Raw genomic sequence first — 71037 nt, 5'->3', positions numbered from 1 at the left:
CTATATAGCTAAGGAGACTATATAGACCCTATAGAGCTTAGCAACTTAACTAAGACGCCTATAGGGTCCTTATAAAGCCAGGACAGCTTTTAGGACGCTTAAGAATTAACAAACAACTAATAAGATAAAACCCAGCTGTCTATAGAGCCTATAGATTTTATAAAGCTTGTAGAGTTTATAGACCCTATAGACCTAATAGACCTTATAGACCAACCTAACTAACTAGAAGAGCTAGAAAAGATTTTAGAAAAGGCAGTAGTCTAACAGCTGCTTGCCTTCTCTAGAGTGTTAATTCTAGAAAAACGCCTACACGCTAAGCAGGCCGTCCTCTTTACTAAGGCAGCTGAAAGGCTGGCTGCAGCCTATATTAGGCAGCCTAGAGAGACGACTCTACTACACCTACTTATTCTACTAAGAGTATTAGGTATAGGCCTAATAAACGGTAAACTAGCCTAGACGTTAGTAAATTTTCTAGCTATTATACTAGATATACTAACAGACTTCTAGCTGCAACTATAATAACGACAGTAGCAGTAGCACCTAACCTAGTAACAATAAGAGTCTAACTAACTACAACGCGCTAAGACCCTATTAGAAAGGGGGTTTATAAGTAGAGCCTCTAGTACCCTACTAGACTTTACGCCTCTAGCTGCTATTAACTAGAATATAATCTAACAGCTTAAAGAGAAATACTTATAAGGCTAACCTAACCCCTTTACATGTAGTTTACAGCTAACAGCAGGTAAGGTTATTACGCTAGATGACCTCTATAAGGCGGTTAAGTCTATAGGCTAAGAAAAAGCTCTAGGCTTATCCGGCTAAATAAAAACCCTTATAGATATAGTAAGGAGTAGGCCTAGCTTGCTAGTTGATAAAGTACTACTTAACCTAGCTAATACTATACGCCTAGAGACAGCCTATAGGTCTTATCTACTATATACTTCTAGACTTATAGCTCTAGAGAAGAAAGAAGGCAGCATACGCCTTATTACTATAGGCAAGCTGCTATATAGGATAGCCTAAAAGGCGAATCTTATAGCTAACTTTAGAGATATAATGCTTCTACCTAACTAACTAGGGGTATAGACCCCAGGTGGTATAAAACCAGCTGTATTTATACTAGAAGAGGCTATAGTAGAAAGAAACAAGTAGAACTTCAAGAGGGTTGCCTTTCTAGACCTCTATAACGTATTTAACGCTATATAACGCCTAGTAATTACAGCAGCTGTATCTTAATATACACTAGAGCTCTATAGGGTAGCAGTATAAAGCTATAATAACCTGTTAATTCTAGCTTTAGAAGATAATATTATACTATCTTTATCTAAAGGCGTACGATAGGGGGACCCTCTAGCACCTTTATTATTCTTACTTGCCTACCGCTTTATACTAAAGCAACTACAACAAGACCTCCTAGCAGCTACTATAATAAGCTATCTAGACGATACCTATATCCTTATACTAGATAATAACAACCTTATTATACTAATAGTAGAAAAAACCTTCTAATAGTTACTATACCAGCTTAATACTACTAAAAGTAAAGAGTATATAATATAGGACCTATAACAGGTTGGTTTAGAGACGTTAGACACCTTTATAAGCCTACTAGATAGTAGAAGGGCCTTTCTATAATAGAAGTTAACTAGGCTGTTAGAAGCTCTAGACAGCCTAATAGACCTCTCTAGATAATACGCCCTCCTGCTACTATAAGGTAGTATACACCTACTACTATACTACCTACTATACTAACTACAGCTAGACGGCTTATCCAACTTATAGCAGCTAGTAGACGCTAGAATCTAGGCGGTAGTTACTAGAATAGCCTCTAGAAGGCCTAACTAGACGTTATTACTACATGTAGCAGCTATAATAAGCCTATCTATACGGATAAGCAGCCTAGGCCTACCCTACTACGCTAACCTAGCTAGGGAGCTGTATATAGCAGCTAAAGAGGCAGCTAGAAAATAGATTAGCAAGATCTTACTAAGCCTAAAGCCTTTAGCTAACGCTACAACCCTTACAGCAAAAGGGGTCTTATAGGCAGCCTATATAAGAAACCTATAGTAGCTATAAGTAAGACTTAGTTAAGTAGAAGAATCTACTAGACTAAAGAACGCTAGCTACTTAGGTAGAAAGTAGATTCTAATACTTCCAACCTAACAGCAGTTTAAACTGTTAGATTAAGAAATAGTAGAAGCAATAAGAAACCGCCTACTACTGCCTATACAGCCTATATAGCACCTATACTCTTTTTATAGGGCCCTACTAAAGCTAGGGCATTAAGACGTCTATCGTAAAGCCTAATAGGGGTGGATCTAATGCTACAACCTAGTAACCTAAGCCTTATATAAAGCAACTTCTAGTAAGGGTCTACTAGGTGTAGAGTTAGAACCATCCGTCTAGGTGGCTACCGCTATAACAACCCACCTAAAGGCTGACTTTACTTACGATATAGGTAGCAGAAAGAGATTTTATAATATATAGATAGTAGCTATTAATAAGGATTCAGCTAAAGAAGATCCTTTTTCAACCCTATTGGAAGCAGTATAAGAGAAGCAGCATAAATATAGGGTCCTAAGGGACTTCTTTACGCTACTTATCTTTTCAGCTGGAGGGCTGATAGAAAAGGATATAGCAGTTGCCTATAAGGCTATATAGAAGCTAGTAGGGCTGATAGCTGCCTTTTAGATAGACTACTCTATTAGTAGGGCTCTCCTAAAAGCAAGAATAGCATTAGCAGCCTCTATTAGTAAAATTAAACCCTATAGGGCTATAAGTAACTAACTAACCTACTATATCTACTAACCTAACCTTACTACTACCCCTTTTACCTAAATTATAAACACCTACATCTTATTAAAATATATTACTATACTATAAACCTATATAAGGAGGATTAAATTAGCCTAGTAAATAAGCTCTAGATAGTTAATTAAACCTTAATCTAACTCTAACATCCCTATTTCCTCCTTAATCTTAAACCTCTATTTCCCCTTCTTCTATAAAACTACTATGTTATAAAACTATAATATAGCTTCTCTAGAACGCTAGCTTTTAATATATATACTTTTTATTAAATTTACAGCTAAAAAACATAATAAACTCTACTTGCCTATTTTTAATAAACTCTACCCCCTATCTTTAGGGTCTCTACTTTAATTTAGCTAGTCGTTTTAATAAACTCTACTACAGTTTATTATTAACGCTATATTAGGTTTTAATAAAGTTATATATTATTAATATATTACTTATATTAAGTATTAAATAGATATACTACTATCTAGTTTAATAATATAGCTATCTCTTATATAGTCCTATAGGTAGCTTGCTTTCTTTTAGTTATAAGAAATATAACTAGTATTAAGGTATAACTAATTTAGGCTATAATATAATATTATACTTTTATTTTTTATAGTAGGTATAAAACAGTTAGCCTTTTTATTTTATAAAAAGTATATACTAGTAAGTTATACTATATTATAGTATAGTAGCTGGTTATTATAATATTATTTCCTTATAATAATAAAATATAACTTATATTAACTAGAGTTAGCTTATTCTTTTATATAGTAGGGTGAACTTTATAGAAATAGAAAACATTTAAGTTGCTTGTTTATATAGCGTTAAGAAAAGGTATATATCCTTTATATTACTTTAGTATATATAGTATAGGTAACTTCTTTTTTATTTCTTAAAGGATAACCTAAATACTCTATAGGAATAAACTACTACAACCAGCACTAAAGCTACTACTATAGTAACCCTACTCTCTTTATATCTTTCTCTCCTTCTCTTTCCTTTTTATTACTATTAATATATTGTTTTTATTTACTTCTTATATATTATACTACTATTATAACTATTATACAGCTAGTCTTATAGTAATATATTTTATATATACTTTACTTTATTTATTTTATTATTTTATTTATTTTCTAGCTTCTATTTATATTATATATTATTTTAGTTAAGAAAAAGCTATAACGCTATAGATATATTATATTTATTAGTTGTTAGTTATTATTATTATTATTATCTACCTTTATATTGCTTTTTTACGTTATATAGTAGTTAGCAGCATGTAGTCTAGGTTGTCTAGGTTAAACAACCTAGCCTAAAGTTAAGGGGGGTAGGGTGGAGCTATAGGATAGATTAAAGGAAATAGTATAAGGTAGTGTTGTAACCCCCTAGGGTAAAGCGCTATAACCCTAGGGTTGTCATGTATATAGGTCGGGTTATTTTTATTTATCGTTTGTTTTTTAAGCTGGTATTTAGTAAAAGTCAGTCTATAATAATACACGGACTACACCTCTTTTTTTTACAGGCAACCCTGCACCCTAACCCTGGTATTCTGCTAGAATACCGCCCGCAATGACGGCTAGGTCTTGGACGATTGGCTCGTGTCTACAAAAAGTGCCGGAATGACAAATGCTGAGAAGATGATGCGAATCTTTAGCTGTGCCTGGAACACTCGTCTGTAGACTTATCAGGAAGGGGCATTGCCCAAGTCCGTGAACTTTCAATTTTCAGAAACGGCAGAGGATATTGATCGACTGAAAAAGTCCTTGGAAATCGACATGAAGACTGACCTTGCGTTGCGGTATACGCTAGGGGAGCGGTTGATTGTTCAATATAACAGTCTGCGGGGATTCAGGGCCCACAAAAAAGACAGTGAGGACTTCGTCTTGTTCATTCTTGGGAATATGGCGTACCGGTCAACCAGCGTTGCTTCAGATGAAGCGCTTTGTTTATCAACACTAATGGAACTTGATACCGGTGCAAAGCCTAGCACTGAGGAGAATTCAAGTGGTCCTGAAGAGTCTATGGCTGAATTTTGGCGGCGATTGCCATGCGTCCCCAGCTCCTTGCTACTCGCAAGTGTTCCAACAATGAGCGAACCAGGACTGAGCTGGGCGCCATGCTCTACTCTGCTCCAAAGAAACCGACTCTCTGACACCGGTTCACTGAACACTATACCCAACATCTCTTTGCAGCGATCAGCAACCATTGCACCCTGTGGTCTCGAGATACACTCCCCAGGGCTGCTGATTCGCTGCGATAAATATCGGCCAGTAGGAACCATCTTTGTTCGGGACGACTGCGGCTTTTACTACCAAATCATGATCAAGCTCCTTAGGGACATGCATGTAGATGATTTCAAGCATGCCATTGCTGTATTAGTCGTCACGAATCTTAAACGGGTTGACGAATGCACCGAGACAGACGGCTCGCTCCAGCCACTCCTACTTATGCGACCGCATGAACCAGATAGAACTATGGTCGGACGCAAGATTGGGACCGCCGTCATCAAACGCATGACAGATCCATGGGATAGGGACAACCTGAAATTCCTTACTACTGACAAGCGGTTTCGAGAGGGCACTATCGGTGATTCCAGGACCAGAAAACTTCACTTTGCTGAGGGAGGAATGTTGTATCACAAAAGTGGCGCGTAGAATGAATTGTGACACAGAATGAAAGGACGAAACTCTATATCCTAGTCGCAACCCAACCGCTCGAAAAGTGGTCACCGACACGTGACAATGCCCTCAGCGCCTTTGCGATAAGATTCAACAGAACATGGCCAAAGTGAAGAGTGTAGGTATGCGCGAGAAAAAGAAATCCACAATCAGAGAAGTTACCAGCTTTAATATCTCATCCTATCCTCTTTTCTCAACTACCCTCGCAAGTCACTATATCTGTATTATTATAGTAGTAATTAGGTTAGCCTATAGCTAGGGGCTACCCTATTTAGCATATTAGTGACCTCTTCGTTAAGGATAATTACAAACGTTTTAGTAACCTACTATAATATAGTATAGGGCTAATACCAGAAATCCGACGAGAAAGAGGAGAATCTTCAACACGTCCAGTGTGACAGCATCCTGGGCTGTCCTAAAGCTCTGGGCGTTTCGTGTTATAGGGGAATCAAGCAGCGCATCTGGCGACCCGCCACCTCGCAGCCTGGTAAACGTTAGGAAAGGAGCTGGGAAAGCCCAGCAGGCAAACATTGGGATTCTAGGTAGCCAAGCAGAGCCTAGTAGCCAAGCGAAGCCGAGGAGGAGTCGGCGTATAGCAGCGCTGCCGAAGAAGAATTATCGCATATGATGGTCGAACGAGAGACTAGCTGTGTACTTTACGCCTCGCCCTGGTGTCCCCAGTTCTTCGGAAGTCCGGAACCTAGCGCAGGGCGACAAAACTCCAGCAACAAGGTCGAGAGACTAGCATGGTGTGTAAAGCGGCATATTTACTGTGAAGCCCTAAGAGAGTAGTGGCCTGGTAAACAGGTGTTGAAATTTAACCTAGTGTAACCTGGTGTAACTAGAGGAGGTTGCAAAGAGATTAAATAAGAAGGCGGCTGGGTGGCATTACTAAGTCTATCGCGTAGCAAGGCCCTCAGCTTGCTCTAGAGTAGGTAGAGGATAAGAAGCAAGGTAAAATAGATTACAACGTAAGAAGATAAGTTGAAAACGACTTATAGCCTAAGGTTAGCAGTTATATCTTAGATTATATAATATAATTGTCGAATAATATGGCGTATAGAGGGCATGATATGCCTGAAGTGCCCGCCAGGCGTATGAAGTGCCCCCTAGGCGGTACGAAGTGCCCGGCGAGCGGCCCGCGCCCCGCAGCAGTCAGGCGATTACGGAACACGCCGGATCGCGCGCTACCAGCAGCCTGAGGCACTCACGGAGCTTGCCAAAAGAGCTGCGCGCGCGGTAGGGCAGTTGAGAATAGCTAGACCACATACAATATACGCAAGCCTATAAGCAATTCCACTATTCAACAATCCCTTTAATTCTACTGCGTAGTTTCCAACAGGATTTACCGTCGTGATAGTTAGTTCTAAACTATCTAGAGCGATACTCTAGTAGGCAATCAAAATCTTCTTCTACTAAGTGCTGCACATCCCTATAATCATCTGGAACAATCTTGGCCCTTATACGCCCTGCAACTTTGAAAGCTACCATTGCTTTTAATGACTCGCCAAGTTTCTCTAATAACTTTGCCTTAATCCATGTAGTTCGCGCTAATTCAGGCCGGAATAGATCGGCATTAAGAGCCCAACACTCTAGAGCAGCGTTGATCATACTTCTGTACATTATAGTTAGTCGATATTAATATCTAGTTGAGTGATAATAAGGTAGAGAATCTTAGACATATTCAAGACTCACATAGCTTCTTCGTAGCGTTGCAACCTGATAAGGTGTAGAGCGCACTTGTATCTTAGATCCGCCGACCGGTATGAACGGACACCCATTGATTCGACAAAGAAATGCAGTGCTTTTTTGTGGTAACTGTAAGCTTCATCAAAATAGCCTTGCATATTGCGAAGGTTTCCAAGAGCCTGAAAGTGCCGTGCTATCCTGCCATTGAAGCGTATCAGCGTAGTTCGTCATCAGCAATCACTATAAATACGTATTGCTTGGAAGTATCTCACCTTAGTGACACAAGGCCGCCGGTCGATTCCCACAATTTCACACAATCAAGCAACACCTTCTCTGCGAGTTCCAAGTCTCCTCGAAGCATCAGCGCCATCGCATAATTAGCATCCCTGGATTGTAGGTGCGTGACGCCTATTTTCTTCCGTATGTCCATTTCTTGCCTGAAGGCACTTATAGCATCATCTAACTGCCCATCTTGGACCAGCGCGAGTGCCATCTCAGTGTATGCGTTCCCAAGGCGCATGTCCACGAAGCCTGGGCCTACACTCTCACAGATAGACTTCTGCATCGTCAGAAAAACTTCCTTGTGCTTGCGCGCTAGTTTGGGCTCGTTGGTATCGGTGTAAATTAGGCCAAGACAGAAGTGGATATCGCATAGTACACTTTCACTACCATTACCAGGTAGAGTTTCGCATATGTCTTGGGCAAGGTCGAAAAACCCATCAAACCCCCGAAAACGACCCTTTTCATGTTGGTACCTATTGCCACATTTGAGTAATATATTCTGAAGAGGGTACAAGGCTTGGCTTACCAGGCAGCATCGGTCAGCAATGCAGCGAATCGGATTTTGGTGCTGTCGCTACACCCAGATGCCAATGGCCATAACTGCTTCAGGCGGAGGACGTGAGGGTAAAGCGCCACACACAATGGGTACCGAGACAACGAATATCGTGTGTCGGCCGCTCTATGCGGTAAGGCTGAAGAGGATCTCGTCGGTGCTGGCATTGCTGGCGGCCAGGTGTGCCACAGTAGATTGACCATGGTTTCAAAGTTTGATCGCATCTCATCATTGCTCATACTAGATCTGATCGCGTCTTGGACAAGGCGATGAATGGAAATGCTGTAGTCTGACAGGACTGTCTTTTTTTTGTCTCTCCGTATGAGCGAAGATTGCGATAACTCAGCACGCGCCTCATTGAATTTGGGTTTCGTAAACGAGGATGTAGCAAACATCTCGACTGCAGCATCAAATAAAATGCTCTCTTGTATGACGTCAGGGTCCATGAATAACATCAATTTCATGAGACCTTTTGCCTCCGTTGTGAGCTTCTCGAATGCCCAGACAGTAGCAATGCTATGCTTGTAATCCTTGGTGCTGGAATTGTACTTCGTACTGTACAGAGCAACACGGTGTTTGTCTTCTTCGTAGATGGTTTGGAACTCGCTCAAGCTCAGATCCTGCCGACGGATGATTCCAGCCATCTGAGCTATCGCAAGAGGTAGTCCAGCAAGGCTCCTAGAGATGTCTTGTGCAGCGTGTTCTACATTCTCCTCGGGGCTCCAATCGGACCCGGCGAGCTTCAATAGAAGAGCGCCGCCATCAATGTCATCCAAAGGCTCCAAGTCCAGACCTGATGAAGCTGAAGAATAAAGTCGCTTGGCGAGTGGGTCTCGACTAGTAATCAGGACGCTGCCCGATCCCTCAGGCCAGTAGTCTCCAAGTAATTTGGGGTCGTCTGCGTTGTCGAAAATAAGAAGCCAGGATGCATCGTTTCCGCCCGAAGCTGTGGAACTGATGTCTTCGGCGGTTTTCGTATCACCCTTGACTGGATTTGCGAGCCATCCCTTGACCAAAGACCGAGAGATAATTTGGTTCGTGGCATCCTCCGCCGTTTCGAGGCCTAATTTGATCGACATGTCCACGAAACACTGGTCCAGTTTAGCTGGCTCATCAGCGCGAACCCAGAAGATGGCGTCAAATTTGTCTTTGTTTCTCCAGGCAAATTCAGACGCAATCTCTGTCTTTCCCATGCCACCAAGCCCACAAAGAGCAAACTGTCGTAAACCAGGCTGTGATTCTTTTCTGGTGTCTGTGGGAACCAAAGCTTCCTGGATTGCGTCCAAAATTTTCTGTTGTCCAAAGAAAATTCGTCCAGGATCGTTAGCATCTAGTATGATGCAAGGCAGTTTGACCATTGACTTTTTTGAAATATTGTCCTGCATTGATGGAATTATCTCGAATCCTTGGTCGCTGGATCCCGCTGCTGCTCCCCCAGCAGAGTCATTGACATTTCCGGAATTTCGTTCCTCTGTTGGAATCGTTGTTAGAAATTTGATAGTAATCGAGACCAGAATTCGAGTACTTCCCTGATATAGAATTCGAATCACTGTGTATAGGCGAGTAAGTGCTGGTGGTTGCATACTTGAAATCCACTGTCAAGAAAATAAGTCCAACATGCTCCGCTGGGGGTTGGGCACATTCGGCTAGTCTTACATGCTGCCAATCTAGCGACAACTATATGCACAGCTTCGCTCAATGCTTCCTGTACAAAATGCTCCAGTTGAAGTCGGTTGGGCTCATCAGCAAGCTCTATCCTACAAAGTGCTGCATGTTCGAGAGGAAAGCTTTTGACAGTTTCGATAGGAGCATTGGTTGTGCAGAGTGGTATATCGGTTAACTAAAGCTGGTAAGACCCATGCTTAGTCTGAAGATAAAGGCAACACTCACGAGTAAATTTTTGTTCTTCAATCTTCCGAGGTATACCTTTGTTTTCTTGCTTTCGGCCAGACTAAGTACTGGTGCTTGGATGTTGATGTCTTCAAATCGATCGGCGAGTTGGTTTAGCATTGCTGCTTCCAATGGGATCCGATGTTCAGGTAGGCTCACAGGCCTCTTAATACCAGCGGTGCTCGCAAGAATGGTGAGCCATCTTGTAAGAGTCTCCAGATGTGTAGGGCCTCTATGCGGCGAGCCCAGATAGACGATCCCAGCAACAGATTCGAGGATGGGTCCATATCTATACGCCTGCTCATGTGCAATGCAAAGAGCCTGTTTCAATATTAGGCCTCCAAGACTGTGGCAAATCGCGAACAACATCCTATTATCGCCCCGAAGCCGAGACCGAGCGCTAACCAAAGCGTTCAGCAAGACGTCTCCTTGTACCAAGAACTGTTGGCTGGAAAGTTCATCTTCGTTGACAGAGATGGAATAATCAAAAGCTAGGACCCGTCCACGCTTTAGTGTGTTCGGAAGCACTCTCGACAGCCACTGGGGTGAAGAGAATATCCATTCATCGGGTTTCGCAGTCGCAACGCCAGGGATAAGAAGGATGCTAACATAGCGATAACCCGTTAGTGCACTCCTCTCAGTTGGCAAGCCTGGCAGAACACTGACTCAACGTCCCCTTCTCCGTCTAACAAAACTCTCAAGTGGCCTGGGTTTGTGGACATTTCGACGACTTGTTGCGTTGGAGGCAGATGTACGCAGAGGGTGAAGGTAAGAGAACGTAGTATGCTGGAACATTGATTGATGGAATTCTAGGGAAAACTTAGGTGGCAATGCTGAAATACCCCGCACGAAAGCATGGTCTTACTTACGGTGGTGTGACGATACTGGATTGGCTCATTGGCTGGAATTTGACATGTGCCGCCAAGTGTTCCTTATCAGAGCAGTGACAAAACAACTGTGCCTCGTTCAAGCGTATTCAAGGTATCAGTCCGCCTTAGATTTCAGGTAGAAGGCATCGGAGGGTACGAGACAGACATCTCCGACCAGGAGCATGAACTGCAAGAGCCGGAGTAAAGGCATATACATTTTGGTAGTAGGACGGATTGAGAGCTATCACACAGAGTTTCCGGCATGGAAAAAATTAATACAGCCTCTCAACCCCAACCACAGTGGGAAAGGTACAATACCTTCTCGCCCGTCAGATTAGATTTGATTAAAAGAGCTAATATTAGTATGACCTTGAAGCCTCAAGTGAGCTTTTCAAGGAGTTTAAAGACTGAGATTATTGTGGGCAACGCTAAAAGTCCTGGCCTCACACATGGGAATTTGCGAACCAATATTACAGCTAGTTGGCCAATGGTAACTCGGGATGCTTACACCCTGATCTTGGCACAAGGCAATCAGGCGGGTGACAAAAAAGTCCGCACTCATAACCTGGATATAGATAGGGACTACCTAGACTACTGCAGGTATGTTGAGGACCAAGATGTACAACTTACCAATGACTTTAGCGCGAGAGCACCTGCATCCTCAATGAGTGCGGGTTATTTTGTCACCCGCTTGGCAACCAAATATAAATGGGGGCAGCCTGATATTTCCCAACTTTTCTGCTCGCAAACCATCGTTCATGAATTTTCGAAAGTAAATACTTTCCCTTGCGCTTTAACCTCTCACAATTTCCCTCATCTACCTTCGAACAGAGTAAATATAATGTCTGAGCGACCTATAGCTTCTTGGGAAAGAGAGGGCGATGTCAGTTTTGATAATGATGGGCCAGGAGCAGGCATTCGAGATGGTACTGTGACTGAACGACCACAGTTAGCGCCCAATTCGAGACCTCAGCGGAGCCAAAAGACTTGTACTTTATCCTTTCTTACAGTCGAAACAAAGACTAAAGTGATTTACTAACAAATTGTGTAGTTACTCCACACGAATACAAACAAGCAATCTTTGCTCACTCTCAACGATCCATTGTGTCATCCAGCTTTCCGGGACGTAACTACGCTGCACTTGCTAATTGGCTCATACGTCCGATGCCGGGATCCCTTTCAACAGGATTACAGACGCAGAGCATGGACGAGCACAGGCTCATCGTTTTACATCACCTTGGCAACTCCGAACCTGGTCGACTGCGAAGTTTTACTGATCAAGACGACGTCGCACTGCCAGCATCACGGCCGCTCCAAGGGAAAGGACATCTACTGTTCTTGAGGGGTTTCCTATCCTCACCTTGGGTTGCGGAACTGGGAAGTAGATATCGGATTGACCCCGAATTTTTCAACCGCCACCTTGACTTTTTCGATGCTTCGTCCCACGGCGATTGCTTCAACACACCATCATTATTAAACACGACGAATAATATAATTCATGTACCCTTAACAACTCTTTTCACTGATTCGATGCCTCACTCTACCGTCAATTTGTACGATAGCTCCGTGGGCTATCGAGGGATGATACGAGATCAACTATCCAAGTACAAGAGAAGCTTACAAAAGCTTGCCAATTGTGGTGACTCTATTGTACGAGAATACTCTATTCTTAGCAAAAGATACTCGGTCATTGAGCAGCGTATCTCTATCTGTATTGTAGAAGACGGTGATGGCTGGGCAGGTACGCTTTCTAGATTTCCTGGGCACCCTTGCACTAATTACTGACCAAGAAGCAGGAATTCTATGGATGGACAACGGTCGTGATCTTGACAAGTCTCCCCTTGGACCCTGGAACAAGGGTCTTGATCGAAAGTCAGGCATCAAGGTGACATCACTACCAGTTATCCAACATCATCCCAAGATGACTTGGAGAAAGCTCGGCGACGGTGGTGCCTCATCTAATCCACCCCTGTACCCCTTGGCACATCTAGGTCTCCCGCAATCCATCTCAACTCTTCCTCTGGAGTATCAGTCCTTGCTTTCAGCATTAGACCTCTCCAAGAGAGCTGAGTTCGACCCTCTGCATGCACTGATTCCTGTCTTTGCCCACTCCGCCTTTTCCGAAGTTTCCTTCTTGAATCTTATTCATGAGCTACTGGGAAAGTTAACGGAACCCATACCACTAGACGACTTTCAAAACGAGACATTCGAGACCCTGCAACACCTTGAGATTATTCTAGAACGACATGTAACCCAGATACGACACTGCATTAGATCCATTCAACTTCTTGGAGAAAAAAGCCAGTTTGTTTCTCTACAAAGTACGTTTGGTAGTCGCAAAAGCCAATCGCCACAACGTAGTCCCTTTGTAGCCGATGGCAAGGACTTCACGACATTCCACGGCCATCAGCAACAACTAACGTCATTCTCTGCTGCCGGAATATACCAAGACCATGAAGATCTTCTAGAACGCTGCTTGCACCTGTTATCGCGAGTAAACTCAGCCAAAACCTCTGAGATGAACCGCGCTATGATCTTAGAGTCTCGACGTGCAATCGAACAGTCGGATCGGACAAAGAAGCTTACTTTACTAGCTACTTATTATATTCCTCTAACCTTCACTGCAACATTATTTGGAATGAACTTCAGCCTCTTTGGACAGAGCGCGCTTTCTATATGGTGGTACGTGGTTCTAGCAGTGCCGTTCACATTATTAACGCACGTGCTTTACTCTTGGAATCTACAGACTCTCTATGTCGGATATAGGAGTTTAGTAAACTTATGGAAGTCCTCAAAATGAACAGCTATAGTCCCCTGTTCAAACCCAATAAGAAGGTAGATTGAGGCTTTAGAGATAACAATTTTTTACATATCGTTCGTTTAGGTGCTGAAGTCGAACAGTGGGGATGGATGGACACAAAACATCACAACACACCTAATAACTACCACGAACCCTAAGTTCTGCCTACCATGCATGGAGTGACTCTCCGTCTACAGAACATATACGATTTCTGCCCAAGCCTCAGCCTCAGGCTTGGGCGCAGACTCTGGGCTAGGCTTTAAGACCGAGTCCTGTGTTGTTTGTGGTGAATCGGCTAGGGTATCGCCATGGCTCTCTGGAACAGTCGATAGTTCTGGCGGAGTTAACTAGGTCACGAGACTCAGCTGACATCAGAGAACCCAAATTCTCGCAGCAGATGCGAAACAGTCTATTGGTCAGAATCTTTGAATATGGGGTGTTAAGTCGAAAACATTCCAGAAAGACCGACTAGTTCAAGTAGACTCGCTCCTCGAGCAGGTGTTTGACGCGCATCTTTATGAAGGCCAAGAATCACAGATCATCGTCCGGCAGGAGTTCACAAATAATTTCCCTCTCGCCTAATTTTCCTGGCATCTGCCGTTAATGAAACAGTTGGTGAACCGCTAGAATCTTTAACAGCCGAAAGTTCTTCAAATATCTGCTCCGTAGCCCTTCCGCGATGGCCACACAGCCTCCGGAGGGCATCAAACCGCTGCCGGCCTCACCGGCCGGCCTCGATTGGGGCTCTGGGATATCTCCAGAGCCAACCTTTCCATCAATAGCCAGACGCCGCCGTAATACCGTGACTCAGCCACTCCGGCCCAGCCTCGCGGGAGGTCAGCCTAACGCCTTCAGTCCGGCTCCCCTAGTGCTAAAGGGGCCTCCGATCTCATATTCAGCTACTGGCAGGACCGCAATTGGGTCTGTCTTGTCTGCCCTTAACGAAGAAGGTAGGCATTATGAGGCATGTGGCTTACCGCTATACGAGCGGTGGCAGCTCGAACTCCCTGCACCTTGACGGCGTGCTTGCTTTGGGGGCTTTGGACCTCGACTTTTGGTACTACAGTCAGGGTTCTGGAAACTGAACGTTTGAGGCTAGTCTGAGCAGCGGTTTCGAAACAGGCAACGCCAGTCTCTTGGGCCTTATCTGTGAGTTCTGCGGTGATGATGTCAAAGATGAGCTCCCCAGCTGTCTGACCGATATCAACATGGGGAGCGGGCCGGCCGTTGAGCTCTCCATGAGCCAGTCGGGTGGGCACTTTGTCCTAATGTGCGAGATCAACCTCGCCAACGGCCTGCGCATCATGTTCTTGCATCTGCAGCATAAGCGTGATCCAAACGACAAGGAGAAGCAACGGCCTCCGAAGCGGGTGCTGCTCCTAAGCGTCTCTAGGCTGTTACCAACTCTACGGCTTAGGGCTAGTTGCTAATTCAGCTAAGCAGGCGGTTATCTCTAGGCTGTCACCAACTCTACAGCTTAGGGCTAGCTGCTAATTCAGCTAGGCGGGCGGTCGTCTCTAGGCTGGGGAATTCAGCTATATAGGCGGTCGTCTCTAGGCTGTTACTAACTCTACAGCCTAGAGCTAGCTGCTAATTCGGCTAGGCGAATAGTTATCTCTAGGCTGTCACTAACGCTACAGCTTAAGGCTAGCCGCTTATTAAGCTATATAGGCGGTCGTCTCTAGGCTGACACCAACTCTACAGCTTGAAGCTAGCTGCTAATTCAGCTAGGTAGGTAGTTATCTTTAGGCTGTTATTAACGCTACAGCTTAGGGCTAGCTGCTAATTTAGCTAAACAGGTAGTCGTCTCTAGGCTGTTACTAACTCTATAGCCTAAGGCTAGCTGCTAATTTAGCTAAGTAGGCGGTTATCTCTAGGCTGTTACTAACTTTATAACAGTTAACTAGGCCTACCTGGTTTTTAATTATACTATATAGGTAGCCTATATAGTAGTCTAGCCTACTATACTAGTAATAGCTAATTAGCCTTACCTAATAGCTACTTATATTAGATTTACAGCTAGCTTAGTAGTTAATTATACTTTATAGGTAATAGCCTAGTAGTCTAGCCTACTATACTAGTAACAGCTAATCAGCCTTTCTTACTTAGTGTTTACTTATATTATATAGGTAGCTAGCTTAGTAGTTTAGCCTATTATACTAGTGCTAGCTAATTAGCCTTACTTAATAGTTAGTTATATAAGTAGCTAGTCTAGTAGTCTAGTCTACTATACTAGTACTAGCTGATTAGCCTTACTTAGTAATTAGTTATATAAGTAGTCAGCTTAGTAGTTAAGTCCTTTATACTAATAATCAGCCTAGTAGTTAAATCCTTTATATTAATAATAGCTAATTAGTCTAGCTTATTTGTAACTTATACTATATTAGCAGCCAGCTTAATAGTCTAACCTACTATATAGATAACAGCTAATTAGCCTTATTTAGGTGTTACTTATACTATATAGGTAGCTAGCCTAGTAGTCTAGCCTATTATACTAGTATTAGCTAATTAGTCTTACTAAGTAGTTACTTATACTTTATAGCCGCTTAGCCTAGTAGTTAAGTAAGTAGAAAGAAAGGGCTCTAGCGCTAATTAAGGCGCCGTTAGCTATAGACCGCCTCACCTAGATGTACTATAAACTATACTAACACTATACTAGTACTATACTTTATACTACACTAGCTATACACCGCTTTATATATTAGGGTAAAGAAGCTTATACTACTAAGTTTTAAAAAAATTAAGAATTAGTCTTTATTTTATAAAATACCTATTATCTACTATTATACTACTTCTAACCTACTAACCTATTAACCTATTATACTATAAATATCTTTATCTTTTTTCTCTCCTTATTATTCCCTTTTTTTCTTTTTTATTTCTTTATATTTTCTTCTTTAACTACTCTTTAGTATTTAGGTTATATTACCTATTTAGGCTATATAGCTTAAGCTTACCTCTTTATTATATAAGTAGCTGTTTAGTTTAGAGACTATAATAATATAATAAAACACTTATATTTTATAACTTATTTTTTATATTTAGAAAACCTTTATTAATAATATAACTTAAGGAACTAAATTATTCTAGTTGTATTTTCTATTAATTATTACTTTTAGCGATTTTACTAATAGAATTCTCTATAGCATTTTATCTACTTAAAATAATAGTTTCTACCTTTTATCTTTTAGTTTCTAGTTATATTTTAGGTAGTAATTTTAATAGCTTCTTATAGAAGCCGTTATAAATACTATATTAGGGTGTAAGAAGTAATTAATATAATTATTATATATCTTGAATATATTCTACCTCTTTATAGCGTTAGTGTTAAATACTATATAGTAAAATTAGTAGAATAATTAAGTATATATTATCTAAAATGTATTTATCTCTTAGGGATTCTTAAAGGGCTTAAATAACAGCAGTTAGGCTAGTAGTAGTTAGGTTATATAACAAATTACAGCTATAAGAAAATTAGGCTTGATAGCTGTTAGTCTAACTACTATATAGGTGTAATCTAATAGTTAGCCTACAACCAACGTAATATATAGTGCTTTTAGTAAGTCTCCTTTTCTAGGTATAATTTACCTACAACGTAAGTATTCTATAAAAAGATTAACATTATATATCCCATCGTGTATTTATTTACGAAACGATCTTAAAAACAGTCTCATCAACCTTTAATACTGCTGGAGATGTCTTTAAGCTGAAATCTTAGCAGCTTAAGCAGCCTGAAGTTTGCAGCAAGTGCCCTTCGGTTTGGAATAACTATCCGGCTTGGACCGGGCAAGCTGAACAAAGGCTGTTTTCGCCAAGAGCCATGCGGCGGCGACGGAATATCGGCAAAACGAAAACCAGCCGTGTGACCGAGGCCGGCCGCCGCCAAACAGCGCGACCATGCATTGAGGCTCCGGCTCACTGCCATCGCTACTTACTATAGCCTTCGACTGTGACTCAGGGCCAGAAATGCCGTTTATCTTTAGCCCAAAGGTCCTGTAGCCAACTTTGCGGGGTCTTGCCGCTCCACATCTACTTCTTTGGGTCTCTAGTTTGGATTGCGGCTAGATTCATATAGCTGCTGCAAAATGTTAGGCTTGCCGTTTGCCAGTAAGCTTGTTTTGTCTATATCTTTATACTAACGACATATCGACTCAAGCTTGGATGCCCCGCACAAAACAATTGGTGCTTCAGATTTCCCAAATTTAGTCTTCATCCACTCGCTCAGATTGCGTCGCCAGCTCTCATCTTCAGTTCCAGCCATTATAGCATTCACATTTGGAGTATCCGTATGCTTTCTTCCATCAAATACCGCATCAATCTCCTCCAAAGTTTTGCCCTTGACTTCAACCCAATACCACCAGATGAACATAAAGAACAGTATGTTCCACGATCCATTGATAATGAACAACCAATGTCCAATGGCATCCAACGCCGCCGGGAAAACAAAGTTACCCGCGATACCACAGACACAAATAATGAAACTAAACATGCTCATGCCCTTGGCTCTTATGCGGAAATAAAGCATCTGTGCAGGGACGAGAAAAAGAATCGGGATCCATCCGAAAGAGAAGGAAATCGAGAAAACAAATATACCAGAGACTGTAGCCCAGATCCCAGGGGTGTAAGTAGAGTCTCCGTAATATTTGGTGAGAATGCCGACCATGAACAACCCAATCGTGACTCCAGCAGTGCTGATCAGTGTGACAGATTTAGTCCCCCACCTATCCGTATAGTAACTACCGATGATCGAGACGATCAAAGAGCTTGCATTAAGCCCCACATTCTGCATTGTTAGCTCCAAGAACCTTGCCTTCAAGGTCTATGAGAATGCTTACCACAAGCAGTTGTGAACCTTTATCGCTAACTCCAGCATTACTGAGCATTTTCCCGATATTATACATGACGAAAATGTTCCCAGTAAGCATTGAGAATAAGGCACAGGTAGCAGTGATGATGAGCCTCTTTCTGGCGCCTCGGTTTCGGAATGCCTCCTTGCTTGACATCGGGTCCCGTTCGTACTCGATAGTTTCGCAGATTTGTCGAAATTGAAGCCGCACTATCTCGTCTCTCGTATCTCCATTTGAATTGACCTGGGCTAGTACTACCAAGGCTTCTTCTGGGCGTCCTTGATCGACTAACCAACGTGGACTTTCGGGTATCCAAGGTAGAAAGGAAATACACCACAAACCCCAAAAACCCTGAACAAGACTTGGTATACGCCAGGCCCAGGTGTCATCGAATCTGAAGGATGAATATGTTATGCCCGCAGCAGCGAGGGCGCCTACGTAGAAGAAGTCGTCAAACAAAGCCAGCCCCCATGCGCGCTGATCCCATGGTAGAGTCTCGGCCAAGTACGCGGAACCGGAGATGACTGAAGCCGTCGTGCCAAAGCCGATGAGGATTCGGGCAATGCAGAACATAGCGATGTGCTGTGAAGCCCCTTGTAAGATAGCGGCGATCACTGTGATCATGGCAGACCAAAACAGACCGAAGCGACGGCTATACACATCTGTAATCCAACCCCAACAAAGGCACTACGGTCTCGTTAGTTACAAAATATCCTAGTGCTGGTGGTTATTTTATGTAGCAATTGTCGTCTGAGTCGCGGGCTACAAAAATTGAATAGCAATGGGAAGTGACAAGAAAGTAGTCAATGAGACACTTACAGAAAGAGCTCCTCCAACATAGTTGGTAGCGATGTTAAGAGAACGGGTAGCTGTCGATAACTGAAAGTAGTCGGTATACTGTGGCAGGATGTTCATGCTGCCCATCATTGCCCCGTCATACCCCTGCATCTGAGGGTAGAAATATAATGTTAGCTGCGTTCACATGAGGGGGATCTTGAGGCCCTTACAGTTGCGGTGATCAAAGTGCAGGCCAGTAGCAATCCAACATTGCCCCTCTTGGATTTCGGCTCCCATGTGGGCGCTCGGAAGGGAAGAATGTTCCCTTTGACCGTAAAGTGGAGGCATGATAGCCACATGTCTCCTCCTCAAGGTACGAGATATCTAAGCATGAAAGCTATCGCCGTGGGTTCTTTGATAGTTAGAAGTCCGTTAAACGTTCGTGTGCTGTGAGAAGGCGCGTTCAAACTCGAGGGTTTCGAGCGGGGATGTTAGTTGTATAGCGACCGCAGATATGATTGTGCCGAGCCCCACTCTTTTGAATTCAACAAACTCGTCATCAATAAACCCTAACTTTATCGGCAGGAGAAACGGGCGGTCAGGGAAAGGCTGGTTAGGGAACAGACGATATTGAATAGATGGGTAGGATAGCTTGCTAGAAGGTGTTTACAACCGCTAATTATGGCCTAGTGACTTATCCCATCGGGTGCAGACTGACCTCAGTTTTGCCAAGACCAAAAGTACCCAGTTTTACCCCAAAAATGTCAATACATAAGCATTCAATTGGACAAATATTTTTTAGACATTTTCAAAAAATGAATCTTATTGGCTCTACTCCGCCCTTGGCAAAAATGAGGTCAGTCCGCACCCAATGGGATAACAGTGGGCGCACCTGTTGTATTAAAGCTGAACATAAGAGAATATCAACGGCGCTTTCAGTACACTACCAAGGTTTCCAAGAGACTTGCTGCTTACGTAGCCTGTTTCATGTCATTTTTTAGCCACAGCCCAGGCCCCTTACCCTCACGGTCAAATCTACTCGGCGCTGATGCTCCCCCGCTCATTTCGTCCCGAGCTCGCTCTCGGAGGAATTTAGCAGGTCCATCCACTGTGGCCCTTCAGCGCGAACCCAATACCCCACTAATCGAGCACAGCATGTCCAACTATTAGCCAATTACACAGTGGTATCGAATTAACAAAAGTATAGGCTATCATCGTTGCTCTCCGCCAATTCTACCTACTTATATAGTTCCCTAAAGGCAGCGCGGTGTTGTTAGGTTCACAAATGGGGTCCCTAGCCATGTGATCCATCCATTGTGTTACCACATCATTGACCCTACATGTGGACCCAGATCTTCCGTTTAACCTCCCTGGCTGGTAAAATCGCGGTACGTCGTGGTCCAAGTTGTCAGCCCTGAGACTTTTATTGAATCGCCGCAACTCCTCCAGACCGTACATGAGCCAGATCAGAAACTCAAGAGCTATGCAACCCATAGCCCAGATATCATATAGTCTGGAACGTCTCCTCATGGACTGCTCGGGGACGTTAAGATTGGCAACCAGCCCGGTCGCCTCCTCTGGTGGCTCATATCGTCTAGTTCCCCATTCCGTAGTCGTCTTGTTGATTCGCAACTCTGTGACATTCGCATGTTGCTTTGCAAGCCCCCAATCGCCGATCTTGAGTGTGCCTAAGCCTTTCTTATCTGGAGGCATGAACCAGGGTATGTTTTCTGGCTTCAAGTCTCCGTGCCTGAAGTTCGGGTCGTTCTCGTTTTCGGGGTAATGTGCTGCACTGATGGCGTCTGCAAGACCACAAAGCTGTTGCATGGTATCCCTTACCAAGTCCGAAGTCAAGCGGGGTCTAGTGAAATTTTCCCATAGGTTTCTGAGATTTTCACCGTCGGCCCATTCCAGCATGAGGTAGTGATCTTCATCCCCTGATTCTCCACGTCTGAAAGCAGTGATGAAGCGAACAATATGAGGATGGTTGAGAAGATTCATCTTCTGAAGCACACCCGCTTCCTTTTCCCAGGACTGAACCATTCTTTCACGGTCCTTTTTTGTATTGACTTGGGTCTCTTTGATAGCAACGTAGGTCGGACATACGAACTCCTAGCCGACAAATTATTATCTCATCGTCCAAAAAGAGCTTGGGGTACACCTACGGAGTTTTTCGGATCGACGAGATGAGACTTGTGGGGCTGGAACCTGAAAACCTTGCCAAAAGAGCCACTATCGTAATCGGTTTTCGTATTTATGAATGGAAGCATAGAGTGCTTCTTGAGATCATAATTGAACTGATTGGGGGAAAAGACCTGGGCCAGGAATGACCACTGCATGGAGCTGAAGGAAGAGATACGGCGCTCAGTCCACACTACTCTTTCCAATTGGTCTTCGCCGTCTGAGGAAGAATCTTCGTAGTCATTTTCGTCGTCTACGTCGCTGTATTGGCTCTCCTTTGATACGCGCTCGCATTCGTCGGAGCTGTCCGTATCGCCATCTTCAGCTACTGTTGGAGAATGGATAAAGTCCTTTTCGGCCCACAAAGCGTCAGTGAAGGGCAGAAGTCTGCCAGATAGATTCGCTTCCTTCAATAGCTTTATGGCTTTTGGGAGGTCTTCTCCAACGATATCAATGGCCACAGCAATAGCAAACACTTTCTTAGCCTCGCCTAAGATGAACTTTACAAGACCATCTTGCTCTTGAAGCAATGAAGCGCTTCCCTTTGGCGTCCTGAAAGCCTTAACGATGGACCTTTTGTTGATGAATTCGTTGAGTTTGCCCGCGGGTAGAAACTTGGTTGGCATCCTGTCGAATGGACTCTCCACGAAGGCCTTGTGGATTTGGTCGGAAAGACTGGGTTGAGCCGGCTTTTTGCTCCTCGTAGGTGCCTGGGTGGCATCGATTTCACACTGGCCAAAGTTTCAGCGGTCAGAATATCAAGAGAGTGGCAATATGGTCAATGGATGGAATATTTCTGTGTCTTTCAAAAACAAACTAATGCTCCAACACTTTGCACCGAACGTTTCGGGGAACAACCCGAACGCACATTTATCAAAAGGGCTCTCGATCACCTGCTCCTGCGCCAGCTCTCTCTCACTTCCTCCTCTGTTCCCTGCACCTCCAGGCGACTTTTTGGATGCAGTCACAAGGACACGCCACTGTGTCACCATTAGAAGCAGGCTGAGATATCTCAATCAATTCGTGTGCGGCTGAATTGCCCCATCAGGCCCCCCCCCCCGTTCGGTATCGGAGGTAAATTTGCTGGGCGATGATTCAAAGGACATTGCACAATAGCCTATTCAACAGCCCATCCCCCAATCACTCGTAACCACGCTCCGCTGCCGGTATGCATGTACTGCGGTCCGCAACGGCGTCATCGTCACTTTCGGGGACCAATCATAGTCCCTGGGATGGAGAAACAGGAACATCCTCAATCACAAACTCACTTCGACCTAGTAGCCACAGTGCCAGCTTTATGCCTATGGAATCAAAGGACGAACAGTTGCCAAGTCATCACCATTCGGGAAATGCCATACCCGAGAGTCCCAGTAATACCGCCGATGTGAGTGGCCTGATGTTCCTTGATAAACATAGGTTATAATGAATATGACGACAGGAGGCTTTTCGAGGCATTAATCCCAATGAAAAGGGTACTTTGCCGAATTCGGCATTGCCAAATGCCCAACTAGGCAAGGAGCCCTACGATACCATCAAGAGCAAACTGGCGAATAAGATCGAGAGTATTGTTTACCGATTTAATAATTCGATCGCAACGGAATTCGTCCCCGATCGCAAGCTCTTCAAAGTTCTAGATATTCGGACACTGACGAAAGAGCTGAAGAAATACGATTCGTGTCTGAAGAAAAGATCCAGTGTCACAGAGATTTTAGTCTTCGGGTTTCCACAAACTCCGAAAGAAAAATGGAAAGCTGCCCACTCAATGGTCAAGAAAATATTCGGGGATATTGAACAACATATTACACCATGGGATCCATCGTCTGGACGCTGGCGACTGTCAGCCGCTTTGGCACCATCAAATTCATGTCTGAATATCTTGGCTATTCTTATTTTGATCGAGAAACCAGCAAGAATCAATCTCTTAAAGAAGAAATTTGTGATTCAGACTTACCGTTTGATGAGGTACTCTCTGAAGAATATGGCAGGCCGTTGGAGCTCAGACGCAAAGCCGACAATACCGTGCGCCTGGCATGCTTCAGCAACTACATCTGGGATCAATCTACCTTACCGGAGTTCTACCACTTTCAGTGGAAGTTTCTCGCCCCTCACTTTCGTTGCGGAGATCGAAAGGATATACCACATACAGTCTGCGATCCCAGAGTACCTTTGCCACTGACCGTCGACCATGAGCTAGACAAAAGCGGCTTTGCTAGGGTCAGGAAAGTCAGGATACATCCGGATCAGCACAATTTCGGAAAGACTAGCGTGAGTTTTAGTATCCATACTCGGCCCTCACGCACCTCGTAACTTACGCATATTCATCACTCGACATGGCTAATATTTGAGTCAGACTTCTAAAAGATGCTTTGCCGTGAAGGAACTTATTCCACCACATACCCAGAATGTAGAGGAGTTTTTCAATCGAGAAGTAGCAGTACTAAAAATAATCTCCGGCAACTTTCACAAACATCTCATATTCTTGTTGGGTAGTTACGAACAGCACCATATTTACTACCTCATATTCCCCTGGGCAGAAGCTGATCTCTTGACATACTGGGAACAATTCGAATCAAGTGGCGAGAAAGACACTTTAGCGTGGCTAATCGAGCAGTGTCAAGGCATTGCTGATGGGCTTCATCAGATACACCGCTACAATACCAGCTCCGGGAAATCTATCATTCATCTAAGCTCTATGAATATGATCAGACGAAGGCTTCCCAGGGAAGAGTCGATTACTCTTTTTGGCCGCTATGGAGACATCAAACCCCAAAACATCTTGTGGTTCCCCGACACCAGCAGGATACTGAATCACGGCAGGGGAACCCTCAAGATCACGGACTTTGGCGCAGCTGAATTCAGCACCAGGGAAGAATTTGAGATGGGGAGGTGGGGCTCTCAAGCCGTCTCGCGGACTTACTGTCCACCTGAAAACCACTTGCGAGAGGAGCTCGTCGGCCCGTCTTACGAAATTTGGAGTCTGGGGTGTGTTTATCTAGAATTCATGGCATGGTGGCACAGTGGCCAGAAGTCGATACGCTCATTTGCGCTGCGCAGGCTTGAGTCAGATGAGTCTTGCATGAATGGATTGCATCACTGGAAGTCAGACGCTTTTTTCACGACCGAATCTGATTTTATTAGCGGCACCAAGGTAGCCAAGGTGAAGGCCTCTGTCTCACGGGTCAGTTTTAGGGAGGGATGTTATCTTACTGCAGCTACTTTATACTGATATACAACACCATGATTCTAGTTCATACAAGACCTTAGTGGCAATGTGCAGGATAATCGAGTCGCTTGCGACTTCTTAAAAGTCATCGAAGAAGACATGTTGGTAGTTCGTGGTCGCAAGAGTGCTAGTTCCATTACGGGAGCCCTAGACAGGATACGACAGAGAAACAAGGGTATCCGATCGCTCATTCCAAGGTAGCTAGTAGCGGCTACATCTTTATATTATTTAAGAACTTTGTAGAGTTACAATCTAGAATCACAAAAGTATCGCGTTAGTTAGCTTGATGATACGAAGAGCATTGGTTGCCAACTGGCTGCTATCGCCTCGCACAGAAAGTTTTACTAAGAGGCCACTCGCTATTAAATTCTTTAGCGTCAAACGTCTCTTATATACTAGCAGGTTACTATGAGCTTTTAGTATATATACTCTATATATCATTAGTAAAGACCTCTACTATTATATTAAGGGAGAGATAGAGTTTTCAGTAAATAACTAAGTAGATATTTACTTATTCCTAAACTAGAACTAAGTAAGAGATAAAATATTATTATTGTTATTAGTTAAGTAGCAAGCAAGGCTTTAGCTTAGTGATAAAAGATTATAGTAAGTATATAAGTATATTCTATTATAGTAGTTTAGCTACATCTATTCTACTTTATCTACTAAGACTTCTTTTGTCAAAAGAAATTATGCATCATAAATGGTTGACTTTAGAGAAATAACTAGGTTTATTTCTGTGAACTTTCTTATATTATAACCCAGCTTTTGTTTCCTTGTCTATTCTTTTATTACACAGCGCCTCGCAGGCCCCATGAGTGGGCCTACGTAGCGCGACACTCTGTATATAAGAATACGTAGATCTAACGGTCTTTCTCCGTAGGTTGTACCACTTTCCCCACGAGCATGACATCGTGCGGTGTAAGTAAGCCCTGATCTGTGTCGACCTGGATGACGTCCTGCTTGACAGGGTTGGCGAATACGTTCTTTGTCAGGAGGAAGTTGAGACCCTGGAAAGTAAAAGCCACGTCGTCGAAGTGCACTTGGTAGCCGCCGAACTTGGCCGGCAGATCCTCAGTCCACCTGTACGGACCCGGGGGGTTGAAGAACTGCTTCCAGAACGACCATTTAGACCGCGGATCGGGATCGGGCTGTGGTGTGAACGAGAACTTGAAGTGGTCCACTGCTTTGAACGTGTACACCGGCGCCTTGAGGTTGCTTTGGGAGGTCACAAGCTTGTCTCTCTGAGCCGCCGCGATCCGGCAGTTAGCATTCCGTGATCCCGCGTGGCCATCGGCGAAGATTCAACTTACATGATCAACCCAGCAATACGCGTCCACGGAGCCGATGACCCCTGACGGGGGATCAGACCAGTGGTTATCCCTCTGCCAGAGGATGTTCTTCTGCCAGTGGCCCAGAGACCAAGCAACGTCGTTGTTCTGGATGCGCAGGGTGAGCGGGCTGTTCTCCAAGTCCCCGAAGAGCTTTCCTCCATGTTCACGCATGATCGGCAATGGAAGCCAGTCCGCGAGGGTTGAGTCCTTCCACGTGTCCTGCACATAATCTCTGTTCACCTTGACCGAGAATTTGAAGCCATCCTCGTTGTTGTCGCGAGTGTCCGTGGCTGCAGGCTGGCCGGAGGGAAGCTTAACAGAGCTGTTGATGCTGTCGAGGAGGGACTGGCGCATGATTTCATGCCGGATAATGACGGACGCCTCGAAGCCGGCAGGGACGGGGCGGTACACTTGGTTGCCGGGTGCTATGGGCCAAGTCGGATTTAGATCACCTGAATTGAAGCCGCTGTCCTGGATCTTTATGTAAATGCTCAGCACGGCCTCGGCCCCGTCGCCGCAGCATGCAAAGACAAAGGACTCGGGGCGGAGGATCTTGAAATTAGCGGCGTCCGGTATGGTCTGGTTGTTGACCTGGGCAATCGTGTAATCCACGTCCTTGACGTTGTCATAGAACCAGGTGTGAAGCTCGCTGGCAACCTCGCTCATGTCGATAGTGGCATCCAGGCTGTCTGCGGCTTCCTGATCCATCGTTTTGAGCTCCCATTTCTCCTGGGGGATTGCCTTGAAGTGGAAGATGATGTTCTGGTCTGGAGCCGGGCCGAAATCCACGAGCGAGTTTGGGTGCTGTTTCGACCGGTCAGTACACCAGCCCTCTCTAGAAGTGTGCTTGCTAACTGACACTGATTTTATCCGAGGGGATTTGGTTTCCCTGCATAGAAACACCCCCTGGAACGCTTATGAGAGGGACCTCGAACTCGATCTGGAAGGTGCCTGCATGGATGTCGACCACCTTGCCTCCCTGTTTGCGGCCACCGACCCAACAAGAGCCGCTGATGTCCATTCTCAATATCGCACTCGCGGCGCTGTTGGTGGCGAATGAAAGCCTTGGTTTATGCAGTCTCATATCGTAGTCATTCTCAACCTGTCCATCGGATTTCTTGGGTTTGATTGGGAAGGCATTGCCCAGGCCACCTCTGATCCAGAGGTCATCTAGAACCGAGTTGAGACGTTCTGTGGTGTAAGAGACCACCACATCCCTACGATATCGTCAGCCATGTGTCAGGTCTTTATAAAGGCCGAGGGCAGCCCAGGGCGGTATCGGAGTATGAGAAGCAGTACCAATTCGAAGTGACGGACAGGCCCCTCATAGCCGCGACCAATTCGGAGACGTTCGCAGTTGGTGACATTGTTACTAATGCTAACTTGAGTATAACGAAAATTGTTTAGAATGATAAGCTTGAAGGGAAAAACAAGAAACTACGATACAGGCTGGAAGCATAGTACCGCTTGTGACCGAGCACGATGTTTATGTGATATAATAGCCCGAACCATATCACCGAGCCAGCGGCTGGAGTATTGAAAGTACGCGCCGTCCAGTTTAGGAAGTCTTGTCGCCCTCTTTCCTCAGTGAGCGTTTGAGTTCTGGTGTAGGCTGAGAAATGATCTCTTTCAGCACTGAGAAAGGGTGTCGTCGGCCAAGTTACATCGCGTGATCCTAGGCAGACCAGCTATTAGCGCAAAAGTCAACTGGGCCCACTTCTTTCTATTGTCCCAACCACAGCATTCATCCACTCTGCTGCAGGCCTGTTCAGCTAATGATCTACAGGTGGCGTTGCCCAGTTTGAGCGGCTGGCACACTATATTGCAAGCTGAGTAGCGGTCCTAGTCTAGTGTGTCAATAGATCGATGCAGAAGCGGACTGACTGCCCGTTTCACCAAGAGAACGTCTCCCCCGTAGCCACAGCTTCTGCTGTTTGGCCAAATCGGGTAATATCGACAAGTACCAGAGGATAAAATTACGGTACAGGTACATTCAACGCTGGCCATGGTACAAAGCCCGAAGATCGAGGTCGCAGAGAGACTGGGGTTCGCGCCTCGGCAGCGCCAGGCCCCTAAGTTGACCATCCACATGGCAAAGCGCGCGGTTGAGTGTTGCGAGCCGTGACTTTGGGGCTCGGTATGGATGCCCTGGCTAAGGTTGAGCATCAAGCGGTCAGTTATGAATATGCTACTCTAAACTTCCCAGAGGACAGGAACGTGGCTGGCAGCTTCAACTTGATCTGGCTTTCACAATTCAGTGCTTGAGCAACCAACTATTCCTCTACTTGTCGCAAACTACGCCTTGCACAGTCAAGCTATTACGACTGAGCCTTTGATACCCTTCTCAGAGCAATGTCTGCGGATTCTCAGCATGTCGCGGCGCTTCAGGAGGTGCTTGTGAGCATCATTGGAGATGTCAACACCGATCAAGTGCTGGAGGGGCTGAAGCAGAACAACCCTCTTCCAAAAGCTTTACAGAACGCTGTGGAAAAGTCACCCGCGAACGCCGTCCTGCTGGAGAAAGTTCGCCTTCTTCATGACATTTACGACATTACAAGGCCAAGTCTCCCACTGCTCATCCAGATCTTGCGCGATCATAATGGGCCACCGACCATCAAGGATCTTGCTCGTGACAGCTATGATACCCCGAGCATCATGGCAGCGGCTGACGAGTCAATCCTACAACAATACCAAGCAAGACTCTTCGCAGACGAGCCGACATCGGTCCTGCTTGGACTCATTGCCAGAGACACAATCACTTTACCAGACAGTGATGTCAAAGCTCTGGTTGAGGAATGCCTCGCCGAGGCCCTGAACGATGGGTTCAGAATTGAGAAGACGTCCGTCAAGGTTCTCTTCCGGCAAAGTCGGGCTTTGGCAACATCCTCCCAGACCAACGCCGAGCTTCGGGTGAAAGCAGAGGCGTTCCTCAGCGACCTGCAAAGACTTCAGGCCGTGGTTAGATCTCCTCGGGCTATTGAGGAGTTGATGCAAGCTGGGTTCGAGTCTGCCAACTCCATCGCGCAGTGTGCCGCGGACGACTTTATCGAGACCATGAAGGATGCGGGCCTAGATGTGTCTGACGCGCGACGCATCTATGACCAAGCAACCATCGTGGAGCTCCGGAATGAGCAGGCGTGGGCGCATGGCCTTCAGCAGAGAAACGCCTGGGCGCAGCCACGTGTAGTCGATCTTCGCCCCTCCAAGATACCCCCTCTTGGCGGTGACCCAGAAGACCAGTCGATCAATCTGGCCAATCTCTTCAGGGATATGGATACGGTCGCCTGCGACGAGTGTTCATCCGTCCTCAGCCCGGCGGCCTATTTCGTGGACCTCCTGCGTCTCCTGCAGTCCAGTCCATCAACCAGCGATAAAAACTCGGACGAGACTCTGTTTGCCCTGTTGATGAAACGGCGACCGGATTTGAAAGGGATCCAGCTCTCGTGCGCGAACACGAATGTCACCATTCCCTATCTCGATCTGGTGAATGAGGTGCTCGAGGCACACATCGCTGCAATCAATGGCAACAAGGATGCCAAGCCCCTGGCCCATAACATGTCTCCGACTGATTCAAACGCCCACAAGCTACCGCAGCCCTCTCATGTCAATATATCGGTGTACCGCGACGTTCTTCAGCAAAAGGTCTACCCCATGAGTGCCTTCCCGTACAACTACTCCGTCGATACCATCCAGTCGCTGCTGGCAGTGTGTGGAACTTCGAGAGCAGAAGTGCTGGATACGTTTCGAGCTCCGGAGAGAGTCCTTCAGCCGTACAAGCACCTTGGCAAGAAACCCGTCGATGAAGCACTCAAGGCCCGACTCTCTCCTCTCGCCAAGGAGTGCATCTCTCGCTCAGTTGCCGCCGAGACTCTCGGCCTGCAGCAAGGCGACTTCGCAGCCATAACCGGTCATCCCTTTCAACCATTTGAACTTTGGCAGGCATGTCAGACCACTCCCGTCGTGGATATGCGGGGCGAATACCGCAAGTCCCTGGGCATTCCGACTGTAGCCGAGCTTTGGGGCTACACTAGCACAGACGACATGCTGGACGACACAAAGGGGGAGGGCTTGACGTTTATCAAGCGGCGGCTCCTGCCCAGAGCGAGCATCTCTCTTCAGGACCTGCATGAACTCTTGAAGACACAGTTCATCGGACGCCGGTTAGTCATCAGCAGCATTGGCGAGGAAGAAAAGTTCAGCAAGAAACTAGACGACATGCGCCTTCGGCTTTCCCTGCTTAGCGACCTCGACACGGGAAACCTTACGGAGAAGGTCTGCCTCGATTTACAGGCGTTTATACGGCTCTGGAGGAAGACGGGCTGGTCCATCTCGGGATTAGACAGTGTTCTGAGCACCCTTCGACGGAACCACGAAGATCTCGACTCGACGAGAAGCATTTCTCCCCAGTGGTCCATCACCTCTGAGATGATTCAAGAACTCGCGGCAGTGAAGCAATTGTGCGAGATTGCTCCGGCTGATCTCCTTCCGTCCGATTTGCAGCCACTCTGGGGAGATATCGACACCAACGGCCCGAATTCCCTCTATCATTCGCTCTTCCTGCGGCGTGGGCTTGTTGCCTCGGATTCCATCTTCAAGCCTGCAGAGAAGACGGAGCTCGTGCTCAGCAGCAGCTCTCAGCCCATATCCCTTCACAGATCGACGATCCTCGTTGCTCTCTCCATAAAAGAAAAGAACCTGCCGTTGATCTTGTCCGCGGCCAATCTCACCATCGACAGCCCTGTGTCACTTGCGAGCATCTCACAGCTCTACAGGATATCCTTGATCTGCCGGATGTTTGAGATTGAACCATCCCAATATGAAACGCTGCTCAGCCTGATTGCTGGCAGAAGCCTCTTTTCATCACCTACTTCAACCCTAGACGTTTTGACCGAGTTCCAAAACCTGTTCAAAGACGGTTGGGACGTCGAAAGCCTCGCCAGGGTCGCCGGGGGCCTGTTGACGCAAAAGGAAAAGGAGAATGCGCTGAAGGCGACAGCGAGACTGACTTCCGGCACACTGGCCATAGAGGCAAGCTATCCGGCGGTGCCGGACGAGTCATCCATTGCGACGCCGGATACTGTGTCGAAGGCGTTGGCGCTGCTTTTTGAGCCGAATGTCTCGTCGAGGTTGAGTGCTCTCATCGAAGGTATATGGTTTGCCTGCCTGGTCGGTGGGATAGTTGACTAACAAAAAACGAATAGGTACCCAGAAAATAACCGAGGTTCTGGACCTTCCTGTTCTTGAGGACGACACCTCCTCGGACGAGAAGACAGACGACGACCAGGGTTCAGATGGAGAGACCGGGTCAGGGGAGGAGACATATTCCAAGCCTACGGCTGCGCAGAAGCACAATTCCCGGGTCTTTGAACAAGTAAGAAAGATCAACGCCCGCGTTGCTAAGGAGACGTCTTCGAAGCTGTCTTGCACCCCTGTGGCCAATCCTTCAGCGCCTTCTGATGTGCCAACCCAGGCTCGCCTGACATTGACGGGTCTTCTGTCTCAGTCCCAGAGGGATGCCCTCACCAAAGAACTCAAAGATATCCCTGTCTTCGAAGACGCCATTGGGCGGCTTTGGGACTCGTCAAGGCAATACCTGCTGGTGTTGTCAAACAGACTGTTCAAGGGTAGCACTCCACCCGAGGACATGGAGAAGCTTTTTGAGCGATCCTCAGACACAATCATAGGTGACCGGCGACTCTGGTTCCTCCGGCAGTCGTCTCCCGTCCTCAAGGCCCAACTCATGCCGCAGGTCGTCGTGGAGAGCATAGCCTCCGATTTTGCCGTCAATAACGCCCTCCTGCTGAGTCTCTTGACAAATACTGTGAAGCTTGGAGACGGTCAGAAGGACGCATTTGACGCCCTGAAATCGGCGAGCGTAGGAGACTTGTCGGTGACAGATTTTGAAGGTCTATTCATTCCGCCGCTTACGGCGCAATACCGCATTCTTGTCAGCATTGACAGGAGGCCTGATGGAAGCAAGGACACGAAATCCGATGCAAGCGCGGACAAGAAGCCTAATGTCAGCGGAGGGACGGCACCCGTCGTCTCAATTGCTGGGTTTGATCTTAAGTTCAAGCGGGTTGGGCCCAAATGGGAGTCTGAACACATGATCGAACTCACTGGGGGCAAAGCGGTCTCCTTCAACTGTAAAGGCTATCCCCTGGCGAGCTTGGGCTATCTCCCCAAAGACGCACTTTTGCCGTCGAATTTCACCGCCGACATGTTCCTCACCAGCACCCTGCATGGCCTCGTCGAGGACATGTACAGAAGGCTGGGATCGGCGTGCAAGGTCGCTGAGGTGTTTGATCTCCAGTCCCAGGAGGTCGAGCTATACAGTGGCGGCAAAGTCGGTTCAGAAATCAATTTCAACAACATCGGTCTGGACGACCTCCTTCGTCTGAGCCAGTATAGATCCTTGAGAGACCGGACGGCTGCCAAGTCCAAGGCAAAGCGTCCACCCCTGTTCCAGTTCATGGAGTGGCTACACAAGACGGGATCCGATAGCGCGCAGCTGCAGGACAAACTTGCAGGAGGTACAGGCTGGTCGCTTCCCGATGTCTCTTTGCTGCTGTATGCAAAATTTCCTCTCAGCGATGCTGACCAAGTGTTTTGCATGCTGAAGCGGGAGGATGAGCTTGTCAAGCTGGCAGACATGATGGATCTCATCAAGGGCCTGAATAACGAGCGTCTAGACAAGCAACTGCTCTTCCGCATTGCAACCCCCCAGGTGACTGCAGCAGCATCCAGCAACAAGGACGTAGCCTTTGCTATCGCCCAAGAACTCGAAGTCTGCGTTCAGTCCCCGTCCAACGGTGCGACATCGCCGAAGGCAAGCCTCCAGCAAGCTTATGATGACCTGCGGGACCGACGACGACGGGCTATGATCCAGTATTTGCTCAACCATCCCGACAGCCGAGCTTTGAACCTGAGGGATGCGGACCATCTGTTCGAGCACCTGCTCATTGACGTCCAGATGGGACCACAGCTGCAGACATCTCGGATCAAGCAGGCCATCTCGACCGTTCAGCTCTTTGTCCAGCGGTGCAACCTCGGCCTAGAGCGGACTGGGAAGGACGGAGAGACAAGATGTGTCGGCGTCAAGCCGGTGAGGTGGAAGTACATGTCCAAATATACTCTCTGGGAGGCCAATCGGAACCTTTTCTTGTATCCGGAGAACTGGATCGACCCAACTATTCGGGACAACAAGACAGAGCTGTTCAAGGCGTTCGAGTCGAGTATGATGCAGAGCAACCTCAATATTTCAAGCGTCAGCGACGCCATTTCCGCTTATGTTTCCGGCTTGAACGCAATCGCTAGCCTGGACGTGCGCGCCTATCATCAAGAGGTGATTGACAATGCCCATTCCAAGTTCCACTTCTTCGGCCGGACCCGACAAGCCCCGTTCGACTATTACTACCGGAGGTTGGAAGCCAAGCGGGACAAGATGTCATGGGCCTCCTGGAGCAAGATCGAGGTCGATATTCCGTCTCTGGAGACGGACGAGAACGGCAAGAGCCTGGAGATTAGCGGATGCTACCTCGTCCCGGTTGTAGTCGACGGCCGGCTTTTTCTGTTCCTCCCACAATTCACGCTCCAGACCGAGTCCAACATGTCATCGTCGGACAACAAACTTACGATCGACCCCAAGAAGGAGACCACTGTCAGCACGCCCCAGAAGTATTGGGAGATCAAGATGGGCTGGACAGAATATCGGAATGGAAGATGGACTCCTAAGCGCGTCTCCCAGTCTGCCCTCAGGGTTGCCGGCGCTGCAGCAGGCAAATCGCCTCCGCCGCTGTCAAGCTTCCAATTCTTCAATGACACTGTGTCGTCCGAGACGCGGACGTTCAAAGAGGGGAAGAATGACGTGGTCATCATCGAGGTCAGCTGCTGGGGCGGAAATGACGAGCGACAATGGTCGTTTCCGAGCACAATCACCGATGTAGGGCTGCCACAGTACCGGTATATGGCCGGCCGCTTTAAAATCCGCGGTTCCCAGGTCACCGTAGTGGGCGTGCCGAACAAGAAGCGGTCCGAAGTCGAGAAGGAAGCCAGTGATAAGGCGGCCGAGCTGAAGAGGGAGCTGGAACAAGAGAGGGTGGAAGCTGAGAAGCAATCCGGGACCAAGCTTCCGGAGATGGCGGAAAATAACATTCTTAACGAGAAGGTGATGGACGACCTCGAGTTGGCCGAGCCTGACTCTGGCGTACCACCTCAGACCTTTCCTACGCACTTCGCCAAGCTTTCGGCGTCGTCTGCAAACGGCAGGGTCCCTGACCCTAGATCCAACATCCGAATGGGCAAGGAAGCGAGGAACGTTCAGCTGACCAGTGCCGGTGTTGGCGATGCCCTTCTCCAGCGCGACTTTACGTGGACCATGTCATACCAAGACCTCAGCCTCAAGGATCCAAGCGCTCTCGTGGTTGAGGTTCGCTCCCAGTTGACGAGCACGACTTACTTCGCGCTGCCCTTTTTGGAAGATCCCAAAAAGCCAGTCCAGTATCAACCCTGCCTCTTTGATAGCGCCTCCGCCAACGAGCTGATGAAGCGGAGCACGTCCGGAGACACTGTCAAGAAGATCTATGAATACCTGAGCAAGTCCACCAACCCGAATCAGCGCAAGGACACGTTTGGCCAGCTGGGGGCCGCATATCACGAACACGTCGCGCCGTATGCCCTGTACACTTGGGAACTGGGCATGCACGCGGTATCCCTGCTCGTGGAGCGTCTGTTAGCCACTCAGCAGTTTGAGCTTGCCCTCGACATGGCGCGTCTCGTCTTCGACCCTACCATCGAAGGGATTGATATCAGCCGCTGCTGGCGATTCTTCCCGTTCCAAGACATGGCGAAGAAGGGCGGCACCGAGTCCATCATTGACAAGCTCGATGCCCTCAAGAAAGAAGATCGGGTTCCTACCGACAGCAAGACCGACTTTGAAAACGCCATCTCGGAGTGGAAAGACAATCCCTTCGCCCCGCACGCCATCGCGCGTGACCGCCCGGTGGTCTACATGAAGCGGTTCGTCATGAAATACATCGAGGTTCTCATCGCCAGCGGCGATCAGTACTTCCGGCAGAACAGCCTCGAGAGCATTCCCCTCGCCATCCAGCGATATGTGGAAGCATCGCACTTGTTCGGAGCGCCGCCTGTCGAAGTACCGAAGCTGGGGAAGATGTCTGTGATGACGTTCGCGGACCTCGTTGACTACATGGACGCCTTCTCCAACGCCAAGGTGAACATGGAGTTGGATTTCCCGTACAGCAGCGTGCCTTGCTATCGCGGGTCCAAGGCGGCAGACGGCGCGGTCCCCACGTACGGCCAGGCACTGACCGGCATCGTTCGGGCGGGCTACTTCTGCGCGCCGGCCAACCCGCAGCTTGTCAGGTTGCGTAACTTGATAGACGATCGATTCTACAAGATCAGGAACTGCCTGGATATCAACGGCCAGCCGATTGCCTACCCCCTCTTCGACCCTCCGCTGGATCCCGGTCTGCTAGCCGAGGCCCAGGCGGCCGGACTCCCGCCATCCGCCGTGCTCAACGATCTCGATGCGCCCATGCCCAACCACCGCTTCCAGGTCCTCCTGCAGAAGGCCTTTGAGATCTGCGGCGAGCTCAAGTCACTGGGCGAGCAGTTTCTCGCAGTCAAGGAGAAGCGCGACACCGAGGGCCTGACGATGCTGATCTCTCGCCAGGAGGTGCTGGCCGCCACGAGCATCATCCCCATCAAGGAGCTGCAGAAGCAAGAGACGGAGAAGACGATCGCGTCGCTGGAGGAGATGCGCAAGTCCCACGTCAGCCGTCTGCAGTACTACCTTGCTCTGACCGGCGAGTCGGCCGAGAAGGTGCCCGACGCCGGCAGCGAGTGGACGGACGTTGTGCAGAACATCGAGAAACCCACGATGGACGACCTGCGGATGTCGCGGTTCGAGAAGCTCGAGTCGGAGAAGGCCGACAGCGCGGCCACGCTGACAGACGCGGCGTCGGTGCTCCAGCTATACGCGGCCGGCCTCGCCGCGCTGCCGAACATCGGCGCCAACATATCGCCCATGGGCGTCGGCTCCGAGATCGAGCTCGACCTGTCCGAGCCGATAGCCGGCATGGCCAAGGTGATGCAGGTCAAGGCGCAGATAGACACGCACGCGTCCCAGCGGGCGTCAAGGATGGGCCAGATGACGCGCCAGCTGCAGGACCGCCGGCTACAGGTGAACACCGCGGGTCGCGACGTCAAGCACGTCGACAAGGACATCGCGGTGCAGAGGGTGCGCCTCGCCATCTGCGAGCGGGAGATCGAGTCGCAGCGCCAGCAGGTGGAGAGGGCGACTCAGGTCCAGGAGTGGCACCGCACCAAGTACACCAACGAGACACTGTACGGCTGGCTGGAGAACTCGTTCCGGAGGACGTTCTACGAGACGTACCTGCTCGCTATGCAGATGGCGCGGCGCGCAGAGCGGTCGCACCAGTTCGAGACGTCCCCCCGGACCGGCGCGCCGCAGCCCAGCTACCTCGTCCCGAGCGGCTACTGGGACACGAGCCGCGACGGCCTGCTGTCGGCCACGCACCTCTACCTGGGCCTCAAGCGGCTGGAGATGGCCTCGATGGAGCGGCGGCCGTACGACTATGAGCTCGTCAAGAACGTCTCCCTCCGCCAGCTCGACCCGCTCGCGCTGCTGCGCCTCCGCCAGACGGGCTCGGCGCAGTTCTCGCTCAGCGAGATGCTCTTCGACATGGACTTCCCGGGCCACTACTTCCGGCGCATCAAGACTGTCGCGGCGTCGGTCTACTGCATCGTCGGGCGCTACAGCAGCGTCAACTGCACGCTCAGCCTGGTGGACAGCCGGGTGCGGGCGTCGTCGGCGCCGTCGGCGTACGCGTACCAGGGCCGCGACGACCCGCGCTTCCGTTCCGACCGCGTCCCCATCACGTCGGTCGCGCTTTCGAGCGGCCAGAACGACGCGGGAGTATTCGAGCTGAGCCTCGGCGGCGACCGCTACCTGCCCTTCGAGGGCGCCGGTGCCGTGAGCACCTGGCGCATGGAGTTCCCCTCGCAGATCAGGCAGTTCGACTGGGCCACCGTCAGCGACGTCGTCTTCCACGTGCGGTACACGGCGGTCGAGGGCGGCGCGGCGCTGAGGAACGCCGCCAACGCGTCGGTGAAGGACGCGCTCAGGGCCATCGGGGACGCGGCGGCGGACGAGGGGCCCACGGGCGGGGCGTACGCGCTGCTGGAGCTCCGGAACGACTTTGCCAACGAGTGGCGGCAGCTGCGGATTTCCAGGTCTGGGGAGCTCAAGATGGGCGGGCTGGCCGACCGCTTGCCGTTCTGGACTCTTGGGCAGAGCGTCACGGTGGGTAGCGTCGCCGTTCTGGTGCCGAAGAGGCTGGAGAAGGAGGTGACGCTGAGCACAAAGAATGATATCCCGCTGGTAGGGATGGAGAATGTGGATTTTGGGGAAAAGATGGTGGCGCTGGTGAACAAGAACCCCATCCAAGAAGCGGCGGATGGGGAGTGGAGGGTGAAATTCGATCCAAAGGTGTGCGATGAAGAGTTTTATCGGGATGGCAATGTACATGTTGTGGTCAAGTTTACGACGGATATGAAGGGGTTGAAGTGAGGTTTCTTCCGCCTGACTCAGAGTGGCGAGTTGTGTTACATATGATTTGAATACTATGATCAAGTAAATTGTGAGAAACTGTTTGAAAATCAGACGCTATGCCGTGTGAACTCTCTGTCACTTGACACCGGCTGGAGAAAGGTTCACAGGTTGCCAAAGACTCCAGGCGAGCAGCTCAATTTTTTTTAAAAAAAAACTCCCCCAAAACCACCTCTTGTAGCGCTTTCGCTTGCTAAACCAAAAAGGGCTAAGGTATGGAATTTGACTAATGACTTGCAGTCTCCCGTATCTATTTGTGTATATAAATGGACATCGCTCTCTGTCCTCATGCCAGCAACCGTCCGGCTCTCGTTCGTCCTTCCTCTACCCCCCTTGGCAAACCCCCAACATCCACGACTTTAGTCTAGGCTGTCGTTTCACAGACTACTCAACACGCAAACGTCAAAACATGGCCTCATCTGTAGGTCCCTTTAACAAAGTCGTCGCTCTGACGCAGGGCATGCTCAACTACGGCTTTCGCAGCTTGCACGGCGACACTTACGATGAGCAACTCAAAAGCCTCCGGTATCCGGACCCGGACCAGCAGTGGGACGTCTCGCTTAGTTTCAAGGCGCCGGAGATCGTCATCAGCAACGCTGGGGATGTCTATCTGCGCGTTTGGTGAGATAGGGTGCTACTTTGTCCCTGGTTTGTCTCATGTCTGCTAACGAGGGAGGATAGTGTCAATCGCGGAACCATTAGTACACTCGGAGAGGGCGCCGTGAGCGTCATCATGGATGACTGGAAGCTATGTCACAAGATCGATACGCAGATTCTGCTGCGGGCTAGGACGGAGCTCGCGGACTATGACGTTTCGGTGGTTGAGGGAGACGTCAGTGCCGAGAGAATGCTTGCCATTCTCATGGCCGCTCGTGCGTTCGCCTTGATAATGATATATGTTCGACGTTACTTGTTGTTGCTGACACGGGTCAAATAGCGTCCTCTGCTGGGTTTTCCGTCGACGAGGGCTTGAGCGACTGCACGGACAAGGACGAAGCCAACGATGGTCAGCGTGTCAGCATGTCGTGGCGGATCTGGTCGGCTAAGAACCCGGTGTCTGCAAAAGCATTGTCTCGCGTCCTCAGTGAGTGGCCGACCAAACTGGGCAAACGGGGGTATAACTATATGGGTTTGCGGTTCAAGTTGCCCCAGGTCAGACCCGACGTCTCAGGTGAGCCGAGTATCATGTCTTCGGGAGGGACCGCGGTATAAGGACAGTTGCTGACTGAAAATCAGTAAGTGAAAAGTCGTTGGATACCAGGAGGGTCGTGGTTTACCGGAGTAGTACTCCCAATAAGGACCAGGCGGTATCAAACGACAAAAATGCCATCTTGGTTTGCAGCGGCGGCGAGGCGTCAGCGGCCGCCGGCACGGATTTCGACGACTCCGTCTTCGTGCAGAACTACGTGGGCGAAGCCCTCCTTACCGCGGGCTCCGACGTCTTCAGCGGGTTTTGGGTTACTAACTACCGCCGGGTTCTCGACAGCCTTCTGCTTCCCCGGCTCCGCATTATCAACGCGGCGAGCGAGCTGAAGATCGGCCAGCCCACGTGGGAGAACCAGATGTACGTGCCCAATTACGAGATCAGGCGTGACTTCAAGTCTGCTGCGGAGGATAAGGTGTGGGCGGAGGAATGGTCGTCGCACGACTTCTCCGTCACGGACGCGGCGACCCAAGCAACTCATTCGTATTCGTGGCGGAGCGAGGATGGTCCGTACTCACTGGACTCCACGCTGGAGAAGCAAGGGAAGAGTCTGAGAAGCAGCTTGAGCATCGCAGGTGAGCGATCCCTCTTGCTTGCATGTTATGCATTTCTTGCCACTGGTGCTGACCAGGCCAGTCGACCACATGTCTGCAGTCCGATATACGCCTGGTCTCAACATCGAGGCCATCCGGGCCGACTTCACAACCACCTACAAGAGTCAGGCCAAATGGGTTGACGTTGCGACTGGTCAAAGCCCAGGATCGTACAAGTAGGTGGCAATGTCAACCACGCTCTCTGGAGCGATGCTAAATGGTTGGCCAGGTACGACATCATCTGCACCTGGTACCTCGTGCTGACCCTCCACGTCGGCGAGGGAGGGCTATACGTCAAGGTTGAAAAGACACCAGTGAGCTCGGCCATCAAGAACTTCTTCGTCAAGTCACGTGTGGAGATGGTCGGGTTCAAGGAGCCGTGGGAGGTCAAGGTTCTCTCGCAGCTGAAGAGGTTCTTCGACGGGCCCTTCAAGGAGTCTGTCGACGCCGCCTGTACCATGTTCACGACAAAAATCACCGACTTGCCGCAGTGGGCCACGCCGGAGGAGAAATGGCTGCAATTCCAGAAGGCTGTCCTCAATCGCCAGGGGGACCTGATCGTCGGGTTCAACTACGCGCCGTACGTCCAGTCGCTCTCCGTAACCCTCGCAGCCCTAAAAAGACATGCTGGTAACCCCAGTCTGCGACCATCGACTGACTAGTAGACCATCTGACCTTAGACCAACCCGCCAAGACCTCTTCCAAGTCGCCGACCTCTCCATCCGACCGCCTCCGCGGCCACCAGTACCGGCGCCACCTCCCGAACCAGAGCCAGTGAAGCCAAGCACCCTGCGCCTGAAGTGGACAGCAACGGCCGAGTTCTCGAGCCCAAAGAACGACAGGCTGCGAGTCACCCTACGCGCCACCAACGAGTCAGCCGAGCCACTGACAGCGGCAACCGTCAAGGTGGTATTCCAGACCAGCTTACAAGGCGCCTTCCTCTTCTCGGCGCTGATCTTCTCCACCGCCACCGACAAGGTCAACAAGGTCTTGGTGCTCGAGCCAGTAACGGGCGTGTCGGTCTCGGTCGCCAAGGACCCCGGCGGGGTCGCCGGCGCGTGCAAGGCGACGCTGATTGTGACGGAGCTGCGGGCCGGGCCGGCGCTCGCGGTCCAGATCGAGGGCGCTACCAAGGTGGCGCCAGGACAGAAGCTGGAGCATCCCCTTTGGGTGTCGGAGGCGTGGACGACGGACGAGGGCGAGTGGGTTGAGGGAGCGGGGCAGCTGGTGGTTGCTATCCCATGATCGCTTCTCGTCCTATCGGACAATTCAGCTGTCGGCAATGCCATGTTCCAGCCGCGGCCTTGCATGATCGCCCATGCCGGCTCTGGTTCCGTGGGGAATGGGCCTGTCGCATTGGTACGGGGATTATGCGCGCCTTGCCGCATTGTACGACGCTATCGAATATTGTGGCTCTCCGCTTGCTAATACGGCCTAGTGTGGTGAAGACGATCCCTCTTGATGTATCGCAATTCTCAGGTACACAGGATACTTCTGGCGGCCCCATTGTCATTTTAGTTAAATATTTCAGGGGGCTAACATATCTTCATCCCGATGCGCAATTATTGTCCGCACTCACATGCATGCCCACGTGTCCACGTGCCTAGCCGCCGCGATGTGATATCGATTCTTCAGCTCGGCCGGACACGGCTCATGATCCCAATCTGTGCTCTGAAACTGACGAGCTGAATAGAAAAGAGCGGGGCCCATGGACGGAGAGAACCTGTTGGCGTCGTTCGCCTACGCCTCATCATCATCAGTCCTCCGCCGATCACCTCCTCGGACATAGCTGGCGCTTGGTCTCTCGAGGGTTAGGGTTACGAGCTCACTCCGCCTCGGTCACAAGAGTCCTGGCAAGCAGCAGGAGAACTAGCTACGATATCCAGATATCCAAGTTGGAGACCCGAAGTAGACTCACTCGAGGGTTGACCGTCTAACGAGCCGCTGAATACATTTATTTTTCCTACGACTTCAACTCGTTTTCAGACATCATCGTCGCCAACCATCATGGCCAAACAACGAAACTTCCAGGCCGCAACCAAGCCCGAGGCCGTACAAGGGGCGCCTCCAGCATCTGAAAACACGGCCGCCATATCTGCGGCAACTGGCTCAACATCTGGTGGTGCTTTCCCTTCTAGTAATGGCCAGCAACAGCAACAGGGCCGCGGACCTCCTCAGATTGTGACGCCGTCACACGTCTCCGGCGGCGGCGGCAGCGGCAGCCAGCGGCCGCTCGGGCAGACCTTCAAGATGAACCCGTCCAACGGAACCATGTCGCTGTCGCTGCCCATATACACGTCGCCGGGGCGCGGCGGGTTCGGCCCCGCGCTGGCGCTGAGCTATAACTCGGGCTCGGGCAACGGGCCCTTCGGCCTCGGCTGGCAGATGGACGTCGGCGCCGTGACACGAAAGACCAGTCACGCGATCCCGCACTACGACGACTCCGACGTGTTCCTCCTCTCGGGCCACGAGGATTTGCTGCCGCGGGCGGACCGGGAGCCCGTCGTGGTCGACGGGTTCACGATCAAGGAGTTCCTCCCCCGCGTCGTGGCCGAGGTCCTGCGCGTCGAGCGCTGGACGTCGACGCGCGACGTCGAAGACGTGTACTGGCGGAGCATCTCGGCCGAGAACGTGACGACCGTGTTCGGGCGCACCGACGAGTCGAGGGTCCTGGACTCTCACTCCTCGGCGATAACAGCAGCAGGCGGATGCGTGCAGCAGCGGCGCAGGATATACTCCTGGCTGGCCTGCGAGCGGTACGACGCCTTCGGCAACGCGATGCAGTACTCGTACAAGGCCGAGGACGCCGAGGGCATCGCCTCTCTCCCGCCCCGGCTGCAGATTCCCGAGGCCAGCAGAACGGCGGAGATCCGGGCCCGCGGTCGGTACTTGAAGTCGATTTACTACGGGAACAGGACGCCGAACCGCTCACTCGAGACGTGGGCGCCGGCGGAGTACGCCGGCGAGTCGTTGTTTCGGGTGGTCTTGGACTACGGCGAGCACGACGCGTCGAACCCGACGACGGACGAGGTACGGCCGTGGTCGCTGAGGCAGGACTCGTTCTCCAGCGCCCGCTGCGGGTTCGAGATACGCCAGCACCGGCTCTGTCGGCGCATTCTGATGTTCCACCACATCCCCGAGAAGCTGCGGAGACGGGACTGCCTCGTACGCTCGACGTCGTTAGAGTACCAGGAGACGCCGGTGGCGTCCGTTCTTGTCTCCTTCTCAGAACACGGCTACAGACCCGGTGCTGATGCGTCGTCGATCATGACGCAGTCGATGCCCCCTTATCAGTTCGAGTACTTCCAGGCGCCTCCAGCTGAGACGCTGGACGTCAAGGAGTTTGATACCAAGTCTTTAATCGGAGTACCCGGTTCGCTGTCCCAGGATATCCAGTGGTTGGACCTGAATGGAGAGGGCAGCAGCGGTCTTTTGCAGAGACATCTGGGCGGTGCCTGGACCTACCAGCGGAATGAGAATGCCGCTGTTGCGGACGACGAAGAAGACGAGCAGCCGCCGAACCGCCAGGGGGAGGACGGCTTCGGCCAGACTCTCCGCCTGCGGAACCAGCCAAACTCGGGCCCAGGCGAGATGCAGTACTTCGAGGACATCGACTTGGACGGGAAGCTCGAGCTCGTTTTCCTGGACGCGATGAACAGGTTTGGCGGGTACTTCCAGCGCGCGGCCGACGACGACGACTGGGAGCAGTTCGTCGCGTTCGAGTCCGTACCGAGCTTCGACGGACGCACCGGCGCCGCCATGCGCCTGGATCTGACGGGGAACGGCCTGTCGGATCTGCTGATGATGGATGACAGCACCGGCGAGCTCGTCTGGTACGAGTGCCTCGGCAAACGGGGCTTCAGCCCGGAACAGCGGATCAAGCCAGACAAGCGCAATCCCCGGCTCGTCACGGGAGACGCGCAGTGCGTCGTGTACCTCGCGGACATGTCAGGCGACGGCAGCAGCGACATCATCCGCATCGCGCCGGGCCGCGTCTCGTATTGGCCTACGCTCTCACGCGGGCGCTTCGGGGAGGAGGTTGTCATGTACGACGCCCCGCGGTTCGACAGCCCGGCCAACTTCTCGCATGACAGGCTCAAGATCGCCGACCTTTACGGCAACGGGACGGCGGATCTCGTCTACTTCCCCGTCGGCGGGGGGGCGGACGTGTATTTCAACTTGGCCGGCAACGGATGGAGCCAGCCTGTTTCCGTGCCGTCGTTCCCGAGTATGGACTCGACGTCGTCCATCTTCGTTCTCGACCTGCTGGGCGGCGGCACTTCCTGTCTGTGCTGGTCTGGCCCGGACCGCACCCAAGGCACGGCAGCCGCTCTCCGCTACATCGACCCGACTGCCGGGAAGAAGCCCCTCATCTTGAAATCGGTCACCAACGGGATGGGTGGGAAGGTCGCGCTGAAGTACAAGTCGTCCAACTGGTACTATCACCAAGACGAGAGAAGGGGGCGGCCGTGGCGGACGCGCATCGGGTTCCCGATCCAGTGCGTTAGCCAGGTTAAGATAAGCGATGCCGTCACGGGCGCGTGCATGCAGTCCCACTATGCCTACCACGACGGCTACTACGACCGGGTGGACAAGGAGTTTCGCGGCTTCGGCGTAGTCGAGCAGTGGGATGCCGAAGTCTTCCGTCCCTTGAAGCGCAACCTGTTCCGCACGCCCCCCGTCCTCACCAAGACTTGGTTCCATACCGGCGCAGCCGAGGTCCCGCCAAGTGTCCTGCTGCCGTCGCATTGCACAATCCCGGATGACGTCGGAACAGGCGAGGTCGGAGACGTTTACCGGGCCATGAAGGGCAGCGCTCTTCGTCAGGAAATCTATAGTGACGATGGCTCTCCGCTTGCCTCGCGGCCGTTTAGAGTCACCGAGTCCAGGTATCTAGTCAGGAGAGAGCAAGCGCCGACCACGCGTCGTCAAGGGGCATACCGCGCGATTCCCAGCGAGACAATTACCCATCACCAGGAGCGCGGGGATTCAGAGCCGAGGCGCGAGCATCAGGTGGTGCTCGACGTCAACGACTTTGGAGACGTTGTTCTTGTCGCCTCCGTTTCCTTCGGCAGGACCGAAGACGTGCTCGGCGATCCCCATGATTGCCAAAGACAGAAGAGAGATGTGGTCACTTTTACCGAGAACCGGTATACCGGCGCCATCGATAAGAGTAGTCGCCACAGCTTCAGGAAGCCGGTCGTGTGCATGTCGCGACGATTTCGACTTCTGCACAAGGATGACACAGAAGCGGCTGGCGAATTTCTGCGCGGCCCAGATTTCGACCCCAAACTGTCCCCGGTTGTGTCAGAGCGCCTGCAGAGAGCAACGAGCATCTCCGTGCAGGGGGCAACGTTCGCTCTCCTTCAGGAGAGCAGGACGTACTTCAAGAGCGGCGACCTGAGCCGCCCGCTCCACCTTGGGGACCTCGATGAGTACTCTCTCGTTGGCCAGTCCTTTGACCTCGTCGCGGCCGGGTCCTATCTCAATCATGTGTACGGCAGCACCTTGGAGCAGCAGAATTTGGATCTGACCAAAGTCTTGTTGCAAGGCGGATACAAAGACCTGGACGGCGACAGCACATGGTGGATGCCTTCGGGAACGTACTCGCACTCCGAAGATGCCTTGTTGGAACTAGACACAGCGCGCAGATCCTTCTACACTCCCAGGGTCTCTTACGACCCGCTCTCGAACAAGACGTTGACGAAGACCGATGAGTTCGACTTACTCTCAGAGGGGTCCACCAACGCCCTTGGTCACGTCACGGCTGCCCTGAACGACTATGTGACGCTGCGGGCGTATCATGTTGTCGATGTAAACGGCAACCGTCTTCAGGCGCTGTCAGACTGCTTTGGGAGAACTGTTGCCGTTGCACAGATGGGTAAGTCGGACGAGACTGTCGGTGATAGCCTGGACGGTATTCCACTGGCACCGTCAGACGTGGAAATAGCTCAGTTCTTCCGCGATCCCAGCACGACACGCGGATCCGCGCTTTGTAAAGGCGCGGGGATGCGACGGATATACGATGACTGGGCATACATGAGGTCCAGCAGCGAAGGCGGTGTGCTCGTACCAAGTAGATATGCCGACATCGAGCGGTCGTCGCATGTCAGCGAGAGGTCGACTGAGAGCCAGTTTGGGGTCTCGCTTCGCTACCTTGATGGTAAAGGAGAGGTCGTTCAGAATGTACAACTGGCTGAGGAGGGCCGAGATGGCAGCTCAACCTGGCGAGTGAGCGAGTGGAGCATCTCCAACAACAAGGGCGATCCCCTCAGGACATTCCAGCCTGTTTTGTCCGATACTTCTGCCTTTGCGCCTTGCAGTAACGACAAGTCGTCTTCTTCGACTACATTGTACGATCCCCTCGGCCGGATTGTCGGTAAGCTGAATCCGGACCACACATTTACGAAGGTCCTGCTCGGTGTCTGGACGCTGGCAACATACGACGAGGGCGACAATCTTCTTGTTAGTAATGCGGCCGAGGATGAGCATGTGGGACCTTACTTCACCACGCTTGACGCCAAGTCGTATCTTCCGTCGTGGTACGAGCAGCGCACACAGGCGTTGCACGATACGGGTGTAAAGACACCGTGGATGCTGGCGGCGGCACGGAAAGCAGAGGTGTTGAACGACACGCCTTCGGTCTTACACGTGGATTCTGAGGGTAGACCAATTTTGTACGTGACGGACGACGGCACGCGCAAGATCTCGGAGCGGTACAGGTATGACCTGAGCGGCAACCGGACGCAGCAGATCGACGGCCGCGGTCGCATTGTCGAGAAGCTGGACCATGATCTGCTTGGGAGGGTGTCACGCAGAGTCGGCATGGACGACGGGTCCAAGTATACCATACTGGACTGTATGGGCAGGGCCGTCCTCGGCTGGAACAGCCAGGGATGGTGCACGCGGACCGTTTTTGACGCTCTGGGCCGCGAAACGGATGTCTTTCTGAGACGGCATGGTGCACCCGAGATTCTCATCCGAAAGCAGGTGTACGACGGGCCAGAGCGCAATGCGGTTATGAGGAACCTACTCGGTCGTCTGTATCAGACCTTTGACCAGTCGGGCGAATACACCAACGTTGAGTACGACTTCAAGGGAAACCTGACCAGAGCACGAAGGCAGTTCCTCGTCGAGTACAAGAAGATAATCGACTGGAATAATGACAACCCAAGAGAGCTCGACGAGCCCTACGAGGAGACGACTGAATTCGATGCGCAGAACCGTCCTCGACGCATGACAGATGCCCTCGGAGCGATGACGCTGCACAAGTTTGATCTGATTGGTCGCTTATCATCGGTATCATGGAAGGCACCCGGCCAAAAGGACTGGACTGCATTCATCAAGGCGGTGTCGTATGCCGCTGACGGGCAGCCCTCGGTGGTGCAGTACGGCAATGGCACTACTCTCGAGAATGAATACGACGAGTGCACGAGAGCCCTCTCTCGCAAGCGCCTTGCCAGGCAGCGCGGCAACATAGACCTGGAAGACTACCTCTATTCCTACGACCCAGAGGGCCGCGTCAGCCACATGATCAACCAAGCCCAGCAGTCGGTTTATTTCCATAACAACATCGTCGACTCCTCCAACGACTACACATACGACGCCCTCGGACAGCTCGTCGCGGCCGAGGGTCGGCAACAAGTCGATGCCAGCAATGGCGGGGGCCGCGGGTTCCAGCCATGGTCCGCCAGCCGACCTGCGGCAAAAAATGGTATTCCGGGTGACGGGCAGCAGCTGTGCAGATACCGGGAGACATATGAATACGACGAAGCGGGCAACATTCGGAAAATGAAGCACATTGCCTTGGATGACAGGACTGTTTCCGGGTGGGAAAAGAACTACATCTACGAGGAGGACAGCTTATTAGAGGGGCCCGAGAAAAATAGTAATCGGCTGAGCCGGGCGGAGTGTCAGCAGGAGACTGAGACGTACGCGTACGACGGCGATGGCTCAGACCAGTCGGGTTGCATCTCTTCCATCTCCTCCCGCCAAACCTTCACCTGGGACTTTACCAACAAGCTGCGGTCATCGGCGACGCAGTTCACCAAGACCGGCACCCCCGAGACGACGTGGTACGTCTACAACAGCTTGGGAGCCCGAGTGCGCAAGGTAACGGACCGGTGCGGGAGCGACAGGCAAACGCCGACAAAGCTCAAAGAGACGTTGTACATCGGCAACGCGCAGGCCTACCGCAAGTACGCCGGAGACGGCAAGACGATCAAGAAAGAACGCCAAAGCTACCACGTCATGGCCCAGCAGCGCCTGGCGGTCGTCGAGCGCGATGCTCGGCTAAAGCCATCGAATCCAGCAGCTGCCCTTCTCGTCCGGTACACCGTCAGCGACAATCTCGAGCTCGACGACCAAGGCCAGGTCGTGTCGTACGAGGAGTTCTCGCCGTTCGGGTCGCCGACGTACTCGACGCGGCGGTCCGCGACCGAGGCGTCCCGCAAGTACCGGTTCGCGGCGTACGAGCGGGACAAGGAGACGGGGCTGTACTATTGCAACGCCCGCATGTACATGCCGTGGCTGGGGCGATGGCTGTCGCCGGACCCCATCGGGACGCAGGACGGCCTGAACGAGTACTGCTACGTGCACAACGACCCTGTCAACTACCACGACCCGGAAGGCACCTGTTGGTTGCGTAAGCTGTGTTGCTGCTGCTACGGGTCGGGCGATGTCGGGAATCAGGGCGTAGTGGGCGTAGGGATCGCCCGCCCGAACCGGGATAACGACAACAGTAATGCAAATCGGAACATGAACAGCAGTAGTGCGAGTCTGAACAATGAAAACAGCATGGTGGTGCAAGACCTGCCTGGTAGCCAAAACATAGACCGGAACGCCCCAGGCTCAGCCATCCAAAGACAAGCGCTCATCCCGTGGATCAACATCGCCGATATCCAGAACGCGTCGCTCTTCACCGACGGGACCAACTCGCAGTCGACCGAGCACACGACGCAGGCGCAGGGCCTGGGCGACGAGGCCTTGACATTGGGCGCCAACCTGCTCGTCCAGCTGGCCGAGAACGGCGTGGAGATCAGCGACAACCTGAACCAGCTGTACCACTCGATGCCGCTGACGGAGTGGAACAGCATCTCGGGCTTCACCGTGCTTCTGGACTGGGCCATACAGCACGAGGATCCCATGTCCGACCCGGGCCGCAACATGGCCGACGCGAAAGCCGACCTTCTCGAGGCGTACCTCGAGACCACGGCCACGCTGCAGTGGAACCGCGACCTGCCTGAGGACTCGCCGAGTCGCATCGCGGACGAGAGGCTGCAGCTGCTGGACAACGCCGCGCTGGCAGCCGCCGATAGTCTCAGAATCATTGCTGAGGTGGGGCCGGAGCTCGATATGGTGCGCGAGGAGCTCGCAAGTGGTTACACCGATGTCTGGAATACCATCTATAGGCCTTATGACTGAGAGGGTCCAAATCTCGGGGGGTCAGTTGTGGTGTGTCAATTTATTGCTACTCCCAATGAAATGTTTGACTTTTATGAAGATTTTAAAGAAATAACGACAGGGTGGGGAGACTTGTATATATACAGCTGTAGTGGAGGTAACCACTAAGCAACAAGGTAAACTCTCAACCCTCTCTATACAGCCTAGAAAGTGCAATTATCTGTTTAGAATAGGCCTAATCAGGCCTATTTCTAACAGACAATTAACGCTTCTATTGCTCTGCAGACGGGAGGTCACTCTATAGTAGGCGGAACCTAAGGTGTGTAGTAACGTCGGGCACCCACTTCTGGGCACCCCCACATCTGGGCACCCCAAAAATGCCTCAACACCACAACTACCCCTCAACATCCAATCTACACAACTTTACTGATTTTTATCCAATTAACCTCCTACTTTCCATACGTCTACTTGAGGGCCTAATAGGCTAATATACTGAATTTGAGGTCAGCCAGGCCTTAGATGCTATTACTAATAGTCAATCGATCAAGAAGGCAGCTCTAGAATGGGGGGTACTACGATCAACACTTTAGAACCGGATTAAAGGTATCCAACCTTAAGATTAAGCATTTGCTGATCTCCAGCGATTATCCTAGAGCCAAGAAAGCAAGCTAGCTGAATGGGTACGAATTCAGGCTTCACTTGGGCTTGCTCCAACCTATCAACAAGTTAAAGAATTCGCCGAGCGTATCTTACAGGCTAATAGGGACACCCAACCACTTGGAAAGAACTAGATGGATGGATTCCAGAAAAGAAACCCATCTATCTCAACTTAGAGAAGTAGAGCAATCGACTCTAGACGTATTAATAGAGCTTCCACTAAGGTTCTTTAGGACTAGTTTAGATATCTCTCTATTCCAGAGATCAAGGCCATTAAACCAGCCAACAGATACAATATGGATGAGATAGGGATCCTTAAGGGCAAGGGATCTAATAGGCTGGTACTTGGATCCTCTAAGACTAAGTTAGTATAGAAGAAGCAGCCTGGATTACAAGCTTGGGTATCTATTATTAAGTGTATCTCTACAGACTACTGCTCCTTACTGCCACTTATTATATATAAGGGTAAGTTAGTATAACAGTAGTAGTTCCCTCTAGATCTTTAACCTTATGCTGGTTGGGAGTTTATATTAACAGATAATAGCTAGACAATAGATGCAACTGCAGTTGAATAGCTGCAGAAGGTCTTTATCCCTTAGACTACACAAGACGATATAGATAAGCCTAAACTGTTGATTCTTAACGGCTACGGTAGCCATGAGACAACAGACTTTATGTAGATATACTACACCAACAACATCTATCTACTCTTTCTACTACTACATACCTCACACGTCCTCCAGCCTCTAGATCAGTTAGTATTTAGCCCACTCAAAACGGCCTATAGAAAGGAGCTAGGCTGGCTCACCTAATGGAACGATTCTACGATTGTAGGCAAACGGAACTTTCTAGGCTGCTACTAAAAGGCCCGCCTAGATGCCCTAACTAAGTGGAATATCAAAAGTGGCTGGAAAGCAACTAGGCTGTAGCCTGTATGTATTGCTAAACCGCTGATAAGCCGCCTGCTCCTCCAGGCCCCATTAACACCAGCCAGACAGATAGATAGGGCCTAGAATAGGCAGTCAACAGCTGGACAGCCTGGCCAGGCTGGCTAGGTTGCTAGTCAGACTAATAGTTGGGTTTCTACTACATCTGCTGTAGCGTGGTTAACACCTAGAAAGACTATTAATCTATATAATTAATTACGGTTGTTTAGTAAGCTGGATAGTTGTAACAGTACACGGCGACTGTTGTTTAGAAAGGTCTAGAAAGGATTTAAGGAGAAGGCCTACCAACTGGCTGCTGCCAAGCAGGAAATTAAGCTGCTGCAAGCACAGGTTGACAGTTCGAGGCAGAGGAAACGGAAGGCTGTCAAAATAGACCCCAACACGAAGTTCGCCAACATCCAGGATATCCGACGGTCTCAAATAGAATCTGGCGAAGTTGTAGATACGGCAGCTGAATCCAGCGACTCTGATTACCCTAGTGAAGCTGACGACTGTATTGTGGTTGGTGGTGGGTAGAATAGATAGATAATTGAAGTCGATGGGTTGTGTGGCAACGTCTGTTAATTTGGGGTGCCCAGATGTGGGGGTGCCCAGAAGTGGGTGCCCGACGTTAGTCGCTAGGTGTATTGTGGTGTTTTGCATCCATCCATCCCTACTATTCCACTTCAGTAGAAAGCAGAAAAAGAGCAACATTCAAGCGAGTATAATAAAGCAAATTAGCTGAAATTAAACAAGAAGCAGTGCATCTAATCTATAAGAGCTAAAAGGAGATAAAGGGGAGAATCGTTGCCCCTCTACCATGTTTAAACCTGGACCTCCCAGCCTTCTAGGTTGCTGCATAACCACTTGTCGACGGCCCTCTCAACTTCTACTGTTCCCATAGCCCAACCCGCCCTAGGCCGCTTTGTGCTCTGGTCTTTAGAAGGGACTCGGTAATCTGTTATATAACTGGGGGTACAGATTGGCAACACCGAAAACCATGGGGTGTATTTCTGAAGGCTATCGGTAAAGCGCAGCTCTGCCTCCCTACTGACTTCCACCACGAGTCTTTCGGCATTTGATGTTTTTTCAGCCGCCTTCTTCACGATTTGAGCGGCTGTCTTTGCAGCGATGGTTAGCGGATACGTACTGTTGGCTGAGCCACTGACGCCTTGGGCCGAGTAGAAAAAGAAGTTTGGGAAGTCATGGGTGGCGACGCCGAAGAAAGTGGCAGCGTCATCTGAAGTCCACTTGGCTGTGAGTTCACGGCCACTGCGGCCCCTGACTGACATATCCAAGACTTGAGATGGATCACCCTCAACGCTTGCCGTTGCCGCAAAGCCCGTAGCCAGCACCAAAACGTCGACCTCGTATTCTTCAGTCGATTCGCCGTTGCGGACCAGAATGCCCCGCTCGGTGTAACCCATGATGCCCTGGCCATCCGTGTCGACGAGGGTGACATTGGGTCGGTTAAATGTTTTGAGATAGTCCTGGTGGAATGTCGGGCGCTTACACCACATAGGGTACCAAGGCTTTAGCTTCTCGGCCACAACTGGGTCTTTCACTTCTTCCCCTATGTGTCTGCGAAGCTCAGAAGCTCGCTCTGAATCTTTCTCTAGCATGCGGCGCTGGTGTTGTTCCATGTTTTCGGAGGTTACGTCTTTTGCGCGTGGGCTACCAATCAGTCCGGAGAACGTGCGGCTGTGGCTCCAACCATCGTTGACGAGATCGTCACCCGCATCTACCTCTGGGTCGTCATTGAGAAAGCGACTCAGGTTTCTCATCCTGTTGTACTGCCAACCAGGCCCATTGGCAACCTGATTCCAAGCTTCGGGCGTTGTTTGAGCTTGTTCTCGGGGTCCACAGTAGGACGGGGTGCGCTGGAAGACGTAGAGATGCTTGGCCCACTTGGCTAGTTCTGGGACAGCTCCAACCCCAGTGGCTCCTGTCCCGATGATCCCTACTCTCTTGTCACGCAGGTTTATCATATCTGGCAGTGAAGGGGAACCCCCAGTATAGTCATAGTTCCAACGGGCAGTGTGGAAAATTTCCCGGTTCTTCATGAACGTCTCAAGCCCAGGGGCATCAGGGGCACTGGGGGAGAAGAAAACGCCGCCGGCGGGCATGACGAACTGAGCACGAACGACGAGTTCGCCGCTCAAGTCCTGGTGCTTCGGCCCCATATCGCGCCGAAGCTTGACAACCCAGCGATTGTTGGTATCGTCCCAGTCGGCACTCATGGCTTTGGTGCAAAACATTCCCTGGATGCCAAACTTTTCAGCAATACATTCGATGTTCTCCCGAATCTCTTCGCCGCTGGAGTAACGCTGCTTCGGGACGAATCCTGTTTCTTCAAGCAGTGGAAGGTAGCAGTATCCTTCGACGTCACACGTCAGGCCTGGGTACCGGTTCCAGTACCACGCGCCCCCAAAGCCGCCGGCTTCATCCACAACGACGATGTCGGACGGCGAGAACCCGGCGGCTATCAGATGATAGGCGTACAAGATTCCGCAATGACCACCGCCGAGGATCAGGAATCTGATTTCTGACCCGTTTGTTAACGGCGGGGGGGTCGCCGCGAGTTTGTCATAGTTCACCCAGGGATCCCGGTTCAAATCTTTCATCTGGAGGTTGCTCCTGAATTTGACTCGGGCTCCTTGCTCGGTTACCAATGCATTGAAGCGCTTGTCCCGTTCCGCTTTGTACTTGTTTTTCTCGAATTCGACGGTAGCCATCTTTGATGGTAGCTTTTGGGCTTGAAATTGATAGGCGCGGTGTCGAGAGCTTTGTAGGCGGGAATATAGGATTTTAGTTATTGTTGTTGTTGTTGTTGTTGTAGAAAGACGCTTATGGTTTGATGTGGTTCTGAATTAGGAATTTGATGTATCTTAAGCAATATTAATAGTTGAGCTTGCGTCGGGTTCAAATAGGCAACATGTAATCACATAGCGCGGAAACCCCATATGAAAAGCCGACATGAACGGAAATCCTGTGAAAATCCGAAAGTGTCATTTGGTGATCCTGCGACCTCGGGTTTTCGTTGCTGGCGGGCCAATCAAGCAAGGCGAAATGCCGACATGGCACCCACATCACCAAAAGCCGATAGCAATGACATGGCATTGGCGCCCCACTTCCCTGTCTGGGCGTCAGTTTTATGCTTTAGCATGATGACCAAATTCGGCATCAGCAGAGTAACTATATAATATAAGCTGGCTCATTAGAAAGTTAACAACTTGCAGTTTCACTCACTGCAAATACTTGACACGAGTGCAAGCGTATCGTTGAGGCAGTGCAATGTCTCATCAGCGTACTATTCAACCACTGTCTCACTTACAAAGGTGAGCTCATGAACCTCGCGGGGCGATTATGTCAACAGCGACCGGACTGTTACCGACTTCGCCCTACTCTTTTTTATTTTTATTTAACCAAATGGGCGAGTAAAGAGCATCTGTTTCGGGTTTCTTTTACTTCTTGAACTCATACTAACACGTGATGCCTCCTCCACTCGTGCACTGTTCCAGTAAGCATAGTGCGCTCTGTAAGAGCGGAAGTTGTACATTTTCCAGCCTTCAGGGGATTCTCGAAAACGTTGGCATGTTGAAAATGATGATCGCTTCCTTCCTTTGCTTACCAGTTTCCGTGCCATAAATTGCTTCGCTCAACAACTACTCAGAACCAGCAGGGCGCTTATATCTTGCAAAGACTCTTCGGATGCTTCGGCAAGCATCAGGGTACTAGGAAAAGAGGGGCCCGTTGTATCAAATCTTATACATGCTTAGTAAAGACACAGCCACGCTCTCATTAGTCAGCTAGCCAATAGCCCCTCAGCAACACATCGTTCTCTCACACTCAAGACAAATAACGGGTTGAGACCTATCTGTCAACGAGCAGCCGTGTTCTGAAATTCTACCAAGGTGAAACTCAACTGAAAAAACAGTTGAGCATGGCAAACTTCCGGCGAAAGTCTTGCCACCAGTGCAGGTCCTCAAAGGTGTCTTGTGATCGCAAACAACCACGATGCTCCCGATGTGAGCTTCGTAAAACGCCATGTCGGTACTCTCCAGTGTCAAGGTTCTCACGGTCGGTTATCAACAACAACAAATTTCAAATTTCTCCTGTCTCGACCCACCAGACGGCGCCATCGGACGAGCTTGCGTACTCTTCCAGCAGGGCCTCTTCGGAGGTTGCTGATGTTGCGTCAACAGTTTTACCCGACACCCTGGAGTTGAATCATGTCGAGACGGCTGCCTTACCTGGACATGATGTTTTGAGCGGATATGAAAGAGCCTGTGAATGGCCCCCTGCAACCTGCGATATCGATGAGCACGCCCTCTGGTCTTACAACAACTTTTCCAACTACTCGCTGTTTCCAGCGGCAGGCCCGAGGCTAGACAATGACGGCGAGATCGTCAGTGATATTGTCGCTGACATAGATGAAGAAATCCTGAGGAGGTCAATCTTCAGGAAATCCTTCGTTGTGGATGAATGCTTTCTCTGCCCGCGCCAATCGAGAACAGCGGAGGCCTCCCTGACATCCAAGATGATGCTAGGAACCATTCAGACCTATCCCGAAATGCTAATCGACGGTATGAGCCTGCCGGAGTTCATAAGCCCGCCATGCTGCGGTGACGAGTTACGATGCCGAGATTCTGGGTCTCACCAGTGTCTCCCAGAAGCCTTGGCTATCTGCGCCGGTATCATCCGAAGCTCACGCCCTCAATGCCCTGGAAACAGGGCGTTTCTATGGCGTACCATCTACACTGAGCAGCAGAGACTCTTCCGCGAGGTATGTGGCCTTATGGTATAGTAGGGTGGGTCGGGTACTAGAACCATCACAACTGATCACTACAAAGCATGAATCTTATGACAAGGAAACCCTCCTCGCTGCTGTTCAAGCCACTGGACTATATGCAATTATATATGCCAAAGAGGCTGTCTCCATCCCAATCCATTATCTTAAATCGATTATTATCACGTTAGGTGTAAGCCTCCCTACGCGACTTAATGATTTTGCGTAACACTGATCTGCGAGGTGGAATCCCATAGACGATGACATATTCATTGCAGCGCTTCATTGTGGACAATGACACAATGCATACACACGACATCCCGAGCCGACCCGAATGGATCAGTAATGAAAGCTGTAGAAGGTGAGATGCGTCCCTTTTGTTTGTATCTCAGCCATAGGTCTCAAATCCACCAACGCTTATTCATAGGACGACATCCTTCCTCTACGTGGCAAGTTTACTCTTGAACATGGTCGTTACATCCTCTTATGCAGGTGAAGATTATGCTTTCAAGAGAAATCAATTACCATGTACCCGCAGCCTTTGGTCGGCAAAATCAAATGTGGATTGGCAGCGGCTATATGTACTCCAGGCCTCAAAGAGAAAGAGCAGTGATCCTCTCAAGATGGCCCACCTCCTAGAGTACAGTAAGCCTGTTGGCGGCGAGTCTGTAAAAAAGCGTTGGATGGCGGATTTAGAAACGTGGTGCTTAGACCATGATAATTTTGGGACCCTTATCTGGTCGGCTATAAAACTAGATCCTGTAGGCATCTATAGGTTGTAATACAGGTTGAGGTAGACATATAAAAGTAACCCACCTACCTCTAGCCACCTATTAATACAGGTAGAAAGGGTTAAGACTTAAAAAAGGATTTAGAGTTTTAAATATCTAAAAAAATGTTTAGTCCTCCTAATAGCTAATTCCTTCTAGTAGGTAAATTCTTTTCGTCACTATTAGCAACTTAAACTAGTAGATTTACTAATCAGCCTACCAGCCGTCAGGTTAAACCTAGGAAATCTAAAAGATATAGGGTTTAAAAAGGGCGCTATAGAGGCTGTATAGTTATAATATAATATCAAGCACAAGTATATACTATAATGCCCCCGGTCGTGGATGTCTTAACGTAGATGTCGGAAACCTCAATGGCTGACGGTCGGAAGGATAGGAATTCCGCGATTATGTCGAGGAAGTATCTAGTTGTGCCGAGGAATAATAAACTGACGAACTGAGGCCGAGTATCGATACTTCGACGTATCGATACTCCGACGTATCCACAGGACCGGGCTGTATTCGGAACTGCCGATGAGGGGGTAATCGCAATGCTAACACTCGACAAACAACAGGATGGAAAGCTTCTGTATTTAAGAAATACGCCGTTCGCATGTCTCTCCTGCCTCCCAGTCCGGGTATGCTCAGCTAGCCTTGAACGGGACGAGCGAGAATTACCACAGGACACAAGGCCCATTCCATCTCATCAAACCATGGGCGCCGAGGATAAAAATACCTGTGCAAGGAAGGATGTGCTGTGAAAGCGTTAGCCGAACGCCTTTCGTCTCTACCGCCGAGATGGCGTTCGCTAGCATGGCCTTTGCATGTCCGGTTATCTCTCTCTGTCAGTGACAGCACATCGTGATGGTCTGTAACGCGGAACACTCCCATGCCGCAGAACGGGTCTTCAGTAATTTAACCTGGTCCCCATGTCGCATTCGGCTTGGAATCCGTCCCCTGCGTTCGAGACTGATGATGTGGGCACCCGACAGAAGCATCCCGGCAGCGGTCAGAGAAGTGTCGCAAAGAGCACAACGAAGAGCGTTACGCATTCTCTGCAGACGACAACAACAACCATGAATATTACTGCCCATCCTCTTTGGACGCAAGGATCCGGGTCTCGTATATCCAGGTCAATAACAGCAATACAAGCAACCATCACAGCCTGGTCAAAGTCCAGGGCATGCATAGCCAGGACCAGCACGGAGGAACGCAACACACCGAGGCATAAGGACTGCTACACGAAGTCTCGGCCCCACTTGGGCATCCGGACCGGCACAGGACCTTCGCGCCAGGACTTCCCCGCGTCATGTCTTCCGTTGCGCTGCTTGTGTTCCGGCCAGTGCCGTCGTTCTTCAAAACAATCGATCTGCCCATTTTCGTCTGGCTCTTTGGCATCATGATTCTGCAGTACTGACTGTCGGCGCCCTCTCACTCCCTGATGATTTCCAGCTATCTCCCCATACCAATAGATGTTTTCCGAAGCGGTCTATATGCCTCAACGGGCATATTTTGCTGAGCGGGACGCCATCAGCCCCCGCTAAATACCGCCAACCACACGACCCACGATGGTTAACAGCAATGCACGGCGCCTCAGCTCGAGACATCTGTTAGGTTGCACCTACTAACTAGGCGCTACCGGTATCTCTCCCGCTGTCGGTACCGCGGCTGGAGATATTCACAGATTTGTCTGTGGACATCGAAATCCCCCCGGGCCCCAGTCCCCGTTCAATCCGACACAGTCCCTGGATGCTCAGCAGAGCGAGTAGAGCGCGCTGCACCGGACCTGGTAAAAGGTGACGATGAAAAACAGGATGATCTGCATAGCGCTTGCCGCGACGCGTGTAGGGCGCAATCGACAACGATACCAATACTCTCCCTTCCCCTTCTTATACTTTGACGGCGGTCTCCCTTTGTTATGTCGGTCTTGTATGACGGGCTCTGCTATGATGTATACCCGTCAATAGATAGAAGACTACTGGCGGACCCTCATACTGCATTAGTTAGACTAGATAGCGTTGTTGGGCAACTAGTCGAGCGTGGTTCAGTTCTCTAACGAGTATAATACCGAAGCCTGTGGGCTGTACGACACCGCGCGTGAGAATATTAGGGAGGAGAATTCATGATAAGGATAAGGCTGGGGGGAAACGAAGACGATAATGATAAAACGCTTAGCCTTCTCCGGAAGGCCCTGCAGGTCTGTGAGTGGGGTCGGTTCGTCTTAGCCTGTGTTAACGGGTTGGCTGGCAAAGTCCAAGCGGATGCTGCGTGGCTAGACGTCTACGTAACCCAGCGGGAGGACATCTTGTTAAAGCTGGCTGGGAGAGGTTGAGCGAGATGTAGACGGTTGACCTAGAGTTGACGAATGCTACTATGGTCCAGAAGTACCGGGCGTATCTGATTTAGCGACACTGCGAGAATTGGTCTGCTTCATCTCACCCTCGACAATGCCCCGTCGCTCTCAACCTATGGCACTTCCAACAGCTGCTGTCGCTGCTGACGAGGTTGTTGGGGCGGTGTTCTAAAAGCTTTATTCCGGAGTTGGCCGTGTTGATCGAGTCGGGCATCCCTATCCCGCCGCAGTTATCCCGCCGCGGTGTTACCGGACGCGATATCAACGGAAGCAGCCTGGCTGGGACGGCGCCGCTAGGAAAGGGAGACGCGTGTCCTGAACTAGAGTTTCCAGTCCGTTTGTTCACTTCAGTTGCCGTCCGGCTCTAGTGCGCTCCGCCGAGTGCGCTTCATGGGAACCATCTCCAAGACGTTTAGGATCCGCGAAGCTCATCATGGATTACGCTTTATATTCTGCGGCTCTCGGAGTCATTGAACGTACCACCACATTGCCCGCATCAAGCCCCTGCTCTCGATTTTGCTGAAGCGCTATCGTGCATAGAATTTCACACAACTTCCGCGGCAACAATGCCGCAGCAGTGAGAGAGGCAGTCAGTATTTACACCAGTGCTGCCAACACTCCTCGGCATATGTCTGTGCCTCTCATCCCCGTCGTCGTCTTCGTCTACCCTTTGATGCTGTTGGTATTACAGGGAGATCCGTACGGGTGATTGCTCAACGGATTCATATTGATTCGTAAAGCAGTTGATGATGATGATGAGTACGAACAGGAAAAAGAGGTTGGCTGGCGTCCGCAGCCCAGAGATACTGTCCATGGTCGCCCGGAGGAGAATTTTCAGGCTCCAGGCTGTCGTTGGCCGCCTGCCCGTATTCTGTTCTGGTCGGATTATACCAATAGATATTCCCCCATAGCCTCAATACATTTACGATTGCACGAAGCTGCCTATTGCCATACTGAGATCCATCACTCCGCGCTTCAAAAGAACCCCTAACCCTAACCCTTACTGTCCCCTCTTCTCGCTATGCTTCCTTGTGCTTCCTTGCAAGTGTTTTCCGTTATGATATTTCGTTTTCTTTATCATATCCATTCGTCCTATTCGTCTTTTAAATTGTCAAATTTCTTTCTCTTCACCAAAATCAACACCTCCTTGCCGCATTTCGTCCTCCCCCAGCGTTTACTAAATGTCCACAATCATCTCTATCAGCCGGACCGGTGTCTGAATCATCTGGCATATTTCTCGGGCCCCAATTTGACTGATCCCCGTCTCCACGCGCATCCTTCACTGAGGCCAAAGATTGCACCTACACCGGCAGTAAGAATGTCCTCCGTGGCTGGTTCGTCATTCTCTGTGTTCGTGTTCCCGAGCCCCGCCTTCGAGCCACGCCGTATCCTGTCTTCGTCGTCAACATGGCGGCCATCAGGGCCGAGTCCAACATGCTCCGACGCCGCACCAAAGCTGTCATGGAATTGGACCGCCCCCTTTACGACGTTTGCCTCTGGCTTCAACATGGCAAACTCCACCCACGGCGTCACCTGGTGTCCCGCCTCCTCGGCTGCAATGTCACCATGTCTCGTTGATGGCCACATCGTCCGCGCCGTCTAAGCCGAGATGCTCGCCCACAAGACCAGTGACGGTGATTGATGCTTGATTACACTGCTCGATTTCACCGATAAGGCAGCCCAGCTCTGTCGCAGGCTGCTCGAGATTGGCTCGTCTCCGCCCCTCCGACCCCGCCACCACGACCGCGCCCGGGTCCTCTTAGTCCGCGCCCAAACCTCCCAGCACCCCCGCCTTCCCCTTAAATCTTTTAACCACTTTGAAGACCTCAGACATGGTGCTGGCAAATCTAAAAACTGGTCGTTGGTACCGTGGCTTGATGGTGGTGAAGTTGACCCGTCGCGATAGGATGCAGGAGAGCGCGTCAATCTGTCTGGGGGGGGTTCGCTATGGTTAGCCAGTGATAGGTCCATCTCTACGTGTGCCTCTCCATCCAGCATTTCATCCTGCTTCACTGATTCCGCGGAGCGGAGCCTGGTCGACCGTCTTCGTGTGGAACAAACTTGGGCCAAGGTGGTGGACGGCAATAGTGGTCAACAGACAAGAAACACGAGGCCACATAGGAACCCGGCAGGAGGCAACAAAGGACTTTCAGATACAACTGAGAAACGGTACATACGAGTCCGATAGGATGCGGACAAGAGACATAGACGAAGCTGAGCGCTGGGGGGAGACTGTAGGTATGCAGAAGCGCACATGGTGGCAAGCACCGACAGAGCCGAATCAGGAAGACACGAAATAGAGAATTGGAAGGCGAGAAAGAAAACAGCTAGGAAAAGAGGCAGCGAAAAGATACTCTGCCACTTCCTCTCGTTCGTTCCTGACTCCGTTCGCCCTCTCTCCCTAATCCGGGTGATCTGGAGAAGAAGCGGAACTAGAAACCATTGACGAGAAGACATTTACTCAGACGCTCCGAGCCTCGCTTCCACAACTGCAGAGGTCCAGAACGAAAACAGCACTCGATGGCCATGTAGAGGCAACGGTTGAAGCCGTCCCTACCGCTATCGAGGCATCGGTCCCAACCAAGGCCCTATCGCCGAAATATAGAACAGGCTGGGCCGGAGAATGCGCGAACACCCTGACCGAAGCGAAACGACTCCGCAGGGTACACAGCGAGCAACAGACGGGAGAAAGCTGGGAAAGTGCTGTGCAGCTATAGCAAAATAACTACGAGGAGTACTACGGTTTACCGTAATGGTAAGGATAAACTATAAATTTAGCAAAACAAGAGAGATGGTTATGTTGTTTACATGAAAAGTGAAGCAAAAGAGCATAACAATGTCTCGGTTAACTAGCAGACTGTAACACAAGTGCTAAAGCAATCTAAGAATAGAACACTATCCCTTTCTATACCCCTGTGGGTATAAACTGTACTTACGATCCCTCCATGATAACCTCGTAGGCTTTCCGAGAGATAGTAAAGGTTGGCCCGTTGGGCATACCGCCGGGTGAGCGAGGAAAGACAGAAGCATCCACAACGCGTAACTTATCGACACCGTTGACTCGGAACTTGGAGTCAACGCAGTAGTCCGGGTCATTGGTAGGACCCATACGGCATGATGACGATGCGTGGTGGCTGAAGGCCAAGTCCATTATGCCTTGCCTGAGATCCATGCTGGGGTCTGGGTAGACTACCTCGTACGTGATACCGGTTGCGTCGAAAGCGCGGCGCAGCAGATCCATGGCCTCGCTAACTGCCTGGAAGTCTGTCTCGGCATTGTCGGAAAAGTAGTTGAAGTTGATAGCTGGAGCCTCCCTTGGGTCGGTGGACCGGAGTCTGACGGTTCCGGCGGTGTTGCGGGTCTGTATCTTAACGATAGGGAAGCCCCATGAAGTTGGACTGACGGTTCTGTTGGAGTATCCCGGGTAGAAGCCACCAAATCCTCCAAATCCGGGGACGGTAAGGTAGAGGATATCCGAGTCATTGTTGTGGCTGACGCTAGTACGAGTAATCGCAGAGAGCCCTGCGCGTGAGGCGTAAGGCCCATCCTGTGTCTCCTGCCACTGCACAAAACACGGGTCATTCTCGTCAAACGTGTTGGTGCACGGAGACTCGCCCTCGTTGACCCAGGGCTCCTCACCCTCGATGCCAAAAGGGACCTCATAGTTGTCTTGCAAGAAGTTTCCCTGATGGTGTCAGCCTGTGTCTATAAACCAACGTATAGATCACTCCGAGATGACTTACAACAGCGGGAACGTCGGCCACGACGGGGATATTGTGCTTCTCCAGCTCGTTGCGGGGGCCAATGCCACTCAGCATGAGGATTTGAGGCGTGTTGAAGGTGCCGCCTGAAACAATAACCTCCTTCTTGGCCTTGACTGTCCGGGTCTCGGCGGTCTGAGAAGGGTCATATCGCCCATCTGCAGAGTACAGTCCCTCGCCAACTATGTATTCCACCCCGTACGCTTTTGGCTTGCCCCACAACGACTTTCTCGTGAGGACCCTAGTAGCCAGAGAGTGAAAGCTGATAGTCAAGGGGTGACCGGCAGCAATGATACTGTTGATGTATCTCGCGATGCTGCTTCTGCCGCCTATAGTAGGTGATACAGCAGCGGGGGTGTTGAAGATGAAACCACCTTGGTATCGGTCGTTTGGAGCTCCATTCATGTCGCGGTTGAAGAGCTCCGCCATGCTTTCGGTGCTGTTGATCTCGATACCCTCGGCTTCGAGAAAGAACTCGGAAATGAATCGAGCGGCATTTTCATTCGCCAAAAGACCCGAGGCATCGCCCAAGCTCGACTGTATACCATTAGACTTGGGCCATCATGTCGGATAAGAAGCTCTCACATCCAGATAGCCTTCGAACCCATGGCCCTCGGTACCCTCGGGGACATAGGTGCAGTTCTCAAGGTCCATGAAATGCCGGCGCATTTGATCGTGATGCCATGAGTAATCCCCGGTGAGATTGGCAATGTAATCCCATTCGTTATCGGGCGCCCAGATGAAGTTCATGGCATTCACCTGAGAACTGCCTCCCAAGGTAGCACCCCTCGGGTACATAACACCTAAGCTAAGGGTCTGTTAGCAGCAGCGAGGTGGCTTGTATGATTTTGAAACCTACGGTTCAGCTCCAGAAGGAGGCTCCAAGCCGTAGTACAGCGTCCCATTTGTCGTCCGGTAGGTGTACCTCGGGTTTCGACGAGCCACCTCGGGGTCAGCATAGTGCTCCACAAAAAACTGCCATGAGTGTCCAGGCGTCTCAGCAGCATTAGCGGAACTATATACGTTGTATCATTTAGCGGCTGAATCGACGGGGTGGTAGGTATGCGAGTACTAACAGGATAGGCAAAATCTGTCTGATGTCTTCCGACCTATCCCCACCGGCCTCGATGAGGAAGACGGAGTTTCCGCTTGCTGCCAAGTTTGCCCTAATTAACACGTCCGATTAGTGAAGTCTTCGTAGATTAAATCTTGATCCATTGATAGACTAAGACGGGGCACGCAACATACGCAAGAGACCCGCCTCCAGGGCCCGAGCCGATAATAACATAATCGTACTCGTCCGGTGAGCCCGCGGCAGCGAGTGACATGAAGGCGGCGGCGAGAGTCGCTCCTAGGAGCTTTGTTGCAAGGACAGCCATGGTGATTAGCGACGCAGTTCAGTTGGGATGAGGATTGAATTATGTGATGAGGATCGAATGATGCGATGATTAATTTTGTCTTCCATCTCCCAACTTCTAGCTAACGATGCATGCTTTATACCCCTAATGCCCCTAATCGATGCACCTTTCGAAGTAAGTACAAGCCTCCGGCTTTACCAACGGCTTCGGGTTTACCTACGGCTTCGGGTTTATTAACGACTTCGGATTCCCGAAGGTTGCGTCAGTACTTACTATGAATACGTAGCTCGTTGATGGATCTATCTCTTGAGTGCGGAGCGGGTATCTTGCTAATGCCGACAATAATTTTCATATCCCTGATCCTGCTAGGTCTATTCTTCCTCCTGTGCTGCCTGTCGCATTGGCTTGGCAAGATTGCAGCAGGACTCAGTGCTGATTCGCAATCTCAAAAGTCTAGACAAAGCACAGTAAGATCATGACGCGGCAGGCAGTGTTTTAAGGCTGTGATGGTACGGAAATTCTCTCGGCGTAAGCGCTATGGGCGCTCAAAGGGGCATTTGCTATGAGCTTTGCAGGCCGATGCTTGGCGTATCAGTGCCAAGAAGCGGTCAGATGAGCAGCATGTCTTGGATAAAAGGACCTCACGAGCTCGCGTTGTTCGTCAGGCGCTGGCCAGACCGCACGCACAAATGGATAGTAGTTGAGATTGATGGTTGTGGTTGGATTACACATATGCAGCAGTTAGACCAACAGCGGTTGGGCCCATTCTTCCTATGGTTGTGATTGGCCACGTGACCCAACCACTGCTGGCCCAACTGCTCTTAGTTGAGTATCCCGAGACTTCCGAAGAGACAGGTAGATCTTGGACAATACACACTTGATTATCCCTTCAATTCTACTGCGTAGTTTCCAACAGAACCACACTCCCCGGCTACAACCCTGTCGATCTATTCGGCTTCCCCTATCTTTAACGTATCTTCGACTACTGGAGTATTCTTTGCGATCTGTGCTAGAGGCTAACTTGCGTGTTTGCCCGTTCTCCCAATCGACAACAACTGTTGGCAGTCCCAGCAGTAAGAGTGCAAGTCAGCTGATGCCAACGCGGGTTCACCCTAAGAAAATTTCGGCCAGTTTCTCAACGGGCAAGAATTTCTACACTGGGTAGCTGGAGGTTGTCCATGGCCAGACTTTCTGACTTGGATGGATTGCCTGTCCAAAAACAGCAAGAGGTCGCCGAACCCCCAACAACAGGCTGCTGTCAAGCATCAAAGAGGAGAAGAAAAAGCCCCAACAACAAGGAAAGAAAATGAAAAAGGCTCGACGCGACTGTTTCTAAACTACTAGCATCCTCAGAGATAAATAGCCCAAGGTGATTGATTCGTTGGGCTCCGAGCGGCGGCGGTTGTGGCGTGGTCATCCGACGTGTACGTCGGCATTCAATAGGAACAGTGTCGCCGTGTGAATCTCGTGCAGAAAAGCCTCAATACCAATTGTGTGCGATAATTAGAAGTTAGAAGTTAGAAATGTAAGTAACGTTCTAGCGGCAATGTGAAACTTCAATATAATACGAAATATTTTCTGTCCTCGTCTTTGGGCTTAAGCCTAAGCCCGGTCTCCTGGTACTGTCCAGGCGTGTAAATTTGGTTCCTGGGGCGTGATATCTACGGCATATGTAAAAGGACCAGGGTTGGAGATGTGCCTACCGTCGATTTGAAGGCTCATGGATTGTGCTCGTCATGGATTCGGTCTCTAGGATCCATGGTTACGGCCAGCGAGCAATCCCCCGCGCTGACCATCGGTACTACATCTACAAATGCCGGCGTCTTATCTAGGTGTACTGTATTCTACATTGGGCACCTTGAGAATTATAACAGAGGAAAAATAGTTGATGACGAGTAAGTGAAAATCATGAGTGGTTCCAATTGCGAGCCACGAGGGAGGGCTAGGCAGAGTGTGAAGGTCTTGGCCCGAGGTTGCTCGGATCATGCTTAGTAAACCCGGGCGACGTTAACGCGCCCGTTGCTTGCGGGATGTAGACCGCGAGGGCGATCCTCTGTGCAGTTATAGATGCCAGTCAGCTAGAATGCAGTTTTACTCGCCTGTCGAGACAATCGATCCAAGCCAACCGTCCACCAAGGTCCCGTCCCCTGGCCATGCGACATGACTTTCCTATCCACCAACAACTCCCGGCGCCGAGCGCATCTTCCTCTGCTTCGGTACGCCAGTCCACGATAACTAAACCCCGTCACACCCGTCGATGTCCCTCATGAGAAGGCTAAACTCCTACTCCCCATGATTTCACAGGGAAGACCAGTGAGTGCGTTGGCCCGTCTCGTAGTTAGTTGTAGCGCCTTCGCGCACCATCTGATTCAGTCGGCGTCCGTCGTCCGCACTGGACTCAGCTCATGCATCAAGCCGCCAACCGCTCCATGTTCGGCTGAATCAAGCACCAATCCCATAACGACCACACAATCCATCGCCCACAGGCAGTTTAATGGATATGGTCCTCGCTGAACAAGAAGGATTCCACAAGAAAACTACGTTCTAGCATCTGTGATGAAGCTCGGCGACTCGTTAGTGATGCAGTTCGGGCTAGCATAAATTTAAACCCGAAATTAAGTTACCTTGCTCAGTATTCTATCGCTGCACAACCATGCTGTTGCTATCCCATCGGGTGCGAATGGACGTCGTTTTTGCCAAGAGCAAAATCCCTATTTTTACTCCAAAATCGCCGATATAGACATAATTCACATGCTAGGCGTTCGATCAAACAGTGACGCTAGCTTCACTTTGTGATTGTTACTGCCTATGAGGAGGAAAGGATCATTCTTGCTGGGCTGGGCTCTGCTGGCTGCTCTTGGCGGCAGGGGTCCACTGCTCCTCTTTACCTGATGGGCAGCCCGTCTGATGGGGGAATTTCGGGCAACGGCCCACCTTTGCCAGGGCTAGATTCATTTCGAGACCGAAGGTCAAGGGTTCGATTCCGAAACTGTCAGCTACTGCCCAACACTATTGAAGATCTGGATCAGCAATAAGAATTTGCGTGGTCAATGCATCATAACTTTAAGTTCATGCCAGGGCAACAACTGAAGGCATATAAATGTTGCCAAACAATCCTTAGAGAACCGGCCGCCCCGACATGTAACACTACTACACCAATGCTGGAATAGGGAGAGTTCCCAGAACAACATGGCGGAGCCTGCATTGCATAGCTTAGCTCCGATGACTAAGACCAAAAGTAAGCCTGAGAACTTTTGAGGGGGGGAGTATTCGATCGATATCAGGGCTTCTCTATAAGGGGCAGCCAGCTCTGGAGATGTTGAGGTTGGACGGGGTTGCCGAAGAACTTGGCCGGGCTATCAAAACACACCGCAAGGCCCCTTCAAATTTTTTATTTTTTTTTAAATTTTTTTTTTTGCAGAGGCTGACTGCAGGAGAGCCCCGCCATTAACAGCGGCATCTTGATGACAGAGGAAGGGCAAACTGAGTCCAGGATAAAAAAGATAAAATGGAAATATAGAGTGCTGACAGATCTATGTACCGCAAAAATATAGAAAGCAGGGTGGAGGGAGGGTAGCCCATCCCCCTTCTCCACCTACCGAACATCAGAGTGGATGTTCCAGCATTGCTTTTCATGACGTTTTGGTTTCATGGTTTCCAACGCTTTCCTTTCCGCACCTCGACTAGATACTTCATCCTTGGTACACCATACCAATACAGAAGAGTGAGGGTTAGATAGAGAGAGAGAGAGGAGGGAGGGCAAGCAAGGAGACCATGAACAAGGCGGGTCCACTGCCAGGTCGGACCCGGTCCGAAAGGGGATTCGTCATGATCTGGAGCAAAGTGTTTGAATGATATATAACTCAACAATTCCACCTGTTAAAGGACAATCAAACTCAACTCTTATATTACACCAACTCCCACGAAACCTCACCTCACCCATTTCCAAGATACCCAATTACGTTTATTAAATATATACATAAACTAAAATCATAACACAATGGCGCTTACCCCTAACGTGTGCTTCGTTTTCAAGCAGGCCCCTAAGGGCCTGCCTGTGCCCGGCCAGGACATGGTCGTCGAGGACCGCCCTATCGATCTCGACCATGACCTTAACGGTGGTATCCTCATCAAGGTTCTTTACACCTCCTTCGACCCCTACATGCGTAGCCGTATACGCCCTGCCGAGGCCGACAAGTCGCATATCCCGCCCTTCGAGCAGGGCGCCGTTATCGACTCCGCTCTCGCTACCTACGTCGAACGCTCTGAAGCGCCCCAGTTCGTTACCAGCAACCTCGTTATCTCCTTTATAAGCCCTAACGCTAAGTACGTTACAATAGGTGCTAACACGGACAAGCCGAAAGACTTGTTCAAGCTCAGGTCGACCGAAAGTCAAGACGTGGGCGCATAGACAAACACAAAAGCAAATCCAGCAAGCGCTTGGCTTACAGTCTGTTGCGCTGGCAGCGTCGGAAATTACACTTTTCGTCTGTACGTAATTAGCAACGCCCCCCTATACAGATTAGCTGATTTTTATAAGTAAAATCTAGAATCTTTATTTTCTAACATACTAACTACTACTTATTCGAATTCAACTACTATAGATTTAATATTATTCTTACTACTGTAGTCGTATATAAATCTATAAAGCTTACGACTTCTATAAACTGATGGAAAATTTCCTCGTCATAATATCCATGGCCCACTGGTCAGGTGGCTGGATGCTTGGCCTCTCACTAATATCTCGGTCAGAATCCAGTTCCGTATTTAGCCACTTTTACAGTTCATTCTGGAGCTATGCCCCAAGTACAAGTCCCTGTCCTAAGCACCTCGGAATCAACGTCATGGTCAACACCGGAGGAACCGGTCTCCGCGACGACTTCATCCACCTCCAGAACCCCGTCCATATTGTGGTCGGTACTCCGGGCAGAATTCTCGATCTCGCGGGCAAGAACGTCGCCGACTTGAGCGAATGCTCCATGTTCATCGTGGACAAGGCTGACAGGCTTCTTTCATCGAGTTCACCCCTGTTATCAAACAACTCCTCCAGTTCCCCCAAGGACAGACAAGTCATGTTGTATTTGGGAATGCGCGAGTTGCGCGTTTATGGTACAAAGTGAAAAAAAGCCTCCGTCCAGGGGGAAGGGGGGTGACGATTTATATTAAATTTACTTTCTTTTATTAAGCTTTCTATAACTTAAAACGCCATTTATTACACCTTCTCTCCTTTAAGTACTACTATTTCATCCTTGGCAATATCCCTCATTGAAAGCCAATTATCTACCTTTTGGTCTAAAACCTCACTCGGATTTCTCCTACCGAAAAAGAAAACCGCTAGTGCTGATGACTTCCAGTTATATAGTCTTCTGCGGTGTGATACCACCACAGTCTGGCAAAAGAAGATGTAGGTAGCTAGCTGTAACATAACAGGCAATATAATCCAAACCCAGCGGACTCGCACGACAACTTGTGTAGCTGTTTCGGTGCCATCAACGTTCTGAAGAGTGTCGGTACCGTTATGAGTTGGATCAGGCATACGCAGTACCGTTGACATACCGAGTCCCACAGCCCTAAGTATGTCCTCCATGTCGAACTTTACCGTCTCACCCAAGGCATGCCGTCGCGCTTTGTTATAAACGCGCACTAACGTTGGATTGCCAGATATTGGGGCCCATTCCTGATAAGTATCCAAGGTTTTTGCATCGCCAGAAAAAAGGGATTTGAGATAGTTCTGTATCAAATAGTGGGCATCGATGTTGACGAGGAATGTACCATTAATCCACCCACTCGGAAAATTGCCGTATCGTTTGCTGTTTTCTAAATAAAGAGAAGAATTTGAGACTGGCGGTTTGATTGAAAACATATGACTATAGGGTTCTGGTTCTCTAGTACCTGTCGAAAAGGTTGAGGTTATCGTCTCGTTGAAGATGCCAGCATTGAGGTTGCTTTCGTACTTATTTACGCACCAATAGAGTACACACTCTTGGGCTTGAGTCTGGTTACCTGCAGCTTCGCGAAGTTCCTGATCTTTGAAATCAGTTGTAATGTCCCAGCTGGGCATTATTGCAGTTAGGTTCAAAAGGGTTAATCGGCCATCGGATTTCAGCACTATCGGTTCAGCGCCTGTAGTATCCAGGCGCAGAACCAGTGTGTTCCTGTCTGCGATTTGTGACCAGGTACTGTTCACTCCGTTTGGGAGCGTCCACAACCAACAGCCCTTCTGGCACCACGGTTCCGCGCTAGTTGATGTATCAGGCGGGCCTAGGTAACTGGTGATGTTGGCACACTCGGAGCATACCGCAAGTGACTCGCTGACGCCAAATGAGACATTGCCGGTGGACGAGCGAGGATGGAGCTGGAGTGGGTTGCTTAGGAATGTGTCTGCAAGGTCGCCATCAAAGTAGAGCCCCTGGTAAATGAGAGAACTGAAGGCCTCAGGGGCCCGAACGAAGCTTTCAGGATTGTAAATTCGGCCCTTTGTCCCGTTGATCCCCGCCTCGAAAATTGTCCGAGATCCTATATTCGAGAATCCGGTTGGTACTGCTGCGGGCTCAAATGCCGTAATCTGCTGTATAAAGGGGTCCATGGCAAGACTGATGATGGTTACAAGTGCCCCAAGTGACACCATATCACTTAGGTTACCAATAGTTAGCAGGCTAATATATGATTATGTAACGAGAGGGATTGATATACCTCCATCCTACTGAGAACAACAGCGACAAGGAACCCCATGGGCCCCTACTCGCATTATCGTGCATCTCCATATCGACCAGCGGATGAGTACCCCTACTCAATCTGACCCATTGTCGCTGGCTGATTGCCGCGCTTACAGCTACTGCAAGAGCCGATCTTGAGACAGTAGCAAGCGCAGATATGAGCGAGTTGATTTTGATCCCAAATGGCCATTGAGGCAAAGGGCGGTTGCCATGTAACACCAGGGTAGCAACTATCCCCATGAGACAAGCAGCGCTGGTGAATAGGGCCAGAATCTCAAACAACCAGCGCTCAGACGCGAACTGGGACAGCTCGTCGATCCGATCATGCTCACGGGAACGGGATATATGGTCTTTTCTAGCAAATCCATGTTGTGTAGTCTCTGGCGAAAGACGGATGTAGTCATAATGCTGCCGCGAAGGATGTTCGCTTGGTGTAGCGTCTATTTCGCCTGGGTTGTGTCGCAAATGGTAGAGCTCTAGTTCATCAGTGGTGTTCCGGTTCCAGTTCTCTCGTGCGAGGTTGCCGTCACTAAAGACGGTGGCCATTGGGATCTGCTCCTGGTTTTGTCTCGATGTGCCAGAATCTAGAAATGCAAGATGTAAGAAACGATGGACATCAAAGAACAGACCGTCTGCGATATCTTACTTGTCTTAGACTTGAGTCCACTGTTGACTTACACCATAGATGTAGAGGGCTTAGCTTGTTAAACTTTTCCATGACCATGCATTCAAAGCATATGATGGGTGCTTTTTGTATATGTAGCCTACGTGGAGTAGAAGGCAAGTGTCTATTTTAGGCAGCCTATCTTACTGGCTATCCTAATCACTTGGCGACTAAACACGATAAGCTCTCGTATTTAGAACATCATATTTCAATTCAGCGTAAGAAAGGCGCAGCATGCAGTCGCTTGCAGCTAAGCATTTTAGAAC

At 50.1% G+C, this 71037-nt stretch overlaps 8 protein-coding genes across 8 annotated transcripts; 5 read left to right on the top strand and 3 right to left on the bottom strand.

The window, feature by feature from the left end:
* Positions 1 to 11969: 11969 nt before the first annotated feature.
* On the top strand, positions 11970 to 13566 carry EsH8_XIII_000052 (uncharacterized protein; the record flags this gene model as incomplete). Its single annotated transcript, XM_083273763.1, has 2 exons — positions 11970 to 12507; positions 12563 to 13566. 2 exons carry the CDS (start codon positions 11970 to 11972, stop codon positions 13564 to 13566), a joined length of 1542 nt encoding a protein of 513 aa, XP_083120526.1.
* Positions 13567 to 25457: 11891 nt separating this feature from the next.
* EsH8_XIII_000051 (uncharacterized protein) lies at positions 25458 to 27295 on the bottom strand (the record flags this gene model as incomplete). The annotated part of the gene is made up of 4 exons (XM_083273762.1): positions 25458 to 25838; positions 25908 to 26732; positions 26788 to 27145; positions 27228 to 27295. 4 exons carry the CDS (start codon positions 27293 to 27295, stop codon positions 25458 to 25460), a joined length of 1632 nt encoding a protein of 543 aa, XP_083120525.1.
* A 985-nt stretch (positions 27296 to 28280) lies between these two features.
* On the top strand, positions 28281 to 37542 carry EsH8_XIII_000050 (uncharacterized protein; the record flags this gene model as incomplete). Its single annotated transcript, XM_083273761.1, has 2 exons — positions 28281 to 31074; positions 31130 to 37542. 2 exons carry the CDS (start codon positions 28281 to 28283, stop codon positions 37540 to 37542), a joined length of 9207 nt encoding a protein of 3068 aa, XP_083120524.1.
* Positions 37543 to 37990: 448 nt separating this feature from the next.
* EsH8_XIII_000049 (uncharacterized protein) lies at positions 37991 to 40623 on the top strand (the record flags this gene model as incomplete). Its single annotated transcript, XM_083273760.1, has 7 exons — positions 37991 to 38202; positions 38263 to 38453; positions 38519 to 38752; positions 38818 to 39360; positions 39422 to 39554; positions 39608 to 39958; positions 40059 to 40623. The coding sequence occupies 7 exons, from the start codon at positions 37991 to 37993 to the stop codon at positions 40621 to 40623; spliced, it is 2229 nt and encodes a 742-aa protein (XP_083120523.1).
* Positions 40624 to 41385: 762 nt separating this feature from the next.
* EsH8_XIII_000048 (uncharacterized protein) lies at positions 41386 to 48801 on the top strand (the record flags this gene model as incomplete). The annotated part of the gene is made up of 1 exon (XM_083273759.1): positions 41386 to 48801. The coding sequence occupies one exon, from the start codon at positions 41386 to 41388 to the stop codon at positions 48799 to 48801; it is 7416 nt and encodes a 2471-aa protein (XP_083120522.1).
* A 2386-nt stretch (positions 48802 to 51187) lies between these two features.
* EsH8_XIII_000047 (flavin-containing monooxygenase) lies at positions 51188 to 53098 on the bottom strand (the record flags this gene model as incomplete). The annotated part of the gene is made up of 1 exon (XM_083273758.1): positions 51188 to 53098. The coding sequence occupies one exon, from the start codon at positions 53096 to 53098 to the stop codon at positions 51188 to 51190; it is 1911 nt and encodes a 636-aa protein (XP_083120521.1).
* An 8045-nt stretch (positions 53099 to 61143) lies between these two features.
* Positions 61144 to 63412, bottom strand: EsH8_XIII_000046 (GMC family oxidoreductase; the record flags this gene model as incomplete). Its single annotated transcript, XM_083273757.1, has 7 exons — positions 61144 to 61153; positions 61209 to 61957; positions 62016 to 62570; positions 62619 to 62841; positions 62893 to 63048; positions 63110 to 63199; positions 63282 to 63412. The coding sequence occupies 7 exons, from the start codon at positions 63410 to 63412 to the stop codon at positions 61144 to 61146; spliced, it is 1914 nt and encodes a 637-aa protein (XP_083120520.1).
* Positions 63413 to 67391: 3979 nt separating this feature from the next.
* On the top strand, positions 67392 to 68511 carry EsH8_XIII_000045 (uncharacterized protein; the record flags this gene model as incomplete). Its single annotated transcript, XM_083273756.1, has 2 exons — positions 67392 to 67717; positions 68175 to 68511. 2 exons carry the CDS (start codon positions 67392 to 67394, stop codon positions 68509 to 68511), a joined length of 663 nt encoding a protein of 220 aa, XP_083120519.1.
* Positions 68512 to 71037: the final 2526 nt, after the last annotated feature.

The sequence above is a fragment of the Colletotrichum jinshuiense genome, chromosome 13 (assembly GCF_051148585.1).
Source record: "Colletotrichum jinshuiense chromosome 13, complete sequence".
In the NCBI taxonomy this organism is placed as follows: Eukaryota; Fungi; Ascomycota; class Sordariomycetes; order Glomerellales; family Glomerellaceae; genus Colletotrichum; species Colletotrichum jinshuiense.
Note: the sequence above shows the minus strand (reverse complement) of the source record. Positions and strands in the feature narration are given on the sequence as shown.